General features: G+C 45.5%; 1 protein-coding gene across 1 annotated transcript; it reads right to left on the bottom strand.

The window, feature by feature from the left end:
* Nucleotides 1-43715: 43715 nt before the first annotated feature.
* On the bottom strand, nucleotides 43716-69006 carry LOC125531531 (splicing factor 3B subunit 2-like). The gene is made up of 19 exons (XM_048695908.1): nucleotides 68800-69006; nucleotides 49184-49540; nucleotides 48984-49097; nucleotides 48740-48865; nucleotides 48554-48616; nucleotides 47747-47854; nucleotides 46580-46657; nucleotides 46327-46419; nucleotides 45878-45964; nucleotides 45652-45753; nucleotides 45427-45546; nucleotides 45257-45319; nucleotides 45031-45176; nucleotides 44849-44942; nucleotides 44677-44735; nucleotides 44480-44519; nucleotides 44292-44383; nucleotides 44126-44195; nucleotides 43716-44030 (listed from the first exon to the last, which is right to left on the bottom strand). The coding sequence occupies exons 1-19, from the start codon at nucleotides 69004-69006 to the stop codon at nucleotides 43959-43961; spliced, it is 2091 nt and encodes a 696-aa protein (XP_048551865.1). The 3' UTR covers nucleotides 43716-43958.
* Between the last annotated feature and the right edge of the window lie 3083 nt (nucleotides 69007-72089).

The following is a 72089-nucleotide window of genomic DNA, read 5'->3' as shown; positions in this document are numbered from 1 at the left end:
AGCGGTAGTACCGCTCCTCGGAGCGGTAGTGCCGCTTGATGGTCTCAGCAGTAGTACCGTTGCGGCTCCATGCTCCTACCGCCTCGACTCAAGTGCGCATTTCTCGTGTCGGGTTTTGCGGCACTAGCTGCGGTAGTAGTAGCGTTAGTATGGCTGAAGCTCACTAAGCGGTAGTACCGCTCCTTGGAGCGGTAGTACCGCTTGGTGGTCTCAGCGGTAGTACCGCTGCGGCTCCGTGCTCCTACCGCCTCGACTCGAGTGCGCATTTTCTCATGTCGGGTTTTGCGGCACTAGCTACGGTAGCAGTGGCGGTAGTACAGCTTGTGAGCGGTAGTACCGCCCTGCCTCCACGGTAGTACCGCTCTGGGTCCCAGCCCCAGCCCCTTTCTCTTCTGGCCTGGCAGTACCGCTGAGGGGGAGCTGTAGTACCGCTTATGAGCGGTAGTACCGCCCTGCCTCCACGGTAGTACCGCTCTCTGCGGGGCTGAGTGGGGGATAACGGTTGGATTGTTTCCCCCACTATAAAAGGGTATCTTCTTACCCCTCTTTGACCTACCTCTTGCCCCAAGCTCCATTTATTGCTCAAGCTCCATTAAATACTCCAAGCTTCATTTTGCCCGATCTATCTCCCTAGCCAATCAAAGTTGTTGATTTGCTCGGGAGTGGTTGAGAAGGCTCCGATCTACATTTCCACCAAGGGATCTTTGATTCCCCCACTCATCCTTAGCGGATCTTGTTACTCTTGGGTGTTTGAGCACCCTAGACGGCTGAGGTAACCTCGGAGCCATATTCCATTGTGGTGAAGCTTCCTGGTCTTGTTGGGAGCCTTCGATTAAGTTGTGGAGTTTGCCCCAACCTTGTTTGTAAAGGTTCGGTCGCCGCCTTCAAGGGCACCAATAGTGGAATCACGGCATCTCGCATTGTGTGGGGGTGTGAGGAGAATACGGTGGCCCTAGTGGCTTCTTGGGGAGCATTGTGCCTCCACACCGCTCCAACGGAGACGTACTTCCCCTCAAAAGGAAGGAACTTCGGTAACACATCCTCATCTTCACCGGATCCACTCTTGGTTATCTCCTACCTTTACTTGTGCAAGCTCTTTAGTGTTTGTTCCCTTGCTTGCTTGTATGCTTGTTGTTATTGCATCACATAGGTTGCTCACCTAGTTGCACATCTAGACAACCTACTTTGATGCAAAGTTTAATTTGGTAAAGAAAAGCTAAAAATTGGTAGTTGCCTATTCACCCCCCCCTCTAGTCAACCATATCGATCATTTCAATTGGTATCAGAGCCTCGTCTCTTTCTTAAGGACTTTACCGTCCAAAGAGTATGGTTGATACCGTTGACAGTGTGGAGGAACACTCCGGTGTGAATCCGATCTTGTCTACGGGCGATGGGGGAACTTCGGTCTCTCGTGAGGAGTTCAATGTAGCCTTAGAGACATTGGAAACCTCCATGACGACCGAAGTTGAAAGCATGTTTACTAAATTTCTTGAGGGGCTTAAACTATCCACCGCACCGTTGAACATGGGGGATCCCACCAACAAGGTGTCGGATGCTATCCCCGACAAGGGGGAAGCTAGTAGTGAAAAGGCTCCTTCTTCTAGTGGCAAGAATGGCACCGGCATCTTTGCCCATGTGGAACCACCACTTGTTTATGGTGGACCGGTTCCTTCTACTCATTTGAATCATGCCGGTCCTCCTCCTAAGATTGTGAAAAATGAGGATTTTGATTCTTGGGTTTACCGCTTTAAACGTCATTTAAATCATGTGAACACTAACCTTTGGAGAATCATTGAAGAAGGTTTCTACCCACATGATCCAAGCAACTTCACTCCTCGAGAAGCTGCGGACAATCAATTCAATGAGAATGCTCTCTTCATCATTCAAGATGCAATTCCACCCGAAGACCTACCCCATCTTCGTCCCTTCGCCTTGGCCAAAGATGCATGGCATTGTGTCGTGTCTCTCTACCAGGGAAGCGCAAGCATTAAACGCTCCAACTATGAAGTGGTACAAGATGAGGCCGATGAGTTCGCAATGAAGGAAGATGAAGAACCTCGTGAGCTCTATAGGAGAGTCACCAAACTCGCGGTCTCACTACGAGATCACGGGAGCAAGGACACGGATGACAATTGGATCAAGCGCAAATTCCTCAAGGCAATGATGCCCTACCACAAGGCCATGTCCTCCGTCATTCGTCAAAGACCGGACTTCCACACTTTGACCTCAAGCGAAGTGTTGGATGAGTTTGTGGCCATGAACATTTTGGACAAGACCGCCGACAATGCGTTGCTTCGTTCTCAACGGGCAAAGAAGCCCAACCTTGCATTGAAGGCCAAGCTCACCGTGGAAGAAGAAGAAGAGGAAGAAGAGGAGAGCAACCCCAAAGATACAAAGTATGCATATCATGAACATATGGCACTTGCTTCAAGGCAATTTTGGAGCAAGAAAAACTCGAGGCCCAACTTTAGTAAAAACAACTCGAGTGGCACAAGGGGCAAGCAACGTGTAAGGACTTGCTACAATTGCGGCAACATAAGTCATTTCGTTGCGGAATGCCCGTATGAGAAAAGGGAAGACAATGGTGGCAAACTAATCCGAAAGGACAAGGCCAAGTCGTTCCCCAACAAGAACAACTTCACCAAGAAGACTCCTCCCAAGGCCTTGGTTGTGCAAGAAGAGTATAATGAGGATGATGACGATGATGAAGATGATGAGTCGGTTGCCATGGCCTCCGTCGCCATTGCAACAACGTCACGAGTGTCTCTCTTCGACTCACCCAATGAGAGCATCACCGCCAAGTGCCTCATGGCTAAAGCCACCAACAAGGTAACTTCCAACATCAAAACTACCATCATTAATCATCCTTTCCCAACGGATAGCATTGATGAAGTTGAGGGAGCTAATGTGGAGGTTAACGAGTTTGAGGCCTTTATGGGTAAACTCAAGGGAAAATCCAAGAAGCACTTTGTTGCTCTCTTGGAACAACTTGGTGAGGCCAATGACATGATCGAGGCCCACGAAGACACCATCTCGAAGATGGAAGGGCATAGTCGTGACTATGCCGATGAGATTTCGGATATTTCCAATGCTCTTGAGGAAGAGCATGGTCTTCGTTTGGCTCTTGAGGAGTCACACAATGTTGATCATGCTAAGTTAGAGAAAGATTATGATCATGCCCTCGTTGTTTCTCGTGTGCTAAATTCCGAGAAGGCCAAACTTGGGGTTGATCTTGCTAGACTCAAAGAGGAGTTTGATATACTTGACAAGGCCCACAAGGCCTTGAAGGGTATTCATGCTAGTCTCAAGGAGTCTCATGATCAACTCCAAGTGAAGCTAACTAAGGAGAAAGCAACTTTTCCTCATATGGTTTTAATTGATAATGCAAATGCTACTAACCCGTGTTGTGAGCATATACATCTTGTTGAGGAAAATGCTAAGTTGAAGGAGCAACTTGAGAGAGGCCTTGCGACTTGCATACAAGGCAAGAAGAACCTCAATGATCTCTTGATCAACCAAAAGGGAGGTGTGGCGAAGGAAGGGGTTGGGTACGTGTCCCCGACTCCAAGAACAAGAAGAAGAATGACAAGACCAAACGACCTCCTCCCCTCATGCAAACCTTTGTGAGGGCGGGAGAGAGTGTCCCCGAGGAGAAGAAGAAGAACAAAGTCAAGAAGGGCAATGTCACCTCACCCAACAAAGCCAGCGATTTTAATCCTTCTTATGTGTTGTGCCGTGCTAGTGATGGGCATGTTTATGCCAAATTTGTTGGTTCTCTTCATGAGTACATTGAATGGTCTATTTGGGTTCCTAAGACCCTTGTTACGAACATCAAAGGACCCATTACAAAATGGGTACCTAAAACGAAGCATTGATCTCTTGTAGGTGTTTGCTTCTGGTGGTGGATCATGGTTGCTCGATAGCGGAGCTACAAATCATATGACCGGAAGAAAGGACTTGGTGGTGGACGTGCACAAGGTTCCATCTATGACCACCAATGTCGAGTGGGGTGACGCCTCATCTTCTAAGGTATTGGGACTTGGCAAGGTTGTCATCTCTCATGATCTCACGATCGAGAAGGTCATGCTTGTTGAGTCCCTTGCATACAATTTACTTTCCGTTCATCAACTTGAAATCATGGGCTTTGCCACTTTCTTTGATATCGATACCGTGGCCCTCTTGTGGAGCAAGACTCTTAAAGTAGCCTTTGTTGGGCATGTCGAGAACGGTCTATATGTGATTAACTTTTCGGAGCGACCCACTAAGACCGCGACATGCCTAATGGCTAAAGTTGATGTGGGATGGCTTTGGCATCGCCGTTTAGCCCATGTCAATATGAGACCTTTGCAAAGTCTCGTAAAGGGGGACCATGTCCGTGGACTAACGAATGTTAGTTTTGCTAAAGATCGTGCTTGCAGTGCCTGTATCGAAGGAAAGCTACATGAGAAGGCTCACCCTCCCACGACTATCATTTATTCAAAGAGGCCTTTGGAGCTCCTTCACATGGATCTTTTTGGGCCCCCATCCTTCGATAGTCTTGGAGGTAGAAAGTATTGCTTGGTGATTGTGGATGACTACTCAAGGTACACGTGGGTGTATTTCTTCAAGAGGAAGAGCGAGACCCAACAAACCGTCATTGACTTTGCCAATGAAGCACAACGTCAACACAATGCAAAGATCTTGACAATAAGAAGTGACAACGGCACCGAGTTCAAGAACTACACCTTGGATGAATTTCTTAGTGATGAGGGAATCAAGCATCAATATTCCGCACCATACACCCCTCAACAAAATGGTGTTGCGGAGAGGAAGAACCGGACGTTAATGGATGCGGCAAGGACCATGATGGCGGAGTTCAAGTCTCCGTACAACTTTTGGGCCGAAGCCATCAACACCGCGTGTCATGCATCCAATCGGCTCTACCTCCGCAAGGGCTTGAACAAGACTCCATATGAGATACTTACCGGTAACAAGCCCAACCTCAAGTACTTCCGGGTATTCGGGTGTAAGTGTTTCATTCTCAAGAAAGGTGTTCGTTTGTCTAAATTTGAGGCTAGAGCTTATGAGGGCATATTTGTTGGTTATGCTACAAACTCTCATGCTTACCATGTCCTCAATAAATCCATGGGACTTATTGAGGAGACATGTAACGTGGAGTTTGATGAGAATAACGGCTCCCAAGTGGAGCAAAGTGGCACTTGTGATGTAGGTGATGAAATTCCTCCTCAAGCCATAAGAAGAATGGGTGTTGGTTTCATCCTACCCATTGAGGAACCCCTTGTGGCCGAAGGAGAAGGACAATGCTCCACTCAAGTGGAGCCATCACCAACCCAAGGCCCACACGCTTTCGAAGAACAAAGTGAAGGCCCTCAACCTCATGAACAAGACCAAGGGCAAGATCATACTCAAGACGGTGTTGACACACCAAGTGATGCCCAAGGTCAAGTTCTCCCCCCCGAGCAAGTTCAAGACCAAGAACAAGTTCATGACGACGCTCAAGATGATCAAGTAACCGCTCCTCAACTCACCACCGAGGAGAAATTAGAGCGTCATGCCGCCAAAGTTGCTTCCAAGCTCTCCACCAAGGATCATCTCATGACGAATGTGCTTGGAAGCTTAAGAAAGGGGGTAAGCACTCGTAGAAAATTAGCAAATTATTGTGAGCATCACGCGTTTGTCTCTTGTGTGGAACCTCTCAAGGTCTATGAGGCACTAGAAGATCCGGATTGGCTCAATGCCATGCATGAAGAACTCAACAACTTCGAGCGCAACAAAGTGTGGAGATTGGTGCCAAGGCCAACGGGGAACCACAATGTCATTGGAACCAAGTGGATATTCAAGAACAAGCAAGATGCACATGGGATTATCATTCGCAACAAGGCTCGTTTGGTAGCACAAGGCTACTCCCAAGTCGAGGGTATTGACTACGGTGAAACCTTTGCTCCCGTTGCTCGTCTTGAATCCATTCGCATGTTGATTGCATATGCTTCTCATCATAACTTTAAGTTACATCAAATGGATGTGAAGAGTGCTTTTCTTAATGGTCCCATTAATGAATTGGTGTACGTCAAGCAACCCCCCGGGTTCGAGGATCCCTACTTTCCCGATCATGTGTATCAACTCGATAAGGCACTCTATGGCCTTAAACAAGCCCCACGTGCGTGGTATGACCACCTTACCGAGTTGTTACAAGACCGTGGGTTTGAAGTTGGGATAATCGACCCCACTCTTTTTACTAAGAAGGTCAAAGGGGAGTTGTTTGTGTGCCAATTATATGTTGATGATATTATCTTTGGTTCTCCTAACAAAGCTTTCAATGAGGAATTTGCCGCTCTCATGACCTCAAAGTTCGAGATGTCCTCCATGGGGGAGTTGAAGTTCTTTCTAGGGTTCGAAGTGAAGCAAAGAAGAGAAGGAACCTTCATCAATCAATCCAAATACACTCAAGACATGCTCAAGAGATTCAAGCTAAGTGACGTCAAGCCGGCTTCCACCCCAATGCCCACCAAGTGCCAACTTGACTTAGATCCCAATGGTAAAGTGGTGGATCAAAAGGTATATCGTTCCATGATTGGATCCTTGCTTTACCTTTGTGCATCTAGACCGGACATCATGTTGAGTGTGGGAATTTGTGCACAGTTTCAAGCCGCACCTAAGGAAAGTCACTATGTGGCGGTCAAACGAATCTTTCGATATTTGGCTCATACCCCAAACTTTGGCTTATGGTACCCAAGAGGATCAAACTTCAAGCTTGTAGGGTACTCGGATTCCGATTGGGCGGGAGACAAAGTGGATAGGAAGTCCACTTCCGGAGGGTGCCAATTCCTTGGTTGCTCTTTGGTAAGTTGGTCTTCCAAAAAGCAAAGTTGTGTGTCTCTCTTGTCCACCAAAGCGGAGTATGTTGCGGCCGGTAGTTGTTGTGCACAACTCTTATGGATGAGGCAAACTTTAAAGGATTACGGTGTCACTTGTGACAAAGTGCCTCTTTGGTGTGACAATGAAAGTGCCATCAAGATTTCTCTGAACCCGGTGCAACACTTCAAGACAAAGCATATTGAGATTCGGTATCACTTCATCCGGGATCACATTAGGCGAGGAGAGATCGAGCTCAACTATGTCAACACTCATGACAACCTTGCAGATATTTTCACGAAGCCCTTGGATGAAGCAAGATTTCGCGAGTTAAGGCATGAGCTAAATATCATTGATTCGAGCAATGTTGCTTGAACCCTTGCACACCCTACCACGCTCAATTTGTTGTCTAGTTTAGGTGTAGGCATGGACATAGGGGGAGTGTTGTTCTCTCAATGAACTCTCCCTCCCCCCATTATGCATAAATTGATCAAGTCTTTCACTTTAGCCATTGTTGATGGCACTTGTGCTTAAAAGACGAGTTTTGGTCATGGGCCCAAGGTTAAAATCTTCGCGGCGCCATACCTCTTGACTCAAACATAGGTGCCTTCGGCCACCGCCCTCTCTTGAAGAGGGGTTTCTTGGCCTCTTGCTGGTGTGTCCTTTTGCTTTTCGTTGCTGGTTTTTCTGCTTTCTTTTGAGCTAAGCCATGTAGTCTAGTTGCCGCGGTGTGCTGGGCGGTACTACCGCTGTTGGCGAGCGGTACTACCGCTGATAAGCGGTACTGCCGCTGATGGTGGACGGTACTACCGCTGGTAAGCGGTACTACCGCCCCACCAGTGCGGTACTACCGCTTATAAGCGGTACTACCGCTCCCCAGCGCGGTACTACCACTGCGGGGCGGGGCCAGGGGGTTATATCGGGGCAGGGGGAGGTTTCTTCTCCCCCATACCCATTCACTCGCCCCCTCGTGTCTCTCCCTCTCTCCAACACCGTTCCTCCGCGAAAGGGCTCCGATGGATCTCCTCCTCCGGGGCGTCCCTCTCCATTTCCTTCGGTGGAGTCCTCTTGCCATGGATGCCGGTATTGCCCCCGTTCTTTCTCTCTTTTGGTCTTGCTTTCAAATCTTGTGCTTTAGGGGCAATGATGATTGCATCTCTAGATTTTTGGCTAAATCTAGGCTTGAGTTGGTTGGAGAAGGCAACTAGACCATCTAGATTGGTGTTTGGTAGGATTATTTTTGAATTTGGTAGGCCGGTAGTGCCGGATCTGACCACGGTAGTAGGAAACCACTGTTTCACCGCCTCATGCTATGAAACTGCTGTTTATCCGCCTCAAGCTGTACTACCGCTCCTTTGGAGCGGTACTACCACTTGACCTAGAGCGGTACTACCGCTCCCTTTGGGGCGGTACTACCGCGGGCAGGTCAAGGTACTACCGCTGCATGCCAATTTCCATCATTCTCCTGTCTTACCTTGATCTTTTTGTTGTGTTTGTTGGCTTATGCTCATTTCTTCTAGTTGTTTTGCGTCTTTTTGTGTTTTGGCTCCAGGTGATGACCTCTCCGAGCAGCAAGGTCGCCGTATCAACCCCGGGTGTGCCACCTCCAAACGCTACCGGACCTCAGAGCCTGCCGGTGGTTCCTTGAGCACCCAACCGCCTTCTGCAAGTGTTCCTCCACCTCCTCAGCAATCGAAGCGAGCCGCCAACAAGACAAAAGGGAAGACTGTGACTGAGATGACCAACAAGGAGTTTTGGGAGAGGCATCGCCGCAACCCCTATGTGGTGGACCAAGAACCCACTTTGGTCAACCGCCCGTTCTGGAACCGTTTTCAATTTGCCATCTACTTTGATGTGATCAAGGCCAAGAAGAATCTATTTGTTGATATTCGCTCCATTGACACTGATGCTATGGAGAAGGACCCAGAGTACTTTGGAGAAGCCCTTCAGATGTGCACTCAGCTGAACATTCTCAGGATCATGCAGTTCAACAAGGATTTCGATGCGGATTTGGTGGCTCAATTCTATGCCACCATCCATCTTGGAACAGATGGCGACAGGACTCTGACTTGGATGACCAATGGCAAGCGGCTTTCTGTCAAGTGGCGGGCGTTCATGGAGTTACTTGATGTGGTGGATAATGGGCTTGAGACTCCTGTCGGTTTCCGTCCTCACCGCAATGCTACATCCACCCACAAGCAAGCCCTTTGGCCCTACTGCACTGTGAAGGTTCACCCTGTCACTGAGAAGAAGACCTATGAGCTGTGTCCGTATCTGGACATTCTTCATCGCATATTCCGTGAGACTCTCTTCCCTCGCATTGGGAATCTGGATCAGGTCCACTCCTACCTCGTGGACATGCTCCTTTTCTGTCAGCATGAGAAGGAAGCAAACACTAGAGAGAGCCTAGATATCTCTCATGTCATGTGGTCTGAACTTCTATTTGCCGTGTCTGAGCACAAGTGTCCTATCTATGGTCCCTTCATCATGAGGCTTATTGAGAGGGCCTGGGCACAGACTTATCCCAGAGTGCTGCTAGAGACTGGAGACTTGGTTTCTCATGAGATCAAGCGTCTCAGGAAGAAGGACAACTGGACAGCGCCTCACACAGGGGGTCTATCTGCTACTGCTGCCACAGGGGGCCCGTCTGCTGCTGCCGCTGCCATGGGGACCGAGGGTGAGGCTGCTACTGATGCTCACGATGAGGACTTTGGCCACTCTAGTGCAGAACCATCTTGGGCACAGAATCTCAAGCGCAAGATGAAGAAGCTCTTCTGTATGGAGTCCCATGGTCAGTACATGACTCATGTGGCGGAGAAGCATGCCAGGACGCGCCACAATGAGATCATGCGTCAGTTGGGAGCAACAGTTGTCAGTGGGTCTGAGAGACAGATCACTGAAGAGGAGGACTGGATTCATCAGAATTGCCACTGGACCGACTCCGATGCCGAGCAGTTTTCAACCCACGATGAAGATGCAGAGATGTGATGTTTGAGACCTTCCTCTCCCATCACCTGGAGTCGTAGTGTCCCTCTCTGCCCTTTTTGGTGTCTCGATGCCAAAGGGGGAGAGAGTGTAGGGATTTGCTTCTTGTGTCGTGGTTTGTTTTAGTCTTGTGGTTTCTTGTGCGTTTCTCTTGGTTTGGTTTGGTGTGAGAACTCTGTTCCAGACATATGGTGTAAGACATATGCTACCTTTGTTATCCTTTCTATGTTTTATGTACCTCGGTATCTTATAGCTTGCTTGCTTATCCTATCATATATGTTGTTCTCATATATCTTGCTTAGGTTGTTGGTCTCTAAAATATAGGGGGAGCGGTGATTCTAGTATGTGTGCCGTGCAGTCCAAAGCACTTATCTAGTTTGCACACATCTAGGGGGAGCCTGTCTATATTTTAGAGGTGTGGGTTCGCTCGCATTCTATGTCATTACTCTTTTTTGTGCAAATCCCGTATTGTCATCAATCCACCAAAAAGGAGGAGATTGTAAGGGCATATTTATCCCTACGGTGTTTTGGTGATTGATGACAATGCATTTGCGGACTAATCGGGTGCTTTGAGTTTCTTTTCAGATATTCATTCTTCGGCACGAATCAATTATTTCCCCTCGGCGCTCTACTCAAGACGGTGTAGCTTCTTTCGTTTCTTTGTTGGTGGACTAAGTTTCGTAGCAGTCACCGTACTATCAAGAGGGGATCCGCTTCGGTATGGTTTGGGTGGAATCAACACGTACACCTCCTCATCACACCCTCTGTGTCTTTCCGCCTCAATGGAGCTTCTCTTTTCTCCCCTCTCTATCTTTTCTTGGACCCAGCGGTAGTACCGCGGGCCACAGCGGTAGTACCGCTGAAGCTCACTAAGCGGTAGTACCGCTCCTCGGAGCGGTAGTACCGCTTGATGGTCTCAGCAGTAGTACCGCTGCGGCTCCGTGCTCCTACCGCCTCGACTCGAGTGCGCATTTCTCGTGTCAGGTTTTTGCGGCACTAGCTGCGGTAGTAGTAGCGATAGTACGGCTGAAGCTCACTAAGCGGTAGTACCGCTCCTCGGAGTGGTAGTACCGCTTGGTGGTCTCAGCGGTAGTACCGCTGCAGCTCCGTGCTCCTACCGCCTCGACTCGAGTGCGCATTTTCTCGTGTCGGGTTTTGCGGCACTAGCTGCGGTAGCAGTGGCGGTAGTACAACTTGTGAGCGGTAGTACCGCCCTGCCTCCACGGTAGTACCGCTCTGGGTCCCAGCCCCAGCCCCTTTCTCTTCTGGCGCGGCAGTACCGCTGAGGGGAGCGGTAGTACCGCTTATGAGCGGTAGTACCGCCCTGCCTCCGCGGTAGTACCGCTCTCTGCGGGGTTGAGTGGGGGATAACGGTTGGATTGTTTCCCCCACTATAAAAGGGTATCTTCTCCCCCCTCTTTGACCTACCTCTTGCCCCAAGCTCCATTTATTGCTCAAGCTCCATTAAATACTCCAAGCTTCATCTTGCCCGATCTATCTCCCTAGCCAATCAAAGTTGTTGATTTGCTCGGGAGTGGTTGAGAAGGCTCCGATCTACATTTCCACCAAGGGATCTTTGATTCCCCCACTCATCCTTAGCGGATCTTGTTACTCTTGGGTGTTTGAGCACCCTAGATGGTTGAGGTCACCTCGGAGCCATAATCCATTGTGGTGAAGCTTCGTGGTCTTGTTGGGAGCCTCCGATTAAGTTGTGGAGTTTGCCCCAACCTTGTTTGTAAAGGTTTGGTCGCCGCCTTCAAGGGCACCAATAGTGGAATCACGGCATCTCGCATTGTGTGAGGGCGTGAGGAGAATACGGTGGCCCTAGTGGCTTCTTGGGGAGCATTGTGCCTCCACACCGCTCCAACGGAGACATACTTCCCCTCAAAAGGAAGGAACTTCGGTAACACATCCTCGTCTTCACCGGATCCACTCTTGGTTATCTCCTACCTTTACTTGTGCAAGCTCTTTAGTGTTTGTTCCCTTGCTTGCTTGTATGCTTGTTGTTATTGCATCACATAGGTTGCTCACCTAGTTGCACATCTAAACAACCTAATTTGATGCAAAGTTTAATTTGGTAAAGAAAAGCTAAAAATTGGTAGTTGCCTATTCACCCCCCCCTCTAGTCAACCATATCGATCCTTTCAAAGATGTACTTGAGACTCTTGTGATCAGTGAAAATGTCCACTTTTCTTTCCAATAGAAGATGTCTCCAAGTCAAAAGAGCATGCACAACTGCCGCCAACTCGAGATCATGAGTGGGGTAGTTCTTCTCATTAGGCTTCAACTGGCGAGAGGTATAAGCAACAACTTTCTTCTCTTGCATCAACACTGCGCCAAGACCTTGGAGAGAGGCATCACAAAAGACCTCGTACGGTTTGGATTCATCAGGCGGAGTCAGAACTGGAGCAGTGATCAATTTCTCTTTCAAAGTGTTGAAAGAAATGTCACACTCCGGAGACCAAACGTACTTAACATGCTTCTGGAGAAGATTTGAGAGAGGCTTCGCGATCTTAGAAAAGTTTTCAACGAATCTTCGGCAGTAGCTTGCGAGACCGAGGAAGCTACGGAGTTGCTTCACGTTCTGAGGAGGTTCCCAATTCACAATTGCAGACACCTTCTCAGGATTCATGGCAATGCCCTTGGCAGAGATGATATGACCAAGATAAAGAACCTCATCGAGCCAAAATTCACACTTGGAGAACTTGGCGTAGAACTGATGTTCTCTGAGCTTATCGAGTACCAAACACAAGTGCTTGGCATGATCTTCCTTGTTCTTCGAGAAAACCAGAATGTCGTCGAGATAGACCAACACGAAGTCATTGGTGTAGGCGTTGAAGATGAAGTTCATCATGCGAGAGAACGTCGGAGGAGCGTTGACGAGGCCAAAAGACATGACAGTGTATTCATATGAACCGTAGCTTGTCCCGAAAGCCGTCTTGGGAATATCTTGCTCACGGATTCGAATCTGATGATAACCCATACGGAGATCAAGCTTGGAGAATACTTGGGAACCTTTGAGTTGTTCGAACAGCTCGTTGATGTTGGGAAGTGGGTATTTGTTCTTGATGGTCTTCTTGTTCAATGGACGGTAATCAACACAAAGTCGGTCCGTTCCATCCTTCTTCTTCACAAAAAGAACACCACAACCCCACGGAGAAGAACTAGGCCGGATGAGACCCATTCTCTCTTGAATATCGAGTTGTTTCTTCAGCTCCTTCAACTCTTCAGGTCCGAGCTTGTAAGGACGCTTGCACACAGGTTCCGTACCGGGCTCAAGATCAATAACGAATTCAACTGGCCGGTGCGGAGGCATTCCTGGAAGCTCTTCTGGAAAGACGTCTTGATATTCGCAAACGACTGGAATCTACGAGATAGCATCCAGTTCACCCTTCTCATTGAGAGAAAACAGACGGATTGTATCATCCCGAGCGGCAAAGACAATTACATCCTCAAACGAATGAGTCAATTGAATCTGCCTGGCTGCACAGTTAAGATGAGCCTTGTGCTTAGAAAGCCAATCCATCCCGAGAATAAGATCAATATCCGAGTTACCAAGAACCACCGGAGAAATGAGAAACTTGTAATCGCCCAACGTGATAGTAACATCCGGGGCGATAGCGCTTGCATTCATGAATTTACCCGGAGAAACCACAGATAACTGTCTAGGTAAATCTTGTAAAGGCAACTCATGCTTAGAACAAATGGTCTCGAGATGAAACAATGCGATGCGCCCCTGTCAAATAGAACTTTTGCAGGAATATCATTAACAGGAAGGTTACCAATGATGACATCTGACGAGTCCTCTGCCTGAGCTGCATTCATCAAATTGACCTTGGCGGACTTGGTGTTATGCTTGACCATAGCTGTACTTGCCGATCTGACAAGAGGAGGAGGGAGACGCATCTGGTTGAGACACTTGTTGGCATAGTGACCCTTCTGTAGGCACTTGTTGCACGTGACCTCTGAAAGCGGACGGTGGTACGAAGCACTCGATCTTGGAGCTTGAGACGAAGTCTTGTTCTGAAAGCCAGGGTTGGGTGGGTGGGAAGAACCATTGCCACCTTTGCTCTTCTGCTGATACGTCTGACGGAACGGAGGAGGAGGAAGCCAATACTTCTGCTGCTTGGCCACTTGAGTAGAGGAAGAAGGCGTAGTGTCTATGACTCACTTCTTGGAAGCATCACACCTCAACTGAGCGGCCTCTTGCTTCGGTGCCATGTTGGAGAACTCATCGTACCTCAAGGGCTCAAAGAGAACAAGAGCGAGCTGGATTTCTTCTCTGAGACCACCCCTGAACTGGTATATCATGCTCTTCTCATCAGGTACGTCCTGCTTGGCAAAGCGGGCGAGCTTCTGGAACAACTTGTTGTAGTCATAGACAGACAAAGAGCCTTGCTTCAAGTTGCGGAATTCCTCACGCTTACTTTGAACCACGCTCTGAGGGATATGGTGAGCTCGGAAATCTTGACGGAATTCATCCCAAGTAATCACACGTCCACCTCTGGAATCCTTGTACTGCTGGAACCACTCTGCAGCTTGATCTTTGAGTTGGAAGGAAGCGAACTTGACGAAATCCTCAGGCCTGACGTTACTGCACTCGAAATGCTTACACAGATCCACGAGCCAATCGTCAGCATCGGTTGCCTCAACACAATTGCTGAAAGTCTTTGGCCCGTTAGCAAGGAACTGGTTGAGTGTAGCAAAGTGATTCTGATTGTTGCCTTGATTCCCTTGGTTGCCTTGATTGCGCTCTTGGAGAATTTGCATGATCAACTGTGTGTTGGCATTAGTTGCGGCCATCACAGCTTGCCATGCCTCCAGAGGAGGTGGAGGTGGTGGCGGATCTTGATTTTGATTCTGATTGGTGCTCTTAGCGGGAGCCATCCTGAAGAGGTTGACCACCATTAGCACATAGACAGATAAAATGAAGCTGAATCCAACGGAATGAAAATTGCAACATATAGTCTTCACATCCGAACAAAATGAACGAATGCATTCCTCTTGAAATGGTCACATATCCATAAATTGAGAAGCCACGTAGAATTAAGGTAGAGAAATAAATCAACAAGGTATGGATCAAGAACGAATAATCGGTAAGAAATCCCAATCTCAAACCAATATCCGTGGAAGAAGAACTATAGCTACAAGAATTCCCACCTATGAAACTCCCGAACCTTTCCGGTTATGCAATCAGGTGTTGGGGATACAGGGGAAGCATAATATCTCACCCAAACTAGCAAATCCTACATCCAGCTGTATCCATCCTTCAACACATAACCGAGAAAAACTTCGGAAACCATCTACCTCAACCTTCGAAAAAAACATCCGTTATACAAGTTATGGTGATACTCCCGAACTCCCGCCCCAGTACTGGGTGGCGTCGAGGTTATCTCACCAACGAACTGCATAAAAGAGGTTTTTGATGTCGGCGTACTAAACTCAGGTATTCCAGAACTGCAACGATAAAATTATGATGACAACACCTTAGACCTCAACTCCCCGGGGTGAAGGAAATATGCCCTAGAGGCAATAATAAAGTTATTATTTATTTCCTTATATCATGATAAAAGTTTATTATTCATGCTAGAATTGTATTAACCAAAAACATAATACATGTGTGAATACATAGACAAACAAAGTGTCACTAGTACGCCTCTACTTGACTAGCTCGTTAATCAAAGATGGTTATGTTTCCTAACCATGGACAAAGAGTTGTCATCTGATTAAACGGGATCACATCATTAATTGAATGATCTGATTGACATGACCCATTCCATTAGCTTAGCACCCGATCGTTTAGTATGTTGCTATTGCTTTCTTCATGACTTATACATGTTCCTATGACTATGAGATTATGTAACTCCCATGTGACGGAGGAACACTTTGTGTGCTACCAAACGTCACAACGTAACTGGGTGATTATAAAGGTGCTCTACAGGTGTCTCCAAAGGTACATGTTGGGTTGACGTATTTCGAGATTAGGATTTGTCACTCCGATCGTCGGAGAGGTATCTCTGGGCCCTCTCGGTAATGCACATCACTTAAGCCTTGCAAGCAATTCAACTAATGAGTTAGTTGCGAGATGATGTATTACGGAACGAGTAAAGAGACTTGCCGGTAACGAGATTGAACTAGGTATTGGATACCGACGATCGAATCTCGGGCAAGTAACATACCGATGACAAAGGGAACAACGTATGTTGTTATGCAGTCTGACCGATAAAGATCTTCGTAGAATATGTAGGCGCCAATATGGGCATCCATGTCCCACTATTGGTTATTGACCGGAGACATGTCTCGGTCATGTCTACATTGTTCTCGAACCCGTAGGGTCCGCACGCTTAAGGTTTCGATGACAGTTATATTATGAGTTTATACGTTTTGATGTACCGAAGGTTGTTCGGAGTCCCGGATGTGATCACGGACATGACGAGGACTCTCGAAATGGTCGGGACATAAAGATTGATATATTGGAAGCCTATGTTTGGATATCAGAAGTGTTCCGGGTGAAATCGGGATTTTACCGGAGTACCGGGAGGTTACCGGAACCCCCCGGGAGCTATATGGGCCTTAGTGGGCCTTAGTGGAAAAGAGAAGAGGCAGCCTAAGATGGGCCACGCGCCCCTGCCCTCCCTTGGTCCGAATAGGACAATGAGAGCGGGCCGGCCCCCCTTCCACTTTTCCCCCCTCCGCGAATCCTATTCCAACTAGGATTGGGGGGGGGGGAATCCTACTCCCGGAGGGAGTAGGACTCCTCCTGGCGCACCACCTCTAGGCCGGCCGCCCCCCCCTGAGCCTTTATATACGGAGGCAGGGGCACCCCAGAGAAACACAAGTTGATCCACGTGATCATATTCTTAGCCGTGTGCGGCGCCCCCTGCCACCATAGTGCTCGATAATATTATAGCGGTGCTTAGGCGAAGCCCTGCGACAGTAGTACATCAAGATCGTCACCACGCCGTCGTGCCGACGGAACTCTTCCCCGACACTTTGCTGGATCGGAGTCCGGGGATCATCATTGAGCTGAACGTGTGCTAGAACTCGGAGGTGCCGTAGTTTCGGTGCTTGATCGGTCGGGTCGTGGAGACGTACGACTACATCAACCAAACGCTTCCGTTGTCGATCTACAAGGGTACGTAGATCACACTCTCCTCTCTCGTTGCTATGCATCACCATGATCTTGCGTGTACGTAGGAAAATTTTGAAATTACTACGTTCTCCAACAGTGGCATCTGAGCCTAGGTTTTATGTGTTGATGTTATATGCACGAGTAGAACACAAGTGAGTTGTGGGCGATATAAGTCATACTGCTTACCAGCATGTCATACTTTGGTTCGGCGGTATTGTTGGATGAAGCGGCCCAAACCGACATTACGTGTACGCTTACGCGAGACCGGTTCTCCCGACGTGCTTTGCACATAGGTGGCTTGCGGGTGACAGTTTCTCCAACTTTAGTTGAACTGAGTGTGGCTACGCCCGGTCCTTGCGAAGGTTAAAACAGCACCAACTTGACAAACTATCGTTGTGGTTTTGATGCGTAGGTAAGATTGGTTCTTGCTTAAGCCCGTAGCAGCCACGTAAAACTTGCAACAACAAAGTAGAAGACGTCTAACTTGTTTTTGCAGGGCATGTTGTGATGTGATATGGTCAAGACATGATGCTGAATTTTATTGTATGAGATGATCATGTTTTGTAACCGAGTTATCGGCAACTGGCAGGAGCCATATGGTTGTCGCTTTATTGTATGCAATGCAATCGCGCTGTAATGCTTTACTTTATCACTAAGCGGTAGCGATAGTCGTGGAAGCATAAGATTGGCGAGACGACAACGATGCTACGATGGAGATCAAGGTGTCGCACCGGGGACGATGGTGATCATGACGGTGCTTCGGAGATGGAGATCACTGGCACAAGATGATGATGGCCATATCATATCACTTATATTGATTGCATGTGATGTTTATCTTTTATGCATCTTATCTTGCTTTGATTGATGGTAGCATTATAAGATGATCTCTCACTAAAATTATCAAGAAGTGTTCTCCCTGAGTATGCACCATTGCGAAAGTTCTTCGTGCTGAGACACCACGTGATGATCGGGTGTGATAGGCTCTACGTTCAAATACAACGGGTGCAAAACAGTTGCACATGCGGAATACTCAGGTTATACTTGACGAGCCAAGCATATGCAGATATGGCCTCGGAACACGGAGACCGAAAGCTCGAGCGTGAATCATATAGTAGATATGATCAACATAGTGATGTTCACCAATGAAACTACTCCATCTCACATGATGATCGGACATGGTTTAGTTGATTTGGATCACGTGATCACTTAGAGGATTAGAGGGATGTCTATCTAAGTGGGAGTTCTTTAAGTAATTTGATTAATTGAACTTAAATTTATCATGAACTTAGTACCTGATAGTATCTTGCTTATGTATGTTTGATTGTAGATAGATGGCCCGTGCTGTTGTTCCGTTGAATTTTAATGCGTTCCTTGAGAAAGCAAAGTTGAAAGATGATGGTAGCAATTACACGGACTGGGTCCGTAACTTGAGGATTATCCTCATTGCTGCACAGAAGAATTACGTCCTGGAAGCACCGCTGGGTGCCAGGCCTGCTGCAGGAGCAACACCAGATGTTATGAACGTCTGGCAGAGCAAACCTGATGACTACTCGATAGTTCAGTGTGCCATGCTTTACGGCTTAGAATCGGGACTTCAACGACGTTTTGAACGTCATGGAGCATATGAGATGTTCCAGGAGTTGAAGTTAATATTTCAAGCAAATGCCCGGATTGAGAGATATGAAGTCTCCAATAAGTTCTATAGCTGCAAGATGGAGGAGAACAGTTCTGTCAGTGAGCATATACTCAAAATGTCTGGGTATAATAATCACTTGATTCAGATGGGAGTTAATCTTCCAGATGATTGCGTCGTTGACAGAATTCTCCAATCACTGCCACCAAGCTACAAGAGCTTCGTGATGAACTATAATATGCAAGGGATGAATAAGACTATTCCCGAGCTCTTCGCAATGCTGAAAGCTGCAGAGGTAGAAATCAAAAAGGAGCATCAAGTGTTGATGGTCAACAAGACCACTAGTTTCAAGAAAAAGGGCAAAGGGAAGAAGAAGGGGAACTTCAAGAAGAACAGCAAGCAAGTTGCTGCTCAAGAGAAGAAACCCAAGTCTGGACCTAAGCCTGAAACTGAGTGCTTCTACTGCAAGCAGACTGGTCACTGGAAGCGGAATTGCCCCAAGTATTTGGCGGATAAGAAGGATGGCAAGGTGAACAAAGGTATATGTGATATACATGTTATTGATGTGTACCTTACTAATGCTCGCAGTAGCACCTGGGTATTTGATACTGGTTCTGTTGCTAATATTTGCAAATCGAAACAGGGACTACGAATTAAGCGAAGATTGGCTAAGGACGAGGTGACGATGCGCGTGGGAAATGGTTCCAAAGTCGATGTGATCGCAGTCGGCACGCTACCTCTACATCTACCTTCAGGATTAATATTAGACCTAAATAATTGTTATTTGGTGCCAGCGTTAAGCATGAACATTATATCTGGATCTTGTTTGATGCGAGACGGTTATTCATTTAAATCAGAGAATAATGGTTGTTCTATTTATATGAGTAATATCTTTTATGGTCATGCACCCTTGAAGAGTGGTCTATTCTTATTGAATCTCGATAGTAGTGACACACATATTCATAATTCTGTCGTGGAGGAGAATATTTGAGTTACGAGTTTGGTGTACATTTGAAACAATGCGGAATAGTTTCGCAACTCACGCCACCCGGAACACCACAGCGTAATGGTGTGTCCGAACGTCGTAATCGTACTTTACTAGATATGGTGCGATCTATGATGTCTCTTACTGATTTACCGCTATCGTTTTGGGGTTATGCTTTAGAGACGGCGCATTCACGTTAAATAGGGCACCATCGAAATCCGTTGAGACGACGCCTTATGAACTGTTTTGGCAAGAAACCAAAGTTGTCGTTTCTTAAAGTTTGGGGCTGCGATGCTTATGTGAAAAAGCGTCAACCTGATAAGCTCGAACCCAAATCGGAGAAATGTGTCTTCATAGGATACCCAAAGGAGACTGTTGGGTACACCTTCTATCACAGATCCGAAGGCAAGACATTCGTTGCTAAGAATGGATCCTTTCTAGAGAAGGAGTTTCTCTCGAAAGAAGTGAGTGGGAGGAAAGTAGAACTTGACGAGGTAACTGTACCTGCTCCCTTATTGGAAAGTAGTACATCACAGAAAACTGTTTCTGCGACACCTACACCAATTAGTGAGGAAGCTATGATAATGATCATGAAACTTCAGAACAAGATACTACTGAACCTCGTAGATCAACCAGAGTTAGATCCGTGCCAGAGTGGTACGGTAATCTGTTCTGGAAATCATGCTACTAGATCATGATGAACCTACGAACTATGAAGAAGCGATGGTGAGCCCAGATTCCGCAAATGGCTTGAAGCCATGAAATCTGAGATGGATCCATGTATGAGAACAAAGTATGGACTTTGGTTGACTTGCCCGATGATCGGCAAGCATAGAGAATAAATGGAACTTCAAGAAGAAGACTGACGTGATGGTAATATTACTGTCTACAAAGCTCGACTTGTCGCAAAGGTTTTCGACAAGTTCAAGGAGTTGACTACGATGAGACTTCACCCGTAGCGATGCTTAAGTCTGTCCGAATCATGTTAGCAATTGCCGCATTTTATGATTATGAAATTTGGCAAATGGATGTCAAAACTGCATTCCTTAATGGATATCTGAAAGAAGAGTTGTATATGATGCAACCAGAAGGTTTTGTCGATCCAAAGGTGCTAACAAAGTGTGCAAGCTCCAGCGATCCATTTATGGACTGGTGCAAGCCTCTCGGAGTTGGAATATACGCTTTGATAGTGTGATCAAAGCATTTGGTTTTATACAGACTTTTGGAGAAGCCTGTATTTACAAGAAAGTGAGTGGGAGCTCTGTAGCATTTCTGATATTATATGTGGATGACATATTATTTGGAAATGATATGAATTTCTGGATAGCATAAAGGGATACTTGAATAAGAGTTTTTCAATGAAAGACCTCGGTGAAGTTGCTTACATATTAGGCATTAAGATCTATAGAGATAGATCAAGACGCTTAATTGGACTTTCACAAAGCACATACCTTGACAAAGTTTTGAAGAAGTTCAAAATGGATCAGCAAAGAAAGGGTTCTTGCCTGTGTTACAAGGTGTGAAGTTGAGTAAGACTCAATGCCCGACCACTAGAAGATAGAGAGAAAATGAAAGATGTTCCTATGCTTCAGCCATAGGCTCTATCATGTATGCAATGCTGTGTACCAGACCTGATGTGTGCCTTGCTATAAGTTTAGCAGGGAGGTACCAAAGTAATCCAGGAGTGGATCACTGGACAGCGGTCAAGAACATCCTGAAATACCTGAAAAGGACTAAGGATATGTTTCTCGTATATGGAGGTGACAAAGAGCTCATCGTAAACGGTTACGTTGATGCAAGCTTTGACACTGATCCGGACGATTCTAAATCGCAAACCGGATACGTGTTTACATTAAACGGTGGAGCTGTCAGTTGGTGCAGTTCTAAACAAAGCGTCGTAGCGGGATCTACATGTGAAGCGGAGTACATAGCTGCTTCGGAAGCAGCAAACGAAGGAGTCTGGATGAAGGAGTTCATATCCGATCTAGGTGTCATACCTAGTGCATCGGGTCCAATGAAAATCTTTTGTGACAATACTGGTGCAATTGCCTTGGCAAAGGAATCCAGATTTCACAAGAGAACCAAGCACATCAAGAGACGCTTCAATTCCATCGGGATCTAGTCCAGGTGGGAGACATAGAGATTTGCAAGATACATACGGATCTGAATGTTGCAGACGTTGACTAAGCCTCTTCCACGAGCAAAACATGATCAGCACCAAGGCTCCATGGGTGTTAGAATCATTACTGTGTAATCTAGATTATTGACTCTAGTGCAAGTGGGAGACTGAAGGAAATATGCCCTAGAGGCAATAATAAAGTTATTATTTATTTCCTTATATCATGATAAATGTTTATTATTCATGCTAGAATTGTATTAACCGGAAACATAATACATGTGTGAATACATAGACAAACAGAGTGTCACTAGTATGCCTCTACTTGACTAGCTCGTTAATCAAAGATGGTTATGTTTCCTAACCAAGAGTTGTTTATTTGATTAACGGGATCACATCATTAGTTGAATGATCTGATTGACATGACCCATTCCATTAGCTTAGCACCCGATCGTTTAGTATGTTGCTATTGCTTTCTTCATGACTTATACATGTTCCTATGACTATGAGATTATGTAACTCCCGTGTGACGGAGGAACACTTTGTGTGCTACCAAACGTCACAACGTAACTGGGTGATTATAAAGGTGCTCTACAGGTGTCTCCAAAGGTACATGTTGGGTTGACGTATTTCGAGATTAGGATTTGTCACTCCGATCGTCGGAGAGGTATCTCTGGGCCCTCTCGGTAATGCACATCACTTAAGCCTTGCAAGCAATGCAACTAATGAGTTAGTTGCGAGATGATGTATTACGGAATGAGTAAAGAGACTTGCCGGTAACGAGATTGAACTAGGTATTGGATACCGACGATCGAATCTTGGGCAAGTAACATACCGATGACAAAGGGAATAACGTATGTTGTTATGCGGTCTGACCGATAAAGATCTTCGTAGAATATGTAGGAGCCAATATGGGCATCCAGGTCCCACTATTGGTTATTGACCGAAGACATGTCTCGGTCATGTCTACATTGTTCTCGAACCCGTAGGGTCCGCACGCTTAAGGTTTCGATGACAGTTATATTATGAGTTTATACGTTTTGATGTACCGAAGGTTGTTCGGAGTCCCGGATGTGATCATGGACATGATGAGGAGTCTCGAAATGGTCGAGACATAAAGATTAATATATTGGAAGCCTATGTTTGGATATCGGAAGTGTTCCGGGTGAAATCGGGATTTTACCGGAGTACCGGGAGGTTACCGGAACCCCCCGGGAGCTATATGGGCCTTAGTGGGCCTTAGTGGAAAAGATAAGAGGCAGCCTAAGATGGGTCGCGCGCCCCTCCCCTCCCTTGGTCCGAATAGGACAAGGAGAGAGGGGGCCGGCCCCCCTTTCTCTTTCCCCCCCTCCGCGAATCCTATTCCAACTAGGATTGGGGGGGGGGATCCTACTCCCGGAGGGAGTAGGACTCCTCCTGGCGCGCCACCTCTAGCCCCCCCCCTTGAGCCTTTATATACGGAGGCAGGGGCACCCTAGAGAAACACAAGTTGATCCACGTGATCATATTCTTAGCCGTGTGCGGCGCCCCCTGCCACCATAGTCCTCGATAATATTGTAGCGGTGCTTAGGCGAAACCCTGCGACAGTAGTACATCAAGATCGTCACCACGCCGTCGTGCTGACGGAACTCTTCCCCAACACTTTGCTGGATCGGAGTCCGGGGATCGTCATCGAGCTGAACGTGTGCTAGAACTCGGAGGTGCCGTAGTTTCGGTGCTTGATCGGTCGGGCCATGGAGACGTACGACTACATCAACCAAACGCTTCCGTTGTCGATCTACAAGGGTACGTAGATCACACTCTCCTCTCTCGTTGCTATGCATCACCATGATCTTGCGTGTACGTAGGAAAATTTTGAAATTACTAGGTTCCCCAACACGGGACACTTCCACTAAACCCCTGACAGGACGCACCAAGACAATGTTCTCATCATAAAACCATCGGAACGATTCCAAGATACACGCGTGATCCTAAAAAAAATAGTGAAATTTGAGAAGAGAAGAGTCAAAACTCTACGTCAGGATGCCTTACCAGAGCGATGAGGAGACTGGGAAGTAAAAAGAATTCCTAAACTCTCCGATATATAATTCCTAAATGACTCAAAACATTTTTCTAGACACAACTCGGCTGCTAAAAACGATCAAGCAATGGGGCTCCTAAGGTCGGGGAAGGCTTTGATTACCAACTTGTAACACCCTCGATGCGACTATATCTCCCACGTGTCGAGGCACGACTTAGAGGCATAATCGCATTGAAGGCATATGTCGCAAGTCAGGCAATCATCACAAACATCCCATGTAATATAGATAAATAAAAGGGATAACATAGTTGGCTTACACTCGCCATGTCAATCAAGTACATAAATAACATACATCACCCAAACACTCATGGCCCGCCTACGGCGCCAAAATGAAAGATAACCCAACAAGCGACATGGTCCCGATCACCCCAACTGGGCACCACTACTGATCATCAGAGAAAGAAACATAGTATCGCTGAGAGTCCTCGTCGAACTCCCACTTGAGCTCGAGCGCGTCACCTGGAGCGGAATCATCTGGACCTGCATCTGGTGTAATAGTAATCTGTGAGCCACAGGGGACTCAGCAATCTCGCACCCTCGCGATCAAGACTATTTAAGCTTAATAGGTATGGCAAGGTAAATATAAGTGGAGCTGCAGCCAGCGACTAGCATATATGGTGGCTATCTTATTCGCAAAAGAGAGCGAGAAGAGGAGGCAAGGCGCGAGCGAGAAACTAGAGGACAACCTGCGCAAGCATTACTCCAACACCGTGTCCACTTCCCGGATTCCGCCAAGAAGAGGCCATCACGGTAACTCACACGGTTGATTCATTTTAATTACATTTAGGTTCGAGTTATCTACAACCGGACATTAACAAATTCCCATCTGCCCATAACCACGGGCACGGCTTTCGAAAGTTCAAATCCCTGCAGGGGAGTCCCAACTTAGCTCATGACAAGCTCTCACGGTCAACGAAGGAATGGACCTCCTCCCGAGACGTTCCGATCAGACTCGATACCTCGGTTCTTCAAGACACTTCGACAGGTCAAAACAAATCCAGCAACACCGCCGAAATGTGCCGACAAATCCCGATAGGAGCTGCACATATCTCGTTCTCAAGGCACATATCTCGTTCTCGTTCTCAGGGCACACTCAGCCCAGAGTTGCCCCTGGTAACCCCGGACATCACTCGGTTGGACCAACACTCAGAGGAGCACTGGCCCCCGGGGGGGTTAAAATAAGATGACCCTCGGGCTCCGGAAACCCAAGGGAAAAGAGGCTAGGTGGCAAATGGTAACACCAAGGTTGGGCATTGCTGGAAAAGCTTTAATCAAGGCGAACTATCAAGGGGTTCCCATTATAACCCAACCGCGTAAGGAACGCAAAATCCGAGAACAAAACACCAATATGACGGAAACTAGGGCGGCAAGAGTGGAACAAAACACTAGGTGAGAGGCCGAGCCTTCCACCCTTTACCAAGTATATAGATGCATTAAGATAACATGCCAATATAACGATATCCCAACAAGTAAATAAATGTTCCAACAAGGAACGGTCTCCAATCTTCACCTGCAACTAGCAACGCTATAAGAGGGGCTGAGCAAAGCGGTAACATAGCCAATCAACGGTTTGCTAGGACATGGTGGGTTAGAGGTTTGACATGGCAATTTGGGAGGCTTGAAATCAAATGGTAGGCATCGTAGCATTGGCATAGCAAAAGAGCGAGCAAACTAGCATAGCAAAGATAGTAGTGATTTCGAGGGTATGATCATCTTGCCTGCAAAGCTGTCAGAGTTGCCTGGATCCTCGAAAGAAAACTCAACGGGCTCCTCGTTAGCGAACTCGTCTCCCGGCTCTACCCAAACAAGACAAACAAGCAACAAGGACACAATCAACCACGTGCAAGGATCAAACAATATGATGCAATGATGATATGCTATGCGGGATGCGATGCGGGATGCATATGCAAGATCTGACAGGAAATGCATGAACCTGGCCTCAACTTGGAAATCCAAGTGTGCCACTGGAAAGATGAGATGAAATCGCTTGAAAATGATATAAAGTACGCTGGAATCGGAGTTACGGTTTGGAAATGGCAAGCGATTCAAATATGACGCCGGTCTGCAATTTACAGCAAGTAGGCATCTAAATGCAATGAGATGAACGTGCTACAGCACTCAAACATGGCAACAAAATACGTGGCAGGGATGCATTCAAGATGCTTAACAAAAGTCTAGCACTGAGCTACGGCCAATTCATCCATTAACAGGTTCAAACAAGCATGGCAAAACTGCATATGGTAAACAGATTTCAGACTTAGTAAAATTAACACTTGTCTGGAATTACAGATCAGGTAGCACTCTTCGGAGCAACAAAACTACATGCTACAGGACCTGAACTTGACAAAGTAAAGCATGGCATGGAGCTACTCAAAGAGCTTAACAAAAGTCTCTTAGTGACCTTGAGCCAAAAGGGATCACAAAATACATTTGCAAGCATGTGAACATAGCAAAAACATAATCAGTTTTCAGACTTAGTGAAAACTGGCACATGCTGAAACATAACTCAAGTAGGCATGTTTACGAGCTCGATGCACTCACTACGGAGCAAGTCATGATAAGCTAAGCATACATCTATGAAGAACACACAAAATGCAAGCTAGACATGGCAAGAACAATAACATAGCATGCACGGATCAACTACAACAACATTGGCAAAAAATGCAAACAAGTTGACAATCTGCCCAGATTCACAAAGTAGAAAAAGTAGAGCTCGATTGACTCAAGCTAGGGTGCTCCATAATTGTAAACAAAGACATGGATGGATAGAGCACTACAAGATTAACAAAACATCCTTACTGATCATCCTCAAAAGAGGCACGGATCACTAGGAAACAACATGAACATATGGCAACATGAGATAAACAGGTCAAGGACTTGGTGGAAATGCTGAGTCCCTGAAAACAGAATTACCAAGTGCCTCACTTTGCAAGTTTGCACTAGTCACCACACACATCACAAAAATACATGGGTTGCATCTCTAGAAAGATGACAAAACCCTTAACAAAACATATGTAGAGCATCAGGGCATATCATGCACACAATAATCATGGCAAAAATGACAAAAGTCTAAATGGAGTAGCAGATCTGACAATTATCTCAAGTAGCCCTCTTCTAACAGCATTTCGGGCATCAAGATGAACTCAAATGAAAATTATGCAATGGAATGAAATGATGTACTCTCTGAGACGAACATTTTGATATGCTATATGCATGAATCGGAGCTCCGGATGCAAAGTTACGAGGCCACGAACAGGAGCACTTGGATCTGGAATTTCGGGACTTAGAAGAAAAACAACCTCCGGATCTAGGGTTTACTGTTCACGGCACGCGAACCGAGGCGGCGGCGCTGCTCGCCGGGGAAGACGAGGACGGTGGCGGCCGGGGCCTTGGCATGGAGGAGGAAACGGCCGGGGTGGTCGCCGGCGCGGGTTCCGGGCGTGGCGGGGCGGCGCGGCCGGTGGCGGCGCGGGCGAGCTCGGCCGGCGAGGTGGAGGCGAGGCGGCGCGGCGGAGGTCAAGGCGGCGGCGGCGGGCGGCGCTCTCCGGCCGGGCGGCGCCTCGGGCGCGAGGAGGCGAGGCAACGGAGCGGGCCCTCGGGGGCCGGCGCTGGGCTCCCGGGCTGCGGCGGCGGCTGGCGGCGGAGGTGCCACGTGGCACGCGGCGGTTGGCGGCGGTGGGATCCGGACGTTGTCCGGCTCCGTCCGGACACGTCCGGCGGCGGCGGAGACGGATTTTTAGGGTTTTGGGGAGGGGGATCCGAGATTTTCGAGGAGGACCTATTTATAGGCATAGAGGGAGCTAGGAGAGTCCAGATGAGGTGCGGTTTTTGGCCACGCGATCGTGATCGAAGAGGGTTTAGGTGGGTTTGGGCCAAATTGGAAGGGTGTTGGGCTGCAACACACACGAGGCCTTTTCGGTCCCTCGGTTAATCGTTGGAGCATCAAATGAAGTCCAAATGATATGAAACTTGACAGGCGGTCTACCGGTAGTAAACCAAGGCCGCTTGGCAAGTCTCGGTCCAATCCGGAAATGTTTAAACCCCACACACGAAAGAAAGCTAGAAAATGACCATCGGAGGAGAACGAAGCGCCGGAATGCAAAACGGACAATGGGGAAAATGCTCGAATGCATGAGACGAACACGTATGCAAATGCAATGCACATGATGACATGATATGAGATGCATGACAATGATAACAACACACAGAGACAAAAACCCGAACCCGAGAAAATAAAATAACTTAACGCCGGAAACGGCAAGAGTTGGAGTACAAATTGGGAAAGTTACATCCGGGGTGTTACAGTAACACTACTAGGAAAATGCTTACCAGTAGCGCCGGTTTTTGTGCTACCAGTAGCGCTGGCACTAGCGCTACTGCTACGGTGCTACAACTATTTTGTAGCAGTAGCGTGTTTTTAGGCCAGCGCTACCGGTAAGTTCAACTACTAGTAGCGCGTTTTTAGGCCAGCGCTACTGTTAACTTTTATGTTTTTTTAGCATTTTGGTGTTGTACTTGTTTAAACAGATATATCTTTTATACAATAACAACTCATCATGAACTAGTATGTTTAAATAGCATATTCATTACCACTTGTCATCACCATCAAACAATGTTCGTCAATGAGACATCATATAACAAGTTGGTCACTAGTCATAATCACAACTCCTCCTCCTCATCATCAACTCTAACACATTGTAGCACATAATAACACATTCTAGCTACGACCTACTCCTCTCATAGGACCTACTCTACCCTCTCTTAGGTAAAATATCATAAAACAAGATAGGCATTGATGCTGCATTAAGGAAAATTGACTCTCCATAATAAAGAACGGAGATCATCCTGTCTCCAAGTCTTGGCCTACGCACAATGTTGCTTCCAAGTAGCTCTCTACGATGGTTCAAACATTTTTTGAAATCATCTATTATCATGGCTTCCTCCCTTTTAGAAATCTGGTATGGACAGGAGTGATGTGGATACTACGGCTGACCTGGCCGTGGTGGCCGTAAGCTCATAACATTAACGCGGCCTCTCGTTAACATCAGATGAGGCACACAATCCATCGGGATTTTCTGTTCAAAAACATAGTAATAACTTTCTAGTTAGCAATATAGTTTAGTTTTAGAAGAATTTATGCAAAAGATGCACGGATGTCGTAATAGTAGAAAATCTTAGCATGATATCTCCATTGATGTTACCATAGTTCAACACATTCACTAGTGGCACGTATTGACCATAATGTGGAGGAGTTTGATAATAGCTTTGGTAATTCTCAAGAAAAGTAAAAATGCGATAAGACCATCTTGCTCCTTATAAGTTAATTGTGTTTCATCATTGTAGTAGTAGGTTCTGTCTACCATTTTCCGTACATTTTTTGAAGAATGAAAATAAGCTGTCAATGGAAATAAGCTGTCAAATATTTTGAAATAAACAATATAAATTACTTAGTAAATATGTTTAAGAAACTCACATAGCGGTAGAACTGGAAGCGTGTCAACAAGGACCCAAATGGTCATATCATTTTCGTCGATGTCAGGATCACCAAGATCGAAGGTGAGAAGCATACCCTCATGAAAATCATACGCCTTGCAAAGGGCTTCCCAATTCAGGCAACCAAAATTGGATGAGTTCACAGAATTGTATAGATTTACAGCAAAATCATAACCATGATGGGTTCTTAGTTGAATTATCTTTGTCTCCATTCTTTCATGATCTTCAAAACCCATCTTCTCCAAGACATAGCGTCTTGCATGGCATGGGATAAGCTAGTCGAATTGTAAAAGACGGAAATTACACGTTGAAGAAGCAGAGAAGTCATGCAAAAAATAACAAAAAACACTTCTCGTCGTTGCGTACCGTTTCAACATCGAAGGTCTCTTGGAGCTTGATGCTGAAGCGCCGACCTTCTACCAAGTGAGGCCTGTCGCACAGACCGCGCTCATCTTCGCAGTACTCGCACATAGCGAATTCCCTTTCATTGCCAGACATTTCCTAATAGGTAATTAATAATCCATCATCGAATACATATATAGTAGTTTGTAGCAAAGATCATCATATAACAACTAAAACACCTAAAATTTGTAGTTTGTAGCAAAGATCAACATCGAACCTAGTTTGTAGCAAAGATCATCATATAATCCATCATCGAATACATATATAGTAGTTTGTAGCACAAACTGCGCTCATCTTTCAATAAGCAAATAACTAATAGATCATCATATAATCCATCATCGAATACATATATAGTAGTTTGTAGCAAAGATCATCATATAACAACTAAAACACCTAAAATTTGTAGTTTGTAGTAGTTTGTAGCAAAGATCAACATCGAACCTAGTTTGTAGCAAAGATCATCATATAATCCATCATCGAATACATATATAGTAGTTTGTAGCACAAACCGCGCTCATCTTTTGCATTCAATAAGCAAATAACTAATAGGTAATTAATAATCCATCATCGAATACATACATAGTAGTTTGTAGCAAAGATCATCATATAATATCACTAATACATCTCGAATAATAGCTCCTCTAGGTTCAGTGGGCCACGGTGTGCACCCAAAGAGAAGGAACCATCACCGGATCATAGCTCCGATGAGATCCCCAAATAATCTGCCAGGTATTCGAGAACCGGCCGTTCGCCAACGCAACCAAGTAGCGCTGGACGTGTGTGTTCTCGTCCGTGACACGGTGCTGTACCACCTGCGCGGGGGACTCAAGCCTCTCCACCGATGCAGGCCCACGTGTCCGCCACCAAAGAAGCTCCGGGTCGACGACGGGCTGGCTCCTCACTAAGCTGCGCTCACCAGAAGGTAGCACAACCCAGTACCAGCCCGGCGGAGCCCAGTCCCGGACATGGCCCCTCAGCTCAACCAGGAGTCCTCCGCCGAGTCGATGACGAGGATGCAGGATAGGCATCGTCGACGCCGAGAACTAAATGCTTAATTATGAAAACAAAATTAATAGACACTTAGCAAAATTTGGCATGACCTTTGCTAAAAATAGGACATATGGAGCGCCTGAAATTTGCCAGAACGTAAACGAATCGACTTTTCTGGCAAAACATAGGCCACTCGAAAAAATATGACATGTCCAAAATGTGACATGTTCAAAATATGACATGTCCACTGCAAATTTTCATATAACAGGAAAAATTGCTTTAACTAAAAAAATAACAACAATTGCTTTAACTAAAAAAATACCTACAATTCTGTTAACTACACCTAAAAAACTAAAACACCTAAAATTCTGTTAACTACACCTAAAACAACTAAAACACCTAAATTCTATTAACTACACCTAATTAAAAACATAGCTAAATTTTTGTCCTAACTTTAAAACCTAGCTAAATTTAAAACCTAGGGTTCATACGAATTAACTAGGGTTCATACCTAATTATTCTAATAACCTACATTTTTTCAACTACATAGGATTCAAAATAACTACTCTAATAACTATAACTAGCTAGGGGGGAGGGAGGAGGAGGAAGGAGAGGGAGGAGTACCTCTCTGTATGGTGGAGGAGGGCCGACGCGGGAGGAGAGCCGACGCGGGGGCCGGGGCGGCCGGCGGGGGAGGAGGCCGATGCGGGGGAGGGCCGACGCGGGCGAGGGCGACCGAAGCAGCAGGGAGGAGGGCCGGCCCAGGGGACGGCAACGTGCGGGTCGACGGCGGCGCGGGGGGATTGAGAGGGAGGAGTGTGGAGAGTGTGAGTGAGCTTTATTGAGAGATGAAGCAGCAGGCCGGGCCGGGGACACGCGGGGGGAGAGGGAGTGGGCCTAACAACAGCGCGGGCAATGGGCCAGCGCTACTGCTAAGCCCACTAGCTGTAGCGCTGGCGCAAAACACACGCTACAGCTAAGTGGCCTGCCCTTTGGCCCCGGCGGCCCGCTAAACAGCAGCGCGGCCCACGCCAACCAGCGCTGCTACTACTCACTAGCAGTAGCGCCCTTTCTGGCCGGCGCTACTAGTAAATACCAGTAGCGTGTGTGCCCAAACAGGCGCTACTGCTAAAATTCTATGTATAAGCATTTTCCTAGTAGTGTAATCTCATTGCAGGGCTTCCGAAGGAGGGCCTCCCACCTTCGCTGGAAAAACTAGAGATCTACGACTGCAGCGTCAAGTTATTAAAACAATGCAGATCACTTGCAACATTGAAGCTAGAGGTCAAAATTGATGGGATCTATGTGGTTTCTTGCTCAATATCTTTATATTGTATACTTCTACCATATATGCCCAGTTTTTTTGGTTAAACACGAAATTGTACAATTATATGCTATTGGAGGAATTGTCTAGGCAATCCCTGTCCTGGGTCACCTATTGCGGTACTTATATTTAAAGGGAGGGAAAACTGCTTACCACATTTTTCTTGTGATATCAACAGGTTTGGTTTCAGTTCAGAACCTTATTCTCGCGTAGTCATGATAACAGTGTTGTACAATCAGAATCTCAACATTTGTTCTCTTATGTATTTCGGAAATCAAACTGGGGATTTATGGTGTGGGAAAGGCCTAGTGTTTTCTCTATCATATCAAAAACTTAAAGCTTCACGAGGTAAATCATGTCTTTCTTATGTTCATATATTATTCATCTCATGTTTTTTAGGTCCTTGAATGGATGCAAAAGTTAGGTCCACAGATGTTGGGTGACCGATTTGATAATCAGGCCACGTCACATGGCCCCACCAGCAGACATCAAATTTGAATTTAGGCATTTACCTTGAACCCGTCTGATTTGTCTTTTCCAGTGAGACGGCTTTCTCTCGCCTGATCTTTCTTTCTTGACGAGAAGACTATTTGTTCATCTACATTCCATTTTTAGACTTGGGGACATAACCCATCTGCTTCTACCACATTGTTGCACTGAATGTATGCCACATGCGTGGTAGTTCCTATAATTGTAAAACTATTACGGTTAGTGCCTGGCTTAAGATGACCGAATTGAACCCTATTCATCTGAGCAACTTTTGTATCATTTGTTTGCATTGTGTTTTTGTGATGGGCATGTTGATGCTTGGAGCGTATTGGGTTATGAGTTCACATAGTCGGCTAGTCACACAAAAAATATATCTGGTTGTACTTATTCTCTCTGTAAACAAATATAAGAGCATTAAGGTCACTAACGCAGTGTTCCAAATGCTCTTACATCAGTTTGCAGAGGGGGTAATATTGAAGTACTTGGGGCATCCTTGTTTCCCTACAGAACTAATGATTCAAGAAAGGGAAAATTGCTAAGCTATTTGTTTCTCTCTTATGGGTATGAAACACTGCATGTGTTTGATTTTGCTTCGGGGCCTCACCCTCACGTGGTTATCCCTGATTATAAAAGATCAAACACACCAATTTCATCATATGTGTATACTTTGTTGTGATGTTGTTTTATTTATAAAGTAGGACGAAAACCTTTTTTGCGAGACATTTTTCATAGTCTCTTGGGTTACACAAGTTGATTTTTTTACAGGATTATACATATTGAGAGGCAAAGGAGGACGAAAGTCAAACTGGAATGTTGCCGTGCGGCAATTTCAGAAAACGTTGATGTGGCGACCATTTTAGAAAAAACATTGACATGGCACCAAATTCAGAAATTCAGCCGTGGCACGAAATTATAGCTCCTCGCCCCACGCCTAGTATACCTTCTCCACGTCAAGGTCGTCTGTGTACGCTTGTCATCATCACCTGTAACATGTAGGATATCTCTACGATATTTACATTAATGTGGCAATCTCGTGACTTCAGGCATCAAGTCGTGACGCGCAGACCACTTAAGATTACAACATATAACCATCTCATACATAACCTCATTATCATGACGAAGGCTATACCACATCATATGCATACTCTGCAAAACCAAGTTAGACATCCTATAATCAGTTTTTGCAAATTCTAGTTATGTCGTTAACCAGTTTTAACAAATAGTACTAGATACATATGTCCATACAATTAAGGCGATATTCTTGATGCTAGATTAAGTTTTGGGGTTTGTGAGGGAAGAAACTTAATTACAAATCTATAGCCCCACACTAAACTTCATCTAATACGTGTGACCCCCTAGAAGACTATCCATCTTCGGCACCCTCTTCTGTACGCGATGTTTCACTATTCTTGACTATGATGAAGCCTAAGAAACTATTAGCAGATCATCGACAGCTAGAGTCGATCGATTGTCAGAACCTTGTAACAAAGCTACATCGTATTGTCGATGAACTGAAACAAAGCAACACTCGTGGGAAGAAAAACAAGAACATCAAACCCTCACATCCAGATGTGATCTAAATCGCAACCTAGACCTACTCATATGACTTCTCATGATGCCACTGTTGGGAAATGTAGTAGAAAACAAAAAATCGTGCCTACGCACACCCAAGATCAATATGAAGATGCGTAACGGGTTGGGATCACGATCTTTACCATTACCAAGTTGCAAGGATAGAAGAACGTGTAGGTGTAGATCGTACTTGGAGTCCCTCGAACCGTCGATGAACGATCCCATGAACTGTCCACGAATAGTCCCTCTAACCGAAGACCGAAAGCACGGTCCCTCTACTTGGTTGGAAGTATGCAGCCTTCACGGTCCGGAGAATTAGTGGGAGGAGATCAGAACCACACTGGGCTTCTAATTATGAGGATTACAGAAACTAGACCTAGCTCTAATTAGTCAAGTAGGACCAACTAGAACTAGAACTAGAAGAACTAGAGGAGGCCCCAAAACTTGTATATCCCAATAAAGCAAAAAAACCTAGTATATATAGGTTAGAGGAGAGGGAGAGGGCAGACACCAAGGAGGGAAAGTCCCTCCTTGGGGCGTCGGCCAATGGGGGGAAATTCCTCCTCCCCTAGTCCAATTCGGAATTCCCCTTCCATAAGGGGGGGGCGCCTCCTCCACTTGGGCCAAGTTGCCTCAAGTTTCATTCTCTTGTTTGGCCTTTTCAGGCCCGTTTGTATTAAATTAAATATAAAAGTGTTCTAAATATTTTTAGACTCTTTTATATATAATTTAAGAGCCCCGGAAACATTTCCACCTATATATTAATTATCGGTAATACCCGGCATTACCTGATACTCTTTGAAACCCTTTCGGTGACCTCAAAACGATTCTGGATCCTCTCAAAATTATTCCGAATATTTATGAAACAATTCCACAAATATATTCTCATCACCCTCGCCCTACTAACACCCGGTAGATCGTGATTTCCTTAAGCTTGTGATCCGGTAGGCTTGGTAACTCACAAACATGAACAAAACCCTTTCGTTCAATGACCGGTAGAGGAAGTGGACTTCCATATTGACCCCTATGAGCACACAAACACTACTAGGGAAAACCCTAATAGTAGCATGGGTTTTGATCTATCAGCAGCACGGGTAGCCACGTTACTACTATGGCGCTACAGCTAACAGTTAGTAGTAGCGCGGTCTAGACCCGCGCTACTACTATTGACTATATCAGTAGCGTTTTTCTGGAACACGCTACTATTAAATAGCTGTAGCCATTTTCTATCCCCATGCTGCTATTGTATCTTTCATCATTTTTCCTGTTTCCTACCCCGTTTCAATAAACTGCAATTTCACATATACCAGATAACAATATCATTAACCACAATACCATGTAGTCATACAGTAGTCATACAATATCATAAAGCATTATAGGTACTCATATATAGTCAACATGCATCCTCACATGAATATAGCATATATGGTAAGCAGTACTAAGTAGTCTTACAACCACACATATATAGCAGTTCTACTAGGTATATATAGTCATACAACCATACACACATATATAGTTCTAGATGATATCGACGACGATCATCATCCTCAAGCCTGGGCGGTGGGCGTTCCTGATAGTAATTAGGATAGCCTGTCCAACACGAAGATCCTTGCCAACGAGGAAGCTCTTCCACCAAACCGAGCTTAAGTGTGTGCGACCGTCCGTGTCCACGCCGTAAGTACAGGTGGTGACGGAGCCCCTTGCGGTAAGGCGTATTCCAGCTGAGCCTTCTTCATCGGGCTCGATACCTGATAATCCACAAGTATAGGGGATCACAACAGTTTTCGAGGGTAGAGTATTCAACCCAAATTTATAGATTCGGCACAAGGGGAGCCAAAGAATATTTGAAGGTATTAGCAGCTGAGTTGTCAATTCAACCACACCTGGAGATTAATTATCTGCAGCAAGGTGATCAGTAGCAAAGTAGTATGATAGTTTTGATAGTAGTAATAGCAGCAATGGTAATAGTAATAGTGATAGCAGTAATTTTGTAGCGAATATAATAGTGATGATAACCGTAGTAACTTAGCAAGAACAATATAAGATAAATTCGTAGGCATTGGATCGGTGACTAGGGAAAACCCTAGTAGTAGCGCTGGTTTTTAAGCTAGTACTAGCGCTTGTGCAAGCGCTACCACTAAGGCGCTACAGCTAACTAGTAGCAGTAGCGCTGGAAAGGAAGTGCTACTACTATACCTAGTTAGCAGTAGCGCTTTTCTATAGTGAGAGCTACTGATAGTACTAAGTAGCAGTAGCACTTCTTATGAAAGGCGCTGCTGCTAACTTTTCCTGTATTTTAAAAAATACAGCTTATTTTCGTTGTGGTTTTATATACAGTACTTTCATCATATGATTTTATGACCATGATTAGTTATTATATATAACAGTGGATGAAATAAACATGGAGTAGATTCAAGTGGAGACAACATATGGTGCATGTCGAAAGTACTACTAATCCAAACTTGATCTAGTTTGGATTAATAGTACTTTTGATGTGCACCACATGTTGCCTCCACTTGAATCTAATCCATGTTCATTTCACCTACTGGTATATATAGAATAACTCATCATGCTCATATAACAACTTAGCATCATGCATCATCGATCATAATAATAAATAACTCATCATTGGTATCATAATAACAAGTCATACTCATCATCATTGATCATACAACTTCTACTCGATACCACATCATCATCACAGTCATCTAACCAATCCTACTTAGTTGTTCTTAGCACATGATCATGAGTATTAGCTAGGACCTACTACCTTCTCCTAGGTAAAATAGCATAAAACAAGATAGCCCCTAACTCTCCATTATGGAGAATGGAGATTATCCTGTCTCCAATTCTTGCCTTTCGCACAATCTTGCTTCCAAGAACCTCCTTACGATTGTCCATACAATTTTTCCATTCTTTGATTAACATGCGTTCATTGGTTTTGGAAATCCGATATGGACAGGTTAGACTCGTAGGATGACCTGGCTGTATGTTCAAAACATCAAGGCGACCATTCTGATACATCAAATAAGGCACACAATCCATCGGGATTTTCTGTTGAAAAACATAGTAATAACTTTGTAGTTAGCAATGTAGTTCAGTTTTAGAAGTATGCAAAAGATGCACGGATGTCGTAATAGTAAAAAAATCTTACCAGGGCATCTCCATGGAAGTTACTATGGTTCAACACGTGCACTAGTGGCACGTATTTACCATAATTTGGAGGAGTATGATAATAGGTATTGTAATTCTCAAGGTCAGTACAAAATGCGATCAGATGATTTTTCTCTTGATAAGTTAATTCGGAGCCATCGGTGTAGTGGGTTTTGCCTACCATCTTCCGCACATTGTTTGAAGAATGAAAATAAGTTGTCAATGGAAATAAGATGTCAACTATTTTGAAATAAACAATATAAATTAGTTAATAACTATGTTTAAGAAACTCACATAGCGGTGGAATTGGAAGCGTATCAACAAGGACCCAAATGTCCATATTGTCTTGCTCGATGTCAGGATCACCAAGATCCATGGTGACAAGCATATCCTCATAAAAACCATACATCTTGCAAAGTGCTTCCCAATTTGGGCAACCAAAATGGGTTACGCTCTGAGAATTGTAAAGATTTACTTCAAAATCCATACCATGATGGGTCCTTAGGTGAATTTTCTTTGTTTCAAAACTTTCATGGTCTTCAAAACCCATCCTCTCCAAGACATAGCATCTTGCATGGCATGGAATAATCTAGTCAAATTGTAAAAGATGAAAAATACACGTTGAAATAGTTGAAGTCGTGCTTAATTACGAAAAAAACACTTGTCGTCATTGCATACTGTTTCAACATCAAAGGTCTCCTAGAGCTTAATGCTGAAGCGCCGATCTTCGTCCAGGTGAGGCCTGTCGCACAGACCTCGGTCGTCGTTGCACCAGTCGCACTCCCCCGGGAGACTTTCGTCGTCCGAGTACGACATTTCCTATGTTCATAATTCAAAGATTAAACTTGTACAATTAAATTAGATCATTATTATTCATCACGGGTTGACTATCGGTCTGTCGAGTCTTTTATTGAAAACTCTCAGCTCACGTGGTGTATATATTCGACTGTCGGTGATGGTAGCTCCTCCTTTCGTTCCCGAGTGCATTACACCAAATTGTCTAGCACACGGGAACGAAGGAGAAGCTACCCCCATGACAACAGTTGGGATTCTTCGTCCTCTCATATATGGTGGAGACTCTCCCTCATTGATTCCTCTCTGACATTTGCGACCGTCGGTGATGGTCGTTACTCCTCCTTCCCCTAGTGCATAACAAAGGTCTAGCACAAGGAGAAGAAGGAGAAACGACCCCCACGACAACAATCGGGATTCTTCGTCCTCTCATATATGGTGGAGCCTCGACAGACTTAAAGTCAACCTGAAATATCGTTTAATTATATTTCTAGAAAATCCAGGCCACTCGATATTTCCTACATATTCTAGCACAAGTCATGCCAAAATTCACGGAAAAATCTGGCATGACCTTTACTAATAAAGGACATATCGAGCGCCTGAAATTTGCCGAAACGGAAATTAATGAACACTCCGGCAAAACATAGGCCACTCGGAGGTGTAACCTGCAAACATGACCGGCCACTTGGGCAAGCACATATCCTATTTGAGCAACACAAGATATACATGTTTTTATCTACATCATATGAGCATTCAAACTTGATGGTCATTGCATTTCAATGGTTGAAAATATGAGCAAAAACATTTCAAAATATCTTATAGGACTCATATTGACATGGAGATTTGGCTGGTCTCACCTCGAGGTCGGAGGGGGTCGATGACGGGGATGACGGCGGGGATGATGGAGGGGCTCCTAGATTTCTGCAAAAACAAAAACCCTATAAGCTATCAACTAATCAAATGCATACGCCTTGCATAGTGCTCTCCAATTTTAGCATTCAAAGTAGGAGTAGTTTTCCAATTTGAGCATTCAATAAGAAAAACCAAATCATAAAATAAATTAGTATTCAAATTAGCATGCATTCAATAAGCAAAACTACATCATCTCTTGCGTCCGTACATCATCGAATATTATCACTATAATACACTCGAATACTATCATACATATAGCATCGCTAATACAACTAAAACTGTAGCGCCCGACGGGTATCGGCGCGGGCGGTGGACACGCAAAGAGAAGGAACCATCACAGGATCATAGCTCCAGTGAGATCCCTGAAGAACCTGCCAGGTATTGTCGAATCTTCCCTCCAACGCAACCATGTAGCGACCGACGTGCTCGTCCTCCTCGCTGACACGGTGACGTACCACCTCCGCGGTGTCCGGAAGCCTCGGCACCGTCACTGGCCCACGCGACCGCCACCAAACAAGGTTCGGGTCAACGACGGGTTGGATCCTCACCAAGCTGCGCCCCCCCCCCCCCCGGAAGGTAGCACCTCCAAGTACCAGCCCGGCGGAGCCCATTCCCGGACATGGCCCCTCTGATCAAGCAGGTCTCCTCCGCCGAGTCGACGACGAGGATGCAGGATAGGCATCGTCGACGTCGATGCGGAAATAATTGGTTTAACTAAAAAAATAACAACAAATGTGTTAAACACCTAAAATACCTAAATTGAATTAACAACATGGGGTGGCTGGTCTCACCTCGATCGAGGTCGCAGGGGGTCGGTGACGGGACGATGGCGGGGATGATGCAGGGGCTCCTTGATTTCTGCAAGAACAAAATATAAACAAAAACATTATTATCGCCATCTTAGGACTTAGTGAAACTCCATAAGCTACATTTAATTATTCTATTCAAATTTACTTATAATTTTCTATTCTATTCAAATTTACTTATTCAAATTTTCTAAAAAATTCCTATTCTATTCAAAAGACCTACATTTACTCTTTTTTTTAATTTCATATTTTATTCTATTCAAATTTACTTATTAAAAATTTCTAAAAATTTCCTGTTCTATTCAAAAGACCTACATTTACTTATTATTTTCAAATTACTTATTCAAATTTTCTAAAAACAAAATATACTAAAAACCTACATTTACTAAAAACAAAAACCTACATTTAACAAAAACTAAAACCTATTTACAGAAAGTGGGAGGAGGAGGTGGTAGGAGGCCAGGAGGAGGAGGAAGGAGGAGGAGGAGGAGGGAAAGGAGGAGGAGGAGAGAGCAGGAGGGGGAGGAGGAGAGAGCAGGAGGGGGAGGAGGATAGAGCAGGAGGAGGAGAGAGCATGAGAGGGAGGAGGGAGGAGGAGGAGGGTGCCGTTGGAGAGGGAGGAGGAGGAAGGGACCGCCGACGGAGAGGGAGGAGGAGGGGGCGCCGGCACCGGAGAGGGAGGAGGAGGAGGTGGAGGAGGACCACGGCGACGGTGGCGGCAAGGGCGACGCAGGCGATGAGAGAGTGTGAGGGGGAGAGTGAGAGGACGCGCGGGGAGGGGGGGTTGGATAAGGGCCCTTAGTGGTAGCGCTTGTCCGTAAAAAGCGCTACTGCTAAAGTCTATAGCAGTAGCGCTCTCTGTGGAAAAGCGCTACTACTAAAACTTTGGTCTTATTAGGAGGGGACTGAATATATCAATAGCGCTGGTAAGGGAAAAAGCGATGTTGCTAAGATCAATAGTAGTAGCGCTTTCTACCCATGAGCGCTACTAGTATCCCTAGCATACCTGGAACGGTCTGTCAGTTTTAGTAGTAGCGCGTTTTCTAGTTCCAGCACTACTTCTATGCTCATATTAGCAGCACTTGTACTTCCCGAGCGCTGCTGCTAAGTAGCAGCAGCGCTTACTATTTTACAACGCTACTACTATGCTACTATGTATAAGCATTTTCCTAGTAGTGTGTGCGACCGTCCGTGTTCATGCCGTAAGTACAGGTGGTGACGGAGCCCCTTGCGGTAAGGCATATTCCATCCGAGCCTTCTTCATCAGGTTCGATACCTGATAACCCACAAGTATAGGGGATCGCAACAGTTTTCAAGGGTAGAGTATTCAACCCAATTTATAGATTCGACACAAGGGGAGCCAAAGAATATTTGAAGGTATTAGCAGCTGAGTTGTCAATTCAAACACATCTAGAGATTAATTATCTGCAGCAAGGTGATCAGTAGCAAAGTAGTATGATAGTTTTGATAGTAGTAACAACAGCAATGGTAACAGTAATAGTGATAGCAGTAATTTTGTAGCAAGTGTAACAGTGATGATAACCGTAGTAACTTAGCAAGAACAATATAAGATAAATTCGTAGGCATTGGATCGGTGACTTGTTGGATGATATTCATCATGAGACAGTTATAACCTAGGGCGATACGGCACTAGCTCCAGTTCATCAATATAATGTAGGCATGTATTCCGTAAATAGTCATACGTGCTTATGGAAAGAACTTTTTTGTCCTACCCTCCCGTGGCAGCGGGGTCCATATTGGGAACTAAGGGGTATTAAGGCATCCTTTTAATAGAGAACCAGAACAAAGCATTAACACATAGTGAATACATGAACTCCTCAAACTATGGTCATCATCAGGAGTGGTCCCGACTATTGTCACTCCGGGGTTGCCGGATCATAACACGTAGTAGGTGACTATAACTTGCAAGATCGGATCTAGTACATGGATATAATTGTGATAACATAAACGGTTCAGATCTGAGTTCATGACACCCGGGCCCAAAGTGACAAGCATTAAGCATAGCAAAGTCATAGCAACATCAATCTTAAAACATAGTGGATACTAGGGATCAAGCTCTAACAAAACTAACTCGAATTACATGATGAATCTCATCCAACTCCTCACCGACCAGCGAGCCTACGAAGGAATTACTCACTCCCGGTGGGGAGCACCATGGAATTGACGATGGAGAAGGGTTGGTGATGACGAAGATCGAAGACCCCCCTCTTCGGAGCCCCAAACGGACTCCAGATCTGGCCTCCCGATGAAGAACAGGGAGTGACGGCGGCTCCATCTCGTGGATCGTGATAATTCTTTCTCCTTATTTTTTTCTGAAAAAATAGAATTTTATAGCGTCGGTTCCAGGGTCTGCGGGGCCACCAGGTGGGGACAACCCACCTGAACGCGCCAGGAGAGGGGGGCGTGCCCTGGTGGGTTGTGCCCACCCAGGTGCCGGCGGAAAAAATCGCGTCCTGGGGATCTGTTGAGGGCGCGAGTTACCATCAACGCATAGAAACGCAGAGCAAGATGCAGGTCGAGGAAAACCTACGAACACACCACCGCCTCCTAGCACACAGCAAATGGATTTTGACGTCCCCACCGACGGGAGCCCCGCCAGACACCATGCCTCTGCCTGCGTCGCACGGGCTTCGCCCGATGGACGCCCTCCGGCGACTGCGAGGAGGAGGACGGAAGGGGGCGAGGGCGGCGGCGGCGAAGCTAGGGCCCCGCGTCTCGTGGGAGCGAGGCTAGAGAATTGGGGGTTGATAATCTGTCTCGCTAGCATCTGATTGATGGGGACATGTGGAGTTTGTGATCCTAGAGTGCAGTACGCCACGCCTCGAGTGGTTGTCAAAGTTTCGACTGAACCCGAAATTGACCCCTTGCAGTGCCAGCCATGGAAGCGGATATGCGGCTTTAGCCACTGGAGAAGTGGAATACAACGGCTTGGGATAGACATGTTTATCTTTTGTCATATGCTCTTGGTTGACCTTTTATTATGTGCTTTTTCAAGTCACCGGCCCCTAAATCTAGCCATACTACCTCTCTCTCAGTTTACAGGGCGTGCACGTGCTCCTAGGTTGTCAATTTGACTAACCTAATACAAGTCATATATTACAAAAAAATATACCAATATAAACTTCAGATGTTCTATTTTCAAACCGTATAATTTTTGTGTTATATAGTTTATATTAAGATGATAAAATTGGCAACCTAGATATATGCGTAGGACTTGTAAACTGAAATGGAGGTAGTATTCATATTAATTAACCACAGTTAAACAAATGAGACTCGTATTTAAATTTGAGAAGGGAAGGTAGTTGTCACAACAACATATACCATCATGGAAAAAAACATAATATTGATTTTTACCGTTTCTGAGGCAACAAGTCGCCACTAAAAACCATTTGATTTAAGCATAAGATTGGTGGAGGAACAAAGGAGATGAAAATATCTTAATCACACAGTTATCGGTATCAACAGGGAAATAACTATCTTTAAGCCAACCAGGACATAGCAGTAGCTTGGCTTACATTCTTAAATAAAATGCTGGACAAAGATATCGGGAATTTTGGTCGAAACCTTGGAGCAGGTCTCCCAAGGCATTTCTCCCAAACCCAGTCTTTTTCAACCCAACTAACTCTCTTTTTCTTTTCTTCCATGTCGATCTTTATTTGAGCTAAAACGGAATCAACATTAAACGGCTCACGATTATTACAGCCCAGGCCTTATATGCAATATGATACCGACACATAAGAACATATATCAATTATAGCATTTTTTTTCCTTTGTCAGCACTTAAAAATACAACACCTCCATCACAACAAGACCCTCATTTGCCCAGGAAAATTATGCCCTAAAAGCATCTTGTTCCCGAGCACTCATAGCTCTCCTCTCAGATGAGTACTACAAAAACAGTAATTTAATGATACAGCTTCACCTGCAGGTTTCAGAATGTGCAATTCACCACTTATGTCAACCATAGCAAACTTAGCATTACTCTTCATGACAGCAATGGATTAATGCTAGCAGTCACATTTAACATCACAATTTGTTCTCATGCATGGATTACAGCTTCACTTCCTTTTTCATCAGGCCTTCTCATCCAGCACTTCAACATTTGCCAGAGGCTAAGTATACATACACAGCTTGATTTAGAGTAGAGTACAGGCTACAGGAAGAAATGGAAACATCCTCCTCCTGGGAAGCGGAAGAGGAACGGTAACAAAACAGCGCCGTCTAGAACTTGAAGTCCTTCTTTTTGGAAGATTTCCCGTCCTTCTCGTGCTTCCTCTTCCTCTTGCTCGCGTTCTGCGGATCAGAGAGAGAAGAAAGGGTTCAGCTCAACAAAAGCTGGTATTTGCTTCTGGCTCAACAGATACACAAGAGTGCTCGTAGAAACGTACCTCCGCCACCATGTCGCTGAAATCTTCCTTCTGGTTCCGTAGCTTCTCCTCCTCCCGGGCTTCTTCATACCTGTTTCATCATTTTATTAAAGGGAAGGCGTTAATGTTTCAACTCATGGCTACTGACAGGAAAAGCTTGGCAGATGCAGGGGAGAAGTGATCTTACTTGGCTGCCAGAACATCGTCCATAACTTCGAGCTCCTCGGGATGTATGGTGACGTCCACTTTGTCGGACTTTTGATTCTTGAGGAGATCAACCTGCAAAAGACAACCACGAAGGTGTGTCAATGAATCATCGACCATGCACGGTATGGGAATGCTTGTATACTTGGGGCAAGGAATGTAAAAGCTCACCCTTTTAACCCCAGCCTTATCCTGTGCCCCAACCACATATCTGCAAAAACAGCAAGATAGAAAATGAGTTCTCCACATGATTGAAACAGGAATCCATCAGAAACTATTGATACAAAATGAGTTCTCTGTATGGCTGAAACAGAAATCCATTGGAAAAAATATTGTAGAGATGACTAGGTTGTATTAGAGTTGCATACGTATGGCTTGACCCATAGAGGGTTCCAGGTGCGATTTTCTCCTCCTTCTGCTCAAGAACCTTCAGATGAAAAAGAACAGATTGTTGGTTATGAACTGCAATAAGTAAGCCAAACTAAAGCTCCATAATAAAATTTGGCCTGAAATACCACAAAACTGAAGCTAAGCCCTTACCTGGTATAACTGCTTATCTGTTGGCCTTTCAGACTCTTTCCTCTGTTGCTTCCGAAGATCAATGACGTCAGGTGTTTCCACGCCAGTGGGAGTGCTATAAACAGAACAAGAAGAGGCGTCATAACATAGTTCCTTTAGGGAAGAACCTAAGCTAGTCATCAAATAATTATTATAGAAATAACCTTGACATGGTGTCGACAGACTGCATGCCAGCTTCCATGTCTTCATCTTCCATTAGTTCCTCCTCCTCTTCCTCCTCATCTTCCTCCTCCTCCTCCTCTTCCTCCTCCAAGTCTCCCCAATGCTTGCTGCGGTCAACAGGCTCCTCCTGGAATACAATGCAACACAAGTCAGTTAACTAGTAGAGCTGCAGTTCAGTTTCAAGGAAAATTAGCCGATCAAACATACATCATAATTAGGTTCATCCAGCTGTAGGATACCAAAAACATCTCCGTAGAGGGGGCGTCCATGCTGTTAGCCAAAACAAATAAATAGATCAGAAAATAAATTTATTTTCATTACAGAAGCCGCATTTAACTACAGCCGAGCCCATGAAAAGCACATTTGTTGTAAATTACCTCATCCACAGGAGGCTTTCCCCATTCCCCGGGCCGGTAACCAAAAGTAGCACCAGGAGGAATTGGGGCATTCAGACCAGGAATCTTCAGTGAAGGATAAGAGGGCGGAGGACCATATCTCTGCCAAAATTATTTGATGTCAGTTGATAGCTGGTCAATAACAAGAGATCAGTCAACCAGAAGACCAGCTGCCTGTAGTTTTTTTCTTACTAAAAAGAACAATACCTGCATGTTTATAAGCCATGGAGGCGGTGCACCTTCTGGCATACCAAGAGCTTCTTTAAGTTCTCGGGACAGCATACCTGGCTTCATTTCCCTAAGTTTGACCTGTTGAGTTCATACATGTATTATGCTCGGCGAGCCAGGTTTGAGAACAGACATATGCATGTCCCAAACATATATCAGTTATCTCTGTTTCTGACATAAAGAGAGTGAAGCAAAAAAAAAGTACCTCAAACTCTTTCCCTTCGTAGTAAAGGTCACCATGACTAGTCAATTTTGGTTTTGTTTGATATTTGAAGAAGGCGTCGTGTAAAACCTGCACACAACAAAATTACGGTGAGACTTGCTTTCCTGCACATTCAGAAGTTAACTCATCTCTAAAATTTGAACATATGGAAGAAACACATCGTACTTATCAGCTATAATATTTTCACGTGTACATTATCAGTATTAGTGCCTAAGTGGCAGGTAATAAAACACCTGGCAAACCGGATATGCATGTAGAGAAGTATAGCACAAGGAGAAAACGCAGGCATGTGTTATTCAACACCTAAATAAAATCAGGGGGGAAATAAATAATGCTCTGTAGCCATGTTGCACACTATGGAGAAAACACAAATATATATGGCATGTGCTTCTATGAGCAACTCAGATTAGCCTCAACAGGAATTAACTGACCTGATAATCTATATCCATCTTGCCCATTTTTGGCTGCATACGCTCCCGCTGCTTCTGCTTCAACTTTTTGCTATCCTCTTTCTCGATATATGCCTGAAAATGCATTCGGAAAGCTACTTACAATTTGTCCATCTTGCCCATTTGTGGAATAAAAATTAAAGTGCCAATAAAACTCAGCTCCTGAAGTTACCAAGTTGACAAGGGAGATACAATGTCCATAGCATTGCTACAAAGGACCAAGATATTAACATACCTGTCTTATTTTTTCTATTCCAGTTGCAGCAATGAAGTCAGGAAGTTGGAAAGGTTGTTTTTCGATACCTCTCTTGCCCTGAAAGAAACAACATGATGATGTAAAATCTATTCGACAAGATATAGCTAATGTGAAGCAAAGCATAATTTCATGTTTTAGAGATATAAAAAGGTTGCAAAGGCCAGGGCAACTGATATGCTTGTATGCGCAAACAAAGGAGGACCAAAGGTCAAGATCCAAGATGGAACAAAACGTCTTTCAAGGAAATTCCTAGCATGAATCAACTAGGTCAAATACTTTAGCATTTATACTACAGTAATCACTCAAGTACAGTACCACCAAGACCTTGCTCCCAAGAAGTTGCAGCATCCCTGCAAGAATTATATATCTGTATAAGAGGGAGGGGAAAAACCTTATCAACTATATGTTCCCTCCCCTCTTCTAGTAACACCCACCCCATGGTACTGCCATGGCACTTTGCAATGAGTTACACTAGCATATCCGTGCTGGCCCGAACAGTTGCAGTTATGGGCTTACACTTTTCGATGATGCAAGGATAAATCATAAAACCCAAGTGTGCACGGTATTGAGTGAATTTGGGCCTGGCATGTTAGTCTGTCCCTTGGCCCTTGTGTTTGTTTCTCTTTCTTGCTCTTTCTTGCTTTTTTGGTCTTGTTTTATTTCTAGTTCTATGTCTGTTTTTGGTCGGTTGTATTGGTTTTGTAACCATGGCACTGTATTTTACACAGAGTTACTTCTAACACAAAATGATACGCATTTAGATGCATGTTCGAGAAAAAAAGTGTTTTGCTGTTTTTGATTTTCTTTCTTGTGTTGAAGTTTAGATTTTTTTTTTCTTTTTGTCATGGCGATTCTAATAGTATGTAGATTTTGATGCTTCTGAGTCTTCTTATAATAAAACATGCATTTTGATGCAGGTCCATGGGAAAAAACTTATGTAATAATATATGAAAGCATGCAGTATTTGTTAGTAGACGACAGCACTTCTACAAGTGGAGTTCAAAGAAAATGGATGGTCTGTTTGCATCTGCCTACCAACTCCACTACTAACAACACTATTTTCTGATTATGGTTTATTTCTCAGATTGTGGTACCCATTACGAAATTATGCATAACAAGATTATTCATGGTACATGTATTACAAACCTGCAAGAATTTCCTCTTTTGGGACCAGTGCCTTGGGACAGGTACTGTGTTCCTGTAAGACTTCAGATAGACAAGTAACTTCGGATCTGACGCAGTCGCATCCCAAACCTGGCAGGAAGAGCATAATTGCATCAGTTGAAGCTAATCCATAAACAATTTTACACTGCTGATGGCAATGAGTTAAAGAAGATAGAACACAACAAATAGTTTAAGAGACATTATCTCATCTTATGTTCACACCACCGATACAAGCTGCATGGGTATACGTGTGTGCATGCTGTCATGGCCTTTAATAGGAGAAATACATCTTAATCTTGGAACTGTGAAAGGTGAAAGTTGCTGGCACATTTTTCTAGCAATCTAGATTAAGATAAGCTTTCTAAGTTGCGATGAACCTTACTACGGGTTATTTACTCAGATAAAACAGAAAGTTGACATAATTTCAAACACATCCTCACTAACAAAGTGCATTGTTACAAACTGCACAGCCAATGGAAATTGCATGACCAGACCAGAATAGTAGACAGACTTAAAACAAATTCTCCAATGCAACTTTAGTTATATCAACAAGAGGTGATGGTAAAAGTTGCAAGCACCATTTTCTAGCAAACCAGCCTAGCATAACCTTTTACAGTTGCCTGGAAACTTATTATGTATTATCTACTTGGATAAATCAGAAAGCTTAAATGATGGACAAGTGTGGTAGAATAGGATGCTGCGTCAACACATCCGTTCGAAGTAATACAGCAACACCAGACTGCCAGTACACCTGGTTCACAACAAAAGGAAAGGAGGGGGGTGGCTTACTTCGACAACGTCGGGCCTGTTGCATATCTGCTTCAGCTCCGCAATCTTCATCCTTTGTTCCAGCTACAAAGCACAAACCAAAACAGCAAAATTCATGCTTAGCGCCTTCTACTAAACCACAACAATCGCACATAAAAAAAGGGTAACTCAACAATCAGGAAGATACAGAGAGAGAGACAAGCAAACCTTTTTCTTCTTGTTGGAGATGCCCCCTTCCTTCTTCTTCTGCTGGGTCTCCTGCTCGTCGTCGTCCGAGTCGGACCCCGACCCCTTCTTCGCGGCGTCGGCGGCCTCGTCCTTCTTCTCCCCATCCTGCCAGCACAACACCACCAACCCTACTAGTCAGAATATTCATATTGCAGAGCAGAGGAGCTAAAACTGCAGAGATTCGTAGGTAGGGTTTTGCTTGGTAATCGACGGGCTCCGGTACCTCGGCGGCGACGGGCTCCTTGAAGGTGAACTTGTCGAAGATGCTCTTGAAGTCGGCGAGCAGGCCGTCGGCGAGGTCGGGCTCCTCCGGCACGTACTCCACCTCGATCTCCACCTGCGCGCACAACCAAACCAACCCAGCGTCAGAGAGGCCGTCGCGAGCCCCACCCGAAGAAGCCCTAGGGGCGCCCGTCCACGTACCGGGGGCTTGGAGTCGGGCTTGTCCTCCTCGGCATCTGCGGCCGCGTCGGCGTCCGTGGCGGCGGCGTCGGAAGCGGGCGCCTTGCTCTTCTTCTGCTTCCGGCGGCGGCGGCGGCGCTCGCTCTCGCGCGACTTCTTCTTGTCGGCGCCCGCGGCGGCGGGGGCGGGGGCCGGGGCCGGGGCCCCGTTGGCGAGGTCGGAGCTAGGGTCGGCGGCCATGGCGGTCGGCGATGGGGAGGGGAGGTGGAAGGGCCAGAGGGCTCCGGGGTCAAGTAAAGTTAGCCAGAGCGGTTCTGGGTCGGTCTGCTGGGCTGTCAAGGCCCAAACGATTTGGGCCGGTCCGCCGCCGACACGGACCTTTGCGGGGATTAGAGAGGATCAAATGCGTGAACTTTTTTTAAAATCCTGGCACAATTATCGAAATACACTAATATTTAAATGAAACTTGGGAACATTTTTTGAAATTCAAGACGCAAATTTTAAAACAACTTTTGTAATTTAGTAGAATTTTCAAATTCGTGAACATTTTCTGAAATTCAAAAACAAAAAATGTGAATGTTTTTTTAAATCAAGAACATTTTAAAATTCGTGAACAATTTGTAGATTTTGTGAACATCTTTTTCTCAACATTTTTTGGTTGCACCCGCCAGTGGGAATTTGCTTATTATGTTATCCACTGAGTTGATTGATAGGTCAAAACAAATTAATACTCGACCAGCAGCCAAACTTTTAGCAACATTACCCAGAAAAAAACTTTTAGTAACATTAATATTGATTATTATTATTGCCAAGCTGAATGTGTCTGCTTCTTAATTTTCCCTGGTGAAAGTCCATTCCATTTGGCTGCACAAAATGACATATACTCAAATGCAGTTTAATGAGAAGGCCCAGAATGACTAGAAACAGCACACATTCTCAAAAGCTGAATCACAAACCATCCACAGCTCGAACCAACCACAACACTGCAATCTTCATTTCAGCCTTGCCCAGGCGACCGAATCGTAAGCGGGCGAAAATTGTGAGGAGCAGAACATGCCGGCGACCCAAATATGTTTCATTCTCCGGTTGGACCCGCCCTTGCAGTGGCACTCAGGCTCCAGGGAACACAAAGGCATCAGATCGACCCCCTTTTCAACCGTTAACGAAAAAGGTGCCATAATAAACAAGTGCACCTAATACACAACCGTGGGTTTAAACCCAATATATAAACCCTACATTAACACACGGATCCTCTGGGACAAGCTCCAGGCACATAGATCCTACAGTAGCACACACATAACCAATTAATTACAAGTTTTTTTCGCTCAGAAGATAGGACGGTCGATCAAGATACATCTAGCGGCGGCCTCGGGCCTTTGACCTCCCCTTCCGCGCCACACAAAAATAAGAAGGTGTCATCAGATTGCCAATGCTTTCACTGGCATTCTTCTAGAACTAAATAAGAGCATAAAGGTAAAACATATGTTCAGAACAAGAAACAATCCAACAAACTGAATTTGTAATCGATTACAAACAAACGCAACAGAACATCTGAAAACGTACAACTGTATTATTCAGTCTTGAGATCATTTGTCCCTAGGGCTGAAAGAATCAGCCAATAGGCCATTAAGAAAAACAAGACAGACAGACTAGTAATTTCTACTCCCTCCGTCCCAAAATAAGTGTTTCAATCTTAGTACAACTTTGTACTAAAGTTCAGTATAAAGTTGAGACACTTATTTTGGGACAGAAGGAGTACTTAATTAGTAGGCCTTGTTTGGTGCGAACAAAATAAAATGTTTCCTTCCAAGGAGGTTGTTTTGATTTCACATCATATTGCCTTCACGAAGAAAACTATGCAAAAGAAGCTCATTATCCTAATGCTGGGGCTCTAGGGGATTATGTTAACCACTTCCTAGCTAGGGATTAAACTATTTGGCATCCCAATTGATGACGTTGCTAAAAATGCTAAACCAGGTCTGTAACGCTCTCGATGCGGCTATATCTCCTACGTGTCGAAGCACGACTTAGAGGCATAACCGCATTGAAAGCATGTCGCAAGTAAGGCAATCTTCACAACATCCCATGTAATATAGATAATAAAAGGGGAAGGAACATAGTTGGCTTACACTCGCCACGTCAATCAAAGTACATAAATAGCAATACATCATCCAATCACTCATGGCCCGACTACGGTGCCAAAATAAAAGATCAACCCAACATGCGACACGGTCCCGATCGCCCCAACTGGGCACCACTACTGATCATCAGGGAAAGACATGTAGTAACGGCATGAGTCCTCGTCGAACTCCCACTTGAGCTCAAGCGCGTCATCTGAAACGGAGTCATCAGGCCCTGCATCTGGTTTGGAAGTAAACTGTGAGCCACAGGGACTCAGCAATCTCGTACCCTCGCGATCAAGACTATTTAAGCTTATAAGTAAGGCAAGGTAATATGTGGAGCTGCAGCAAGCGACTAGCATATAGGGTGCCTAACCTGTTCGCAAAAGAGAGCGAGAAGAGAAGGTAAAGCACGACGAATAACTAGAGAACAACCTGCGCAAGCATTACTCCAACACCGTGTTCACTTCCCGGGCTCCGCCGAGAAGAGACCATCACGGTAACACACATGGTTGATCCATTTTAATTAAGTTAAGGTTCAAGTTATCTAGAACCAGACATTAACAAATTCTCATCTGCCCATAACCGCGGGCACGGCTTTCGGAAGTTCAAATCCCTGCAGGGGAGTCCCAACTTAGCCCATGGCAAGCTCTCGCGGTCAACGAAGGAATATACCTTCTCCCGAGACATTCCGATCAGACTCAGCATCCCGGTTCTACAAGACACTTCGACAAGTTAAAACAAATCCAGCAACACCGCCCGAATGTGCTGACAAATCCCGATAGGAGCTGCACATATCTCGTTCTCAGGGCACACTCAGATGAGCGCTCCATACAACTAAAACCAAACCTCGAGTTTCCCCGAGGGGGCGTTGCATAGGACTCTAGTTTGGATCAACACTCAGAGGAGCACTGGCCCCGGGGGGTTTAAAATAAGATGACCCTCGGGCTCCGGAAACCCAAGGGAAAAAGAGGCTAGGTGGCAAATGTTAAAACCAAGGTTGGGCATTGCTGGAAGAGTTTTATTCAAGGCGAACTATCAAGGGGTTCTCATTATCACCCAACCACGTAAGGAACGCAAAATCCGGGAACATAACACCGATATGACGGAAACTAGGGCGGCAAGAGTGGAACAAAACACTAGGCGAGAGGCCGAGCCTTCCACCCTTTACCAAGTATATAGATGCATTAAGATAACAAGATAATATAATGATATCCCAACAAGAAAATAATGTTCCAACAAGGAATGGTCTCCAATCTTCACCTGCAACTAGCAACGCTATAAGAGGGGCTGAGCAAAGCGGTAACATAGCCAATCAACGGTTTGCTAGGACATGATGGGTTAGAGGTTTGACATGGCAATTTGGGTGGCATGATAAGCAAGTGGTAGGCATCGTAGTATAGGCATAGCCAAAGAGCGAGCATCTAGCAAAGCAAAGATAGAAGTGATTCCGAGGGTATGATCATCTTGCCTGCAAAGTTGTCAGAGTTGACTGGATCCTCGAAAGCAAACTCAACGGGCTCCTCGTTAGCCAACTCGTCTCCTGGCTCTACCCAAACAAGACAAACAAACAAACGGAACACAATCAACCACGTGCAAACTCAAACAACATGATGCAAACATGGTATGCTATGCGGGATGCGATATGTGATGCATATGCAAGAATTTGACAAGGAAAGAAAGAACCTGGCCTCAACTTGGAAATCCAAGTGTGCCACTGGAAAGGTGAGATGATTTCAGTTGAAATCGATATAAAGAACACCAGAATCGGATGCACGGTTTGGAAATGGTGAGCAATTCAAATATGGCACTGGTCTGCGATATACAGCAAGTAGCCATCTAAATGCAACAAGACAAACATGCTACAACACCCAAACATGGCAACAAAATACATGGCAGGGTTCCATTCATGATACTTAACAAAAGATGAACACTGAGCTACGGCCAATTCATCCATTAACAGGTTCAAACAAGCATGGCAAAAGCGCAATTGGTAAACAGATTTCAGACTTAGTGAAATTAACACTTGTCTGGAATTTCAGATCAGGTAGCACTCTTTGGAGCAAGAAAACTATATGCTACAGGAACTTAACATGGCAAAGAAAGGAATGGCATGGAGCTACTCAAATAGCTTAACAAACATCACTTAGTGACCTTGAGCCAAAAGGGATCAGAAAATACAATTGCAAGCATGTGAACATGGCAAAAACTTAAACAGATCATAGACTTGGTGAAAAACTGGAGCATGCAAACCAGATATCAAGTAGGCATGTTTACGAGCTCGATGCACTCACTACAGAGCAAGGCATGACAATCTAAGCATACACCCATCAAGAATACACATTATTCAAGCTAGACATGGCAAGAACAATATCATAGCATGCACGGATCAACTACAACATTCTCGGCAAAATCGCTAACAAGTAGACAATCTGCCCAGATTCACGAAATAGCAAAAGTAGAGCTCGATTGACTCAAGCTAGGGTGCTCCATAAATGCAAACAAAGACATGGATGGATATAGCACTACAAGATTAACAAATCACCCTTACTAATCATCCTCAAAAGAGGCACGGATCACTAGGAAACAACATGAACATATGGCATATTGATAACAACAGTCTAAGGACTTAGTGGAATTGCTAAGTCCCTGAAATCAGCACTAACGAATGCTCCACTTTGCATGCTCGTGCTAGTCACCACACACATTACAAAAATACATGGATGGCACCTCTGGAAAGATGACAAAGCATATAACAAAAGATATGTAGAGCTCATGGGCATATCATGCACACAATAATCATGGCAAAAATGACAAATAGCTAATTGGAGCAGCAGATCTGGCAATTATCTCAAATAGCATTATTCCAACAGCATTTCGGGCATCAAGATAAACTCAAATGAAAATGATGCAATGAGATGAAATGATGTGCTCTCTGAGGCGAACATTTTGATATGCTATATGCCCAAAACGGATCTACGGATGCAAAGTTACGGCACAATGAACATAGCTAAATAATCTGCAGACTTAGGAAAAAAAGGTCAACCCTAGTTTCCAGATCTGGATCCGGCGCGTGGATCGAGGTTTGCCGGGGGGCCTCGCCGGAGTCCGTCGGGGAAGCGGCTGCCGGAGCTCGCCGGTGGAGGGGAAGGGCTCGCCGGCCCCGGGCGAGGACGGTGGTGGTGGTTGTTGGGAAACGTAGTAATTTCAAAAAAATTACTACGCACACGCAAGATCATGGTGATGCATAGCAACGAGAGGGGAGAGTGTTGTCTACATACCCTCGTAGACCGAAGTGGAAGCGTTGACGCAACGTAGAGGAAGTAGTCGTACGTCTTCCCGATCCGACCGATCCAAGCACCGTTACTCTGGCACCTCCGAGTTCTTAGCACACGTACAGCTCGATGACGCTCCCCGGGCTCCGATCCAGCAAAGCTTCAGGGATGAGTTCCGTCAGCACAACGGCGTGGTGACGATGATGATGTACTACCGACGCAGGGCTTCGCCTAAGCACTACAACGATATGACCGAGGTGGAATATGGTGGAAGGGGGCACCGCACATGGCTAAGGAACGATCACATTGATCAATTGTGTGTCATAGGGTGCCCCTTGCCTCCGTATATAAAGGATCCAAGGGGGAGGGGTTCGGCCGGCCCTATGGAGGCGCAGGAGGAGTCCTACTCCTATCGGGAGTAGGACTCCCCCCCCTTTCCTAGTCCAAATAGGATTGGTGGGAGAAGAGAGGGAAAGAGGGGGGGCGCCGCCCCTCCCACCTTGTCCAATTCGGACTAGCGGGAGAGGGGGCGCGCGGCCTGCCCTGGCAGCCCCTTCCTCTTCTCCACTTTAGGCCCATGAGGCCCATTAACCCCCCCGGGGGGTTCCGGTAACCCCCCGGTGATCCGGTTTTATCCAAAACTTCTCCGGAACGCTTTCGGTGTCCGAATATAGTCATCCAATATATCAATCTTTATGTCTCAACCATTTCGAGACTCCTTGTCATGTCCGTGATCACATCCGGGACTCCGAACTAACTTCGGTACAACAAAATGCATAAACTCATAATAACTGTCATCGTAACGTTAAGCGTGCGGACCCTATGGTTCGAGAACAATGTAGACATGACTGAGACATGTCTCCGGTCAATAACCAATAGCGGGACCTGGATGCCCATATTGGCTCCTACATATTCTATGAAGATCTTTATCGGTCAGACCGCATAACAACATACGTTGTTCCATTTGTCATCGGTATGTTACTTGCCCGAGATTCGATCGTCGGTATCCAATACCTAGTTCAATCTCGTTACCGGCAAGTCTCTTTACTCGTTCCGTAATACATCATCTCGCAACTAACTCATTAGTTGTAATGCTTGCAAGGCTTATGTGATGTGCATTACCGAGAGGGCCCAGAGATACCTCTCCGACAATCGGAGTGACAAATCCTAATCTTGAAATACGCCAACCCAACATCTACCTTTGGAGACACCTGTAGAGCACATTTATAATCACCCAGTTACGTTGTGACGATTGATAGCACACAAAGTGTTCCTCCGGTAAACGGGAGTTGCATAATCTCATGGTCATAGGAACATGTATAAGTCATGAAGAAAGCAATAGCAACATACTAAACGACCGAGTGCTAAGCTAATGGAATGGGTCATGTCAATCAGATCATTCAACTAATGATGTGACCTCGTTAATCAAATAACAACTCTTTGTTCATGGTTAGGAAACATAACCATCTTTGATTAACAAGCTAGTCAAGTAGAGGCATACTAGTGACACTCTGTTTGTCTATGTATTCACACATGTATTACGTTTCCGGTTAATACAATTCTAGCATGAATAATAAACATTTATCATGATGTAAGGAAATAAATAATAACTTTATTATTGCCTCTAGGGAATATTTCCTTCAGTCTCCCACTTGCACTAGAGTCAATAATCTAGATTACACTATAATGATTCTAATACCCATGGAGCCTTGGTGCTGATCATGTTTTGCTCGTGGAAGAGGCTTAGTCAACGGGTCTGCAACATTCAGATCCGTATGTATCTTGCAAATCTCTATGTCTCCCACCTGGACTAGATCCCGGATGGAATTGAAGCGTCTCTTGATGTGCTTGGTTCTCTTGTGAAATCTGGATTCCTTTGCCAAGGCAATTGCACCAGTATTGTCACAAAAGATTTTCATTAGACCCGATGCACTAGGTATGACACCTAGATCGGATATGAACTCCTTCATCCAGACTCCTTCGTTCGCTGCTTCCGAAGCAGCTATGTACTCCGCTTCACATGTAGATCCCGCCACAACGCTTTGTTTAGAACTGCACCAACTGACAGCTTCACCGTTTAATGTAAACACGTATCCGGTTTGCGATTTAGAATCGTCCGGATCAGTGTCAAAGCTTGCATCAACGTAACCGTTTACGATGAGCTCTTTGTCACCTCCATATACGAGAAACATATCCTTAGTCCTTTTCAGGTATTTCAGGATGTTCTTGACCGCTGTCCAGTGATCCACTCCTGGATTACTTTGGTACCTCCCTGCTAAACTTATAGCAAGGCACACATCAGGTCTGGTACACAGCATTGCATACATGATAGAGCCTATGGCTGAAGCATAGGGAACATCTTTCATTTTCTCTCTATCTTCTGCAGTGGTCGGGCATTGAGTCTGACTCAACTTCACACCTTGTAACACAGGCAAGAACCCTTTCTTTGCTTGATCCATTTTGAACTTCTTCAAAATCTTGTCAAGGTATGTGCTTTGTGAAAGTCCAATTAAGCGTCTTGATCTATCTCTATAGATCTTTATGCCTAATATGTAAGCAGCTTCACCGAGGTCTTTCATTGAAAAACTCTTATTCAAGTATCCCTTTATGCTATCCAGAAATTCTATATCATTTCCAATCAGTAATATGTCATCCACATATAATATCAGAAATGCTACAGAGCTCCCACTCACTTTCTTGTAAATACAGGCTTCTCCGAAAGTCTGTATAAAACCAAATGCTTTGATCACACTATCAAAGCGTTTATTCCAACTCCGAGAGGCTTGCACCAGTCCATAAATGGATCGCTGGAGCTTGCACACTTTATTAGCTCCCTTTGGATCGACAAAACCTTCCGGTTGCATCATATACAACTCTTCTTCCAGAAATCCATTCAGGAATGCAGTTTTGACATCCATCTGCCAAATTTCATAATCATAAAATGCGGCAATTGCTAACATGATTCGGACAGACTTAAGCATCGCTACGGGTGAGAAGGTCTCATCGTAGTCAACCCCTTGAACTTGTCAAAAACCTTTTGCGACAAGTCGAGCTTTGTAGACAGTAATATTACCGTCAGCGTCAGTCTTCTTCTTGAAGATCCATTTATTCTCAATTGCTTGCCGATCATCGGGCAAGTCAACCAAAGTCCATACTTTGTTCTCATACATGGATCCCATCTCAGATTTCATGGCTTCAAGCCATTTTGCGGAATCTGGGCTCACCATCGCTTCTTCATAGTTCGTAGGTTCATCATGATCTAGCAGCATGATTTCCAGAACAGGATTACCGTACCACTCTGGCGCGGATCTCACTCTGGTTGATCTATGAGGTTCAGTAGTATCTTGTCCTGAAGTTTCATGATCATTATCATTAGCTTCCTCACTAATTGGTGTAGGTGTCGCAGAAACAGTTTTCTGTGATGTACTACTTTCCAATAAGGGAGCAGGTACAGTTACCTCGTCAAGTTCTACTTTCCTCCCACTCACATCTTTCGAGAGAAACTCCTTCTCCAGAAAGTTTCCGAATCTTAGCAACAAAAGTCTTGCCTTCGGATCTGTGATAGAAGGTGTATCCAATAGTCTCCTTTGGATATCCTATGAAGACACATTTCTCCGATTTGGGTTCGAGCTTATCAGGTTGAAGCTTTTTCACATAAGCATCGCAGCCCCAAACTTTCAGAAACGACAACTTTGGTTTCTTGCCAAACCATAGTTCATAAGGCGTCGTCTCAACGGATTTTGATGGTGCCCTATTTAACGTGAATGCGGCCGTCTCTAAAGCATAACCCCAAAACGATAGCGGTAAATCAGTAAGAGACATCATAGATCGCACCATATCTAGTAAAGTACGATTACGACGTTCGGACACACCATTACGCTGTGGTGTTCCGGGTGGCGTGAGTTGCGAAACTATTCCGCATTGTTTCAAATGTATACCAAACTCGTAACTCAAATATTCTCCTCCACGATCAGATCGTAGAAACTTTATTTTCTTATTACGATGATTTTCAACTTTACTCTGAAATTCTTTGAACTTTTCAAATGTTTCAGACTTATGTTTCATTAAGTAGATATACCCATATCTGCTTAAGTCATCTGTGAAGGTGAGAAAATAACGATATCCGCCACGAGCCTCAATATTCATCGGACCACATACATCTGTATGTATGATTTCCAACAAATCTGTTGCTCTCTCCATAGTACCGGAGAACGGTGTTTTAGTCATCTTGCCCATGAGGCACGGTTCGCAAGTACCAAGTGATTCATAATCAAGTGGTTCCAAAAGTCCATCAGTATGGAGTTTCTTCATGCGCTTTACACCGATATGACCTAAACGGCAGTGCCACAAATAAGTTGCACCATCATTATCAACTCTGCATCTTTTGGCTTCAACATTATGAATATGTGTGTCACTACTATCGAGATTCAATAAGAATAGACCACTCTTCAAGGGTGCATGACCATAAAAGATATTACTCATATAAATAGAACAACCATTATTCTCTGATTTAAATGAATAACCGTCTCGCATCAAACAAGATCCAGATATAATGTTCATGCTTAACGCTGGCACCAAATAACAATTATTTAGGTCTAATATTAATCCTGAAGGTAGATGTAGAGGTAGCGTGCCGACTGCGATCACATCGACTTTGGAACCGTTTCCCACGCGCATCGTCACCTCGTCCTTAGCCAATCTTCGCTTAATTCGTAGTCCCTGTTTCGATTTGCAAATATTAGCAACAGAACCAGTATCAAATACCCAGGTGCTACTGCGAGCATTAGTAAGGTACACATCAATAACATGTATATCACATATACCTTTGTTCACCTTGCCATCCTTCTTATCCGCCAAATACTTGGGGCAGTTCCGCTTCTAGTGACCAGTCTGCTTGCAGTAGAAGCACTCAGTTTCAGGCTTAGGTCCAGACTTGGGTTTCTTCTCTTGAGCAGCAACTTGCTTGCTGTTCTTCTTGAAGTTCCCCTTCTTCTTCCCTTTGCCCTTTTTCTTGAAACTAGTGGTCTTGTTGACCATCAACACTTGATGCTCCTTTTTGATTTCTACCTCCGCAGCTTTCAGCATTGCGAAGAGCTCGGGAATAGTCTTATTCATCCCTTGCATATTATAGTTCATCACGAAGCTCTTGTAGCTTGGTGGCAGTGATTGGAGAATTCTGTCAATGACGCAATCATCTGGAAGATTAACTCCCATCTGAATCAAGTGATTATTATACCCAGACATTTTGAGTATATGCTCACTGACAGAACTGTTCTCCTCCATCTTGCAGCTATAGAACTTATTGGAGACTTCATATCTCTCAATCCGGGCATTTGCTTGAAATATTAACTTCAACTCCTGGAACATCTCATATGCTCCATGACGTTCAAAACGTCGTTGAAGTCCCGATTCTAAGCCGTAAAGCATGGCACACTGAACTATCGAGTAGTCATCAGCTTTGCTCTGCCAGACGTTCATAACATCTGGTGTTGCTCCAGCAGCAGGCCTGGCACCCAGCGGTGCTTCCAGGACGTAATTCTTCTGTGCAGCAATGAGGATAATCCTCAAGTTACGGACCCAGTCCGTGTAATTGCTACCATCATCTTTCAACTTTGCTTTCTCAAGGAACGCATTAAAATTCAACGGAACAACAGCACGGGCCATCTATCTACAATCAAACATACATAAGCAAGATACTATTAGGTACTAAGTTCATGATAAATTTAGGTTCAATTAATCATATTACTTAAGAACTCGCACTTAGATAGACATCCCTCTTATCTTCTAAGTGATTACGTGATCCAAATCAACTAAACCATGTCCGATCATCACGTGAGATGGATTAGTTTCATTGGTGAACATCATTATGTTGATCATATCTACTATATGATTCACGCTCGACCTTTCGGTCTCTGTGTTCCGAGGCCATATCTGTATATGCTTGGCTCGTCAAGTTTAACCTGAGTATTCTGCGTGTGCAACTGTTTTGCACCCGTTGTATTTGGACGTAGAGCTTATCACACCCGATCATCACGTGGTGTCTGGGCACGACGAACTTTGGCAACGGTGCATACTCAGGGAGAACACTTCTTGATAATTTAGTGATAGATCATCTTATAATGCTACCGTCAATCAAAGCAAGATAAGATGCATAAAAGATAAACATCACATGCAATCAATATAAGTGATATGATATGGCCATCATCATCTTGTGCTTGTGATCTCCATCTCTGAAGCATCGTCATGATCACCATCGTCACCGGCGTGACACCTTGATCTCCATCGTAGCATCGTTGTCGTCTCGCCAATCTTATGCTTCCACGACTATCGCTACCGTTTAGTGATAAAGTAAAGCATTACAGGGCGATTGCATTGCATACAATAAAGCGACAACCATATGGCTCCTGCCAGTTGCCGATAACTCGGTTACAAAACATGATCATCTCATACAATAAAATTTAGCATCATGTCTTGACCATATCACATCACAACATGCCCTGCAAAAACAAGTTAGACGTCCTCTACTTTGTTGTTGCAAGTTTTACGTGGCTGCTACGGGCTTAAGCAAGAACCAATCTTACCTACGCATCAAAACCACAACGATAGTTTGTCAAGTTGGTGCTGTTTTAACCTTCGCAAGGACCGGGCGTAGCCACACTCGGTTCAACTAAAGTTGGAGAAACTGTCACCCGCAAGCCACCTATGTGCAAAGCACGTCGGGAGAACCGGTCTCGCGTAAGCGTACACGTAATGTCGGTTTGGGCCGCTTCATCCAACAATACCGCCGAACCAAAGTATGACATGCTGGTAAGCAGTATGACTTATATCGCCCACAACTCACTTGTGTTCTACTCGTGCATATAACATCAACACATAAAACCTAGGCTCAGATGCCACTGTTGGAGAACGTAGTAATTTCAAAATTTTCCTACGTACACGCAAGATCATGGTGATGCATAGCAACGAGAGAGGAGAGTGTGATCTACGTACCCTTGTAGATCGACAACGGAAGCGTTCACGTGGTTGATGTAGTCGTACGTCTTCACGACCCGACCGATCAAGCACCGAAACTACGGCACCTCCGAGTTCTAGCACACGTTCAGCTCGATGACGATCCCCGGACTCCGATCCAGCAAAGTGTCGGGGAAGAGTTCCGTCGGCACGACGGCGTGGTGACGATCTTGATGTACTACTGTCGCAGGGCTTCGCCTAAGCACCGCTATAATATTATCGAGCACTATGGTGGCAGGGGGCGCCGCACACGGCTAAGAATATGATCACGTGGATCAACTTGTGTTTCTCTGGGGTGCCCCTGCCTCCGTATATAAAGGCTCAGGGGGGGGCGGCCGGCCTAGAGGTGGTGCGCCAGGAGGAGTCCTACTCCCTCCGGGAGTAGGATTCCCCCCCCCCCAATCCTAGTTGGAATAGGATTCGCGGAGGGGGGAAAAGAGGAAGGGGGGCCGGCCCGCTCTCATTGTCCTATTCGGACCAAGGGAGGGCAGGGGCGCGTGGCCCATCTTAGGCTGCCTCTTCTCTTTTCCACTAAGGCCCACTAAGGCCCATATAGCTCCCGGGGGGTTCCGGTAACCTCCCGGTACTCCGGTAAAATCCCGATTTCACCCGGAACACTTCCGATATCCAAACATAGGCTTCCAATATATCAATCTTTATGTCCCGACCATTTCGAGAGTCCTCGTCATGTCCGTGATCACATCCGGGACTCCGAACAACCTTCGGTACATCAAAACGTATAAACTCATAATATAACTGTCATCGAAACCTTAAGCGTGCGGACCCTACGGGTTCGAGAACAATGTAGACATGACCGAGACACGTCTCCGGTCAATAACCAATAGTGGGACATGGATGCCCATATTGGCGCCTACATATTCTACGAAGATCTTTATCGGTCAGACCGCATAACAACATACGTTGTTCCCTTTGTCATCGGTATGTTACTTGCCCGAGATTCGATCGTCGGTATCGAATACCTAGTTCAATCTCGTTACCGGCAAGTCTCTTTACTCGTTCCGTAATACATCATCTCGCAACTAACTCATTAGTTGAATGCTTGCAAGGCTTAAGTGATGTGCTTTATCGAGAGGGCCCAGAGATACCTCTCCGACGATCGGAGTGACAAATCCTAATCTCGAAATACGTCAACCCAACATGTACCTTTGGAGACACCTGTAGAGCACCTTTATAATCACCCAGTTACGTTGTGACGTTTGGTAGCACACAAAGTGTTCCTCCGTCACATGGGAGTTACATAATCTCATAGTCATAGGAACATGTATAAGTCATGAAGAAAGCAATAGCAACATACTAAACGATCGGGTGCTAAGCTAATGGAATGGGTCATGTCAATCAGATCATTCAATTAATGATGTGATCCCGTTTAATCAGATGACAACTCTTTGTCCATGGTTAGGAAACATAACCATCTTTGATTAACGAGCTAGTCAAGTAGAGGCGTACTAGTGACACTTTGTTTGTCTATGTATTCACACATGTATTATGTTTTTGGTTAATACAATTCTAGCATGAATAATAAACTTTTATCATGATATAAGGAAATAAATAATAACTTTATTATTGCCTCTAGGGCATATTTCCTTCACCCCGGGGAGTTGAGGTCTAAGGTGTTGTCATCATAATTTTATCGTTGCAGTTCTGGAATACCTGAGTTTAGTACGCCGACATCAAAAACCTCTTTTATGCAGTTCGTTGGTGAGATAACCTCGACGCCACCCAGTACTGGGGCGGGAGTTCGGGAGTATCACCATAACTTGTATAACGGATGTTTTTTTCGAAGGTTGAGGTAGATGGTTTCCGAAGTTTTTCTCGGTTATGTGTTGAAGGATGGATACAGCTGGATGTAGGATTTGCTAGTTTGGGTGAGATATTATGCTTCCCCTGTATCCCCAACACCTGATTGCATAACCGGAAAGGTTCGGGAGTTTCATAGGTGGGAATTCTTGTAGCTATAGTTCTTCTTCCACGGATATTGGTTTGAGATTGGGATTTCTTACCGATTATTCGTTCTTGATCCATACCTTGTTGATTTATTTCTCTACCTTAATTCTACGTGGCTTCTCAATTTATGGATATGTGACCATTTCAAGAGGAATGCATTCGTTCATTTTGTTCGGATGTGAAGACTATATGTTGCAATTTTCATTCCGTTGGATTCAGCTTCATTTTATCTGTCTATGTGCTAATGGTGGTCAACCTCTTCAGGATGGCTCCCGCTAAGAGCACCAATCAGAATCAAAATCAAGATCCGCCACCACCTCCACCTCCTCTGGAGGCATGGCAAGCTGTGATGGCCGCAACTAATGCCAACACACAGTTGATCATGCAAATTCTCCAAGAGCGCAATCAAGGCAACCAAGGGAATCAAGGCAACAATCAGAATCACTTTGCTACACTCAACCAGTTCCTTGCTAACGGGCCAAAGACTTTCAGCAATTGTGTTGAGGCAACCGATGCTGACGATTGGCTCGTGGATCTGTGTAAGCATTTCGAGTGCAGTAACGTCAGGCCTGAGGATTTCGTCAAGTTCGCTTCCTTCCAACTCAAAGATCAAGCTGCAGAGTGGTTCCAGCAGTACAAGGATTCCAGAGGTGGACGTGTGATTACTTGGGATGAATTCCGTCAAGATTTCCGAGCTCACCATATCCCTCAGAGCGTGGTTCAAAGTAAGCGTGAGGAATTCCGCAACTTGAAGCAAGGCTCTTTGTCTGTCTATGACTACAACAAGTTGTTCCAGAAGCTCGCCCGCTTTGCCAAGCAGGACGTACCTGATGAGAAGAGCATGATATACCAGTTCAGGGGTGGTCTCAGAGAAGAAATCCAGCTCGCTCTTGTTCTCTTTGAGCCCTTGAGGTACGATGAGTTCTCCAACATGGCACCGAAGCAAGAGGCCGCTCAGTTGAGGTGTGATGCTTCCAAGAAGTGAGTCATAGACACTACGCCTTCTTCCTCTACTCAAGTGGCCAAGCAGCAGAAGTATTGGCTTCCTCCTCCTCCGTTCCGTCAGACGTATCAGCAGAAGAGCAAAGGTGGCAATGGTTCTTCCCACCCACCCAACCCTGGCTTTCAGAACAAGACTTCGTCTCAAGCTCCAAGATCGAGTGCTTCGTACCACCGTCCGCTTTCAGAGGTCACGTGCAACAAGTGCCTACAGAAGGGTCACTATGCCAACAAGTGTCTCAACCAGATGCGTCTCCCTCCTCCTCTTGTCAGATCGGCAAGTACAGCTATGGTCAAGCATAACACCAAGTCCGCCAAGGTCAATTTGATGAATGCAGCTCAGGCAGAGGACTCGTCAGATGTCATCATTGGTAACCTTCCTGTTAATGATATTCCTGCAAAAGTTCTATTTGACAGGGGCGCATCGCATTGTTTCATCTCGAGACCATTTGTTCTAAGCATGAGTTGCCTTTACAAGATTTACCTAGACAGTTATCTGTGGTTTCTCCGGGTAAATTCATGAATGCAAGCGCTATCGCCCCGGATGTTACTATCACGTTGGGCGATTACAAGTTTCTCATTTCTCCGGTGGTTCTTGGTAACTCGGATATTGATCTTATTCTCGGGATGGATTGGCTTTCTAAGCACAAGGCTCATCTTAACTGTGCAGCCAGGCAGATTCAATTGACTCATTCGTTTGAGGATGTAATTGTCTTTGCCGCTCGGGATGATACAATCCGTCTGTTTTCTCTCAATGAGAAGGGTGAACTGGATGCTATCTCGTAGATTCCAGTCGTTTGCGAATATCAAGACGTCTTTCCAGAAGAGCTTCCAGGAATGCCTCCGCACCGGCCAGTTGAATTCGTTATTGATCTTGAGCCCGGTACGGAACCTGTGTGCAAGCGTCCTTACAAGCTCGGACCTGAAGAGTTGAAGGAGCTGAAGAAACAACTCGATATTCAAGAGAGAATGGGTCTCATCCGGCCTAGTTCTTCTCCGTGGGGTTGTGGTGTTCTTTTTGTGAAGAAGAAGGATGGAACGGACCGACTTTGTGTTGATTACCGTCCATTGAACAAGAAGACCATCAAGAACAAATACCCACTTCCCAACATCAACGAGCTGTTCGAACAACTCAAAGGTTCCCAAGTATTCTCCAAGCTTGATCTCCGTATGGGTTATCATCAGATTCGAATCCGTGAGCAAGATATTCCCAAGACGGCTTTCGGGACAAGCTACGGTTCATATGAATACACTGTCATGTCTTTTGGCCTCGTCAACGCTCCTCCGACGTTCTCTCGCATGATGAACTTCATCTTCAACGCCTACACCAATGACTTCGTGTTGGTCTATCTCGACGACATTCTGGTTTTCTCGAAGAACAAGGAAGATCATGCCAAGCACTTGTGTTTGGTACTCGATAAGCTCAGAGAACATCAGTTCTACGCCAAGTTCTCCAAGTGTGAATTTTGGCTCGATGAGGTTCTTTATCTTGGTCATATCATCTCTGCCAAGGGCATTGCCATGAATCCTGAGAAGGTGTCTGCAATTGTGAATTGGGAACCTCCTCAGAACGTGAAGCAACTCCGTAGCTTCCTCGGTCTCGCAAGCTACTGCCGAAGATTCGTTGAAAACTTTTCTAAGATCGCGAAGCCTCTCTCAAATCTTCTCCAGAAGCATGTTAAGTACGTTTGGTCTCCGGAGTGTGACATTTCTTTCAACACTTTGAAAGAGAAATTGATCACTGCTCCAGTTCTGACTCCGCCTGATGAATCCAAACCGTACGAGGTCTTTTGTGATGCCTCTCTCCAAGGTCTTGGCGCAGTGTTGATGCAAGAGAAGAAAGTTGTTGCTTATACCTCTCGCCAGTTGAAGCCTAATGAGAAGAACTACCCCACTCATGATCTCGAGTTGGCGGCAGTTGTGCATGCTCTTTTGACTTGGAGACATCTTCTATTGGAAAGAAAAGTGGACATTTTCACTGATCACAAGAGTCTCAAGTACATCTTTGAAAGGATCGATATGGTTGACTAGAGGGGGGGGTGAATAGGCAACTACCAATTTTTAGCTTTTCTTTACCAAATTAAACTTTGCATCAAATTAGGTTGTTTAGATGTGCAACTAGGTGAGCAACCTATGTGATGCAATAACAACAAGCATACAAGCAAGCAAGGGAACAAACACTAAAGAGCTTGCACAAGTAAAGGTAGGAGATAACCAAGAGTGGATCCGGTGAAGACGAGGATGTGTTACCGAAGTTCCTTCCTTTTGAGGGGAAGTATGTCTCCGTTGGAGCGGTGTGGAGGCACAATGCTCCCCAAGAAGCCACTAGGGCCACCGTATTCTCCTCACGCCCTCACACAATGCGAGATGCCGTGATTCCACTATTGGTGCCCTTGAAGGCGGCGACCAAACCTTTACAAACAAGGTTGGGGCAAACTCCACAACTTAATCGGAGGCTCCCAACAAGACCACGAAGCTTCACCACAATGGATTATGGCTCCGAGGTGACCTCAACCATCTAGGGTGCTCAAACACCCAAGAGTAACAAGATCCGCTAAGGATGAGTGGGGGAATCAAAGATCCCTTGGTGGAAATGTAGATCGGAGCCTTCTCAACCACTCCCGAGCAAATCAACAACTTTGATTGGCTAGGGAGATAGATCGGGCAAGATGAAGCTTGGAGTATTTAATGGAGCTTGAGCAATAAATGGAGCTTGGGGCAAGAGGTAGGTCAAAGAGGGGGGAGAAGATACCCTTTTATAGTGGGGGAAACAATCCAACCGTTATCCCCCACTCAACCCCGCAGAGAGCGGTACTACCGCGGAGGCAGGGCGGTACTACCGCTCATAAGCGGTACTACCGCTCCCCTCAGCGGTACTGCCGCGCCAGAAGAGAAAGGGGCTGGGGCTGGGACCCAGAGCGGTACTACCGTGGAGGCAGGGCGGTACTACCGCTCACAAGTTGTACTACCGCCACTGCTACCGCAGCTAGTGCCGCAAAACCCGACACGAGAAAATGCGCACTCGAGTCGAGGCGGTAGGAGCACGGAGCTGCAGCGGTACTACCGCTGAGACCACCAAGCGGTACTACCACTCCGAGGAGCGGTACTACCGCTTAGTGAGCTTCAGCCGTACTATCGCTACTACTACCGCAGCTAGTGCCGCAAAAACCTGACACGAGAAATGCGCACTCGAGTCGAGGCGGTAGGAGCACGGAGCCGCAGCGGTACTACTGCTGAGACCATCAAGCGGTACTACCGCTCCGAGGAGCGGTACTACCGCTTAGTGAGCTTCAGCGGTACTACCGCTGTGGCCCGCGGTACTACCGCTGGGTCCAAGAAAAGATAGAGAGGGGAGAAAAGAGAAGCTCCATTGAGGCGGAAAGACACAGAGGGTGTGATGAGGAGGTGTACGTGTTGATTCCACCCAAACCATACCGAAGCGGATCCCCTCTTGATAGTACGGTGACTGCTACGAAACTTAGTCCACCAACAAAGAAACGAAAGAAGCTACACCGTCTTGAGTAGAGCGCCGAGGGGAAATAATTGATTCGTGCCGAAGAATGAATATCTGAAAAGAAACTCAAAGCACCCGATTAGTCCGCAAATGCATTGTCATCAATCACCAAAACACCGTAGGGATAAATATGCCCTTACAATCTCCTCCTTTTTGGTGGATTGATGACAATACGGGATTTGCACAAAAAAGAGTAATGACATAGAATGCGAGCGAACCCACACCTCTAAAATATAGACAGGCTCCCCCTAGATGTGTGCAAACTAGATAAGTGCTTTGGACTGCACGGCACACATACTAGAATCACCGCTCCCCCTATATTTTAGAGACCAACAACCTAAGCAAGATATATGAGAACAACATATATGATAGGATAAGCAAGCAAGCTATAAGATACCGAGGTACATAAAACATAGAAAGGATAACAAAGGTAGCATATGTCTTACACCATATGTCTGGAACAGAGTTCTCACACCAAACCAAACCAAGAGAAACGCACAAGAAACCACAAGACTAAAACAAACCACGACACAAGAAGCAAATCCCTACACTCTCTCCCCCTTTGGCATCGAGACACCAAAAAGGGCAGAGAGGGACACTACGACTCCAGGTGATGGGAGAGGAAGGTCTCAAACATCACATCTCTGCATCTTCATCGTGGGTTGAAAACTGCTCGGCATCGGAGTCGGTCCAGTGGCAATTCTGATGAATCCAGTCCTCCTCTTCAGTGATCTGTCTCTCAGACCCACTGACAACTGTTGCTCCCAACTGACGCATGATCTCATTGTGGCGCGTCCTGGCATGCTTCTCCGCCACATGAGTCATGTACTGACCATGGGACTCCATACAGAAGAGCTTCTTCATCTTGCGCTTGAGATTCTGTGCCCAAGATGGTTCTGCACTAGAGTGGCCAAAGTCCTCATCGTGAGCATCAGTAGCAGCCTCACCCTCGGTCCCCATGGCAGCGGCAGCAGCAGACGGGCCCCCTGTGGCAGCAGTAGCAGATAGACCCCCTGTGTGAGGCGCTGTCCAGTTGTCCTTCTTCCTGAGACGCTTGATCTCATGAGAAACCAAGTCTCCAGTCTCTAGCAGCACTCTGGGATAAGTCTGTGCCCAGGCCCTCTCAATAAGCCTCATGATGAAGGGACCATAGATAGGACACTTGTGCTCAGACACGGCAAATAGAAGTTCAGACCACATGACATGAGAGATATCTAGGCTCTCTCTAGTGTTTGCTTCCTTCTCATGCTGACAGAAAAGGAGCATGTCCACGAGGTAGGAGTGGACCTGATCCAGATTCCCAATGCGAGGGAAGAGAGTCTCACGGAATATGCGATGAAGAATGTCCAGATACGGACACAGCTCATAGGTCTTCTTCTCAGTGACAGGGTGAACCTTCACAGTGCAGTAGGGCCAAAGGGCTTGCTTGTGGGTGGATGTAGCATTGCGGTGAGGACGGAAACCGACAGGAGTCTCAAGCCCATTATCCACCACATCAAGTAACTCCATGAACGCCCGCCACTTGACAGAAAGCCGCTTGCCATTGGTCATCCAAGTCAGAGTCCTGTCGCCATCTGTTCCAAGATGGATGGTGGCATAGAATTGAGCCACCAAATCCGCATCGAAATCCTTGTTGAACTGCATGATCCTGAGAATGTTCAGCTGAGTGCACATCTGAAGGGCTTCTCCAAAGTACTCTGGGTCCTTCTCCATAGCATCAGTGTCAATGGAGCGAATATCAACAAATAGATTCTTCTTGGCCTTGATCACATCAAAGTAGATGGCAAATTGAAAACGGTTCCAGAACGGGCGGTTGACCAAAGTGGGTTCTTGGTCCACCACATAGGGGTTGCGGCGATGCCTCTCCCAAAACTCCTTGTTGGTCATCTCAGTCACAGTCTTCCCTTTTGTCTTGTTGGCGGCTCGCTTCGATTGCTGAGGAGGTGGAGGAACACTTGCAGAAGGCGGTTGGGTGCTCAAGGAACCACCGGCAGGCTCTGAGGTCCGGTAGCGTTTGGAGGTGGCACACCCGGGGTTGATACGGCGACCTTGCTGCTCGGAGAGGTCATCACCTGGAGCCAAAACACAAAAAGACGCAAAACAACTAGAAGAAATGAGCATAAGCCAACAAACACAACAAAAAGATCAAGGTAAGACAGGAGAATGATGGAAATTGGCATGCAGCGGTAGTACCTTGACCTGCCCGCGGTAGTACCGCCCCAAAGGGAGCGGTAGTACCGCTCTAGGTCAAGTGGTAGTACCGCTCCAAAGGAGCGGTAGTACAGCTTGAGGCGGATAAACAGCAGTTTCATAGCATGAGGCGGTGAAACAGTGGTTTCCTACTACCGTGGTCAGATCCGGCACTACCGGCCTACCAAATTCAAAAATAATCCTACCAAACACCAATCTAGATGGTCTAGTTGCCTTCTCCAACCAACTCAAGCCTAGATTTAGCCAAAAATCTAGAGATGCAATCATCATTGCCCCTAAAGCACAAGATTTGAAAGCAAGACCAAAAGAGAGAAAGAACGGGGGCAATACCGGCATCCATGGCAAGAGGACTCCACCGAAGGAAATGGAGAGGGACGCCCCGGAGGAGGAGATCCATCGGAGCCCTTTCGCGGAGGAACGGTGTTGGAGAGAGGGAGAGACACGAGGGGGCGAGTGAATGGGTATGGGGGAGAAGAAACCTCCCCCTGCCCCGATATAACCCCCTGGCCCCGCCCCGCAGTGGTAGTACCGCGCTGGGGAGCGGTAGTACCGCTTATAAGCGGTAGTACCGCACTGGTGGGGCGGTAGTACCGCTTACCAGCGGTAGTACCGTCCACCATCAGCGGCAGTACCGCTTATCAGCGGTAGTACCGCTCGCCAACAGCGGTAGTACCGCCCAGCACACCGCGGCAACTAGACTACATGGCTTAGCTCAAAAGAAAGCAGAAAAACCAGCAACGAAAAGCAAAAGGACACACCAGCAAGAGGCCAAGAAACCCCTCTTCAAGAGAGGGCGGTGGCCGAAGGCACCTATGTTTGAGTCAAGAGGTATGGCGCCGCGAAGATTTTAACCTTGGGCCCATGACCAAAACTCGTCTTTTAAGCACAAGTGCCATCAACAATGGCTAAAGTGAAAGACTTGATCAATTTATGCATAATGGGGGGAGGGAGAGTTCATTGAGAGAACAACACTCCCCCTATGTCCATGCCTACACCTAAACTAGACAACAAATTGAGCGTGGTAGGGTGTGCAAGGGTTCAAGCAACATTGCTCGAATCAATGATATTTAGCTCATGCCTTAACTCGCGAAATCTTGCTTCATCCAAGGGCTTCGTGAAAATATCTGCAAGGTTGTCATGAGTGTTGACATAGTTGAGCTCGATCTCTCCTCGCCTAATGTGATCCCGGATGAAGTGATACCGAATCTCAATATGCTTTGTCTTGAAGTGTTGCACCGGGTTCAGAGAAATCTTGATGGCACTTTCATTGTCACACCAAAGAGGCACTTTGTCACAAGTGACACCGTAATCCTTTAAAGTTTGCCTCATCCATAAGAGTTGTGCACAACAACTACCGGCCGCAACATACTCCGCTTTGGTGGACAAGAGAGACACACAACTTTGCTTTTTGGAAGACCAACTTACCAAAGAGCAACCAAGGAATTGGCACCCTCCGGAAGTGGACTTCCTATCCACTTTGTCTCCCGCCCAATCGGAATCCGAGTACCCTACAAGCTTGAAGTTTGATCCTCTTGGGTACCATAAGCCAAAGTTTGGGGTATGAGCCAAATATCGAAAGATTCGTTTGACCGCCACATAGTGACTTTCCTTAGGTGCGGCTTGAAACTGTGCACAAATTCCCACACTCAACATGATGTCCGGTCTAGATGCACAAAGGTAAAGCAAGGATCCAATCATGGAACGATATACCTTTTGATCCACCACTTTACCATTGGGATCTAAGTCAAGTTGGCACTTGGTGGGCATTGGGGTGGAAGCCGGCTTGACGTCACTTAGCTTGAATCTCTTGAGCATGTCTTGAGTGTATTTGG

Source organism: Triticum urartu, unplaced genomic scaffold, assembly GCF_003073215.2.
Source record: "Triticum urartu cultivar G1812 unplaced genomic scaffold, Tu2.1 TuUngrouped_contig_74, whole genome shotgun sequence".
NCBI classification, from domain to species: Eukaryota; Viridiplantae; Streptophyta; class Magnoliopsida; order Poales; family Poaceae; genus Triticum; species Triticum urartu.
This window is presented reverse-complemented; position numbering and strand designations above follow the sequence as displayed.

Bases quoted from the DNA above. Each gene is read 5' to 3' on its own strand.
- LOC125531531 (XM_048695908.1), bottom strand. From the start codon at position 69,006: ATGGGGACCGAGGGTGAGGCTGCTACTGATGCTCACGATGAGGACTTT. The intron at 45,547-45,651 runs GTATTGTTCTTT...TAATTTTGGCAG, and splicing joins CATGGCTTATAAACATGCAG to AGATATGGTCCTCCGCCCTC. The intron at 44,196-44,291 runs GTAAGATCACTT...ATGATGAAACAG, and splicing joins GACGATGTTCTGGCAGCCAA to GTATGAAGAAGCCCGGGAGG.